The sequence below is a fragment of the Solanum lycopersicum genome, chromosome 4 (assembly GCF_036512215.1).
Source record: "Solanum lycopersicum chromosome 4, SLM_r2.1".
NCBI classification, from domain to species: domain Eukaryota; kingdom Viridiplantae; phylum Streptophyta; class Magnoliopsida; order Solanales; family Solanaceae; genus Solanum; species Solanum lycopersicum.
Genome location: NC_090803.1, coordinates 51,319,371 through 51,380,318, shown reverse-complemented (window position 1 = coordinate 51,380,318; position 60,948 = coordinate 51,319,371). Strand labels below are relative to the sequence as shown.

The 60,948-nt window shown below is 33.4% G+C and overlaps 1 protein-coding gene and 2 long non-coding RNA genes across 3 annotated transcripts; all 3 read right to left on the bottom strand.

Annotated features, from left to right (window-relative positions):
• Nucleotides 1-903: 903 nt before the first annotated feature.
• Nucleotides 904-1,542, bottom strand: LOC138347914 (uncharacterized). The gene is made up of 2 exons (XR_011220475.1): nt 1,213-1,542; nt 904-1,128 (listed from the first exon to the last, which is right to left on the bottom strand). It is a non-coding gene; the product is annotated as an uncharacterized lncRNA (long non-coding RNA).
• Nucleotides 1,543-17,672: 16,130 nt separating this feature from the next.
• Nucleotides 17,673-18,244, bottom strand: LOC138348164 (uncharacterized). Its single transcript, XM_069296777.1, has 2 exons — nt 18,044-18,244; nt 17,673-17,972 (listed from the first exon to the last, which is right to left on the bottom strand). Exons 1-2 carry the CDS (start codon nt 18,242-18,244, stop codon nt 17,673-17,675), a joined length of 501 nt encoding a protein of 166 aa, XP_069152878.1.
• Nucleotides 18,245-23,632: 5,388 nt separating this feature from the next.
• On the bottom strand, nt 23,633-24,130 carry LOC138347913 (uncharacterized). The gene is made up of 2 exons (XR_011220474.1): nt 24,005-24,130; nt 23,633-23,910 (listed from the first exon to the last, which is right to left on the bottom strand). It is a non-coding gene; the product is annotated as an uncharacterized lncRNA (long non-coding RNA).
• Between the last annotated feature and the right edge of the window lie 36,818 nt (nt 24,131-60,948).

Sequence of the window (60,948 nt, the reverse complement as noted above, 5' to 3'; positions counted from 1 at the left end):
AAAAATACATCTCATTCATCTTTTTAAAACTTAATTTTTCAAAATCTATTGCTTGAATTTACTTATAGGCATATATTTTTTTTTCAATTTAAAATTTTCTTGATAGATTTTTTACCAAATCTAAATAAATAAAACTGAAAGTATGTGTAAGAGCTAACTAATCTTTCACATTTGTCAATAAGAAAAATTTTGAGCGTGAGGAAGACGAAAAATGGTGATTTTTATTTTTTATGGTGAAGGGTAGAGGGTGGGGAGGAAGAAGATGAAGTGAAAATATGGAAAATGAGTATATATATATATAGAGAGAGAGAGAGATAGAGAGAGAATTTTGCACCTTTTTAAAAAATATTATTTATTTTTAAATAATTAATTTCTGATGTGTCATTAAAAAATAATAATAATACTAATGTGTCATTAAAATATGACGTGGAATATCATGTGTAAATTGAGTGTAATACACACACACAAATGCTGAGAAAAGGATTTGAAATATTGTGTTTGAATGAGTTTAAGGGTTCAGTTGGCAAAATCAAAAGTACAAAGGTCCAACTTACAAACGGAGCCAAGTACGAGGGTCTACCAGGTCATTACGCCTTATAATTATTATAGGCGGAATTAAACTATCAAATCGATGAGTTTAAAATGTTATCCTTTTAACACTGAATGAATTTATTTTTTTTCCAAATTATGAGTTCGAAAATAATAATTGTTGAATTTTTGTTAAATTTCATCTAAAATTTAATTATTAGAATAAAAAATATTGGGCTCAGATAAATTTATAGCGAAACAACTTAATCAGACATCAACCCTTTCCAATAATTTTTTCATTTGTTTTTTTCTATTACTACGTGTTTTTTGTTGTAGATTACTTAACTTCTTATATTGTAGAATATACAAACTGAATTATGAGAAAAGTTGTAATATATTCCATGAAATGAAAATTACAGTACAACTAGAATTTCTGAAGAGAAAGCTAAAATTTAGTTTTAATAATGCCTAACATCACCCCTTGCTACTGAAGAATAAGCATGTAAAAATGCATTTTGATTGGAAATTTTGATGACCAACACTACTTTTCGCCGGTTGTTGTCCTCGCATGTTTTTGACAGAACTCAAATACTTATCATGCTGCAAAATAAAAGACCATATAAACTTAGTAATCAATTTACTAGAAAATTTCATAAATGAATATTTGATAAAATGAAAATTAACCTCAGTTTCCATATGGTCACAATCATTACAAAACTTAATAAAAAGTTTATCTGTTCTTCTTCCGCAGCATAGGTTGCCATACTACTCTCCAATTCATATAAGAAGGTGACTGATTTCCGTTCGAGGTCAAGTAATTTTTCAAACTTCTCGATCTTCTCATTAAGAAACAGAAGAACCATGAAAACATCAAGAAGATTGTTAAAAAAGAAGACAAAAGACAAAGAAATATAAGAACATCTAAGAAAAACTTGATCAAATCTTGAATCTTTGAAGTCATTGATAAGGAAAATCTAGAGCAATATAAGAATAAAGAAACTTGATTTATTTTAGATTTACTTGCTTCTCACAAAAGGAAAACCCCCTTTAAATAGATGTCTTCAAAATATTTTTACCAAATATAATATTTAATGTTCACGTGGTTATAGAAAGTTAACAAATTTTATGAGATTTTATAGAAGTCCAAAAGTGGTAAGGAATTAGTTTAATTGTTAAATTTAATGAGATGAATTGAATATGAATCTATCCGAAAGTATAAAGAGGCAATTGGTCTTAAATAATTAATAATTAAATTATTCGAATGCTAAATTACAAATGTAAGATATAATGGTTGTTTTCCTAAATAAGGATATCCTTGTAGATATTATGAGCGACATGTTTGATTTTGCACCCTTTAACGTGTATATATATATATATATGTGTGTGTGTGTGTTCACCCTAAGCCATTTTTTTGTAAAATAATGAAATCACTCTTTATAAAATATTATAAAAGGACAAGGGGAGAGCGACTGATCATACTGAAATTGCATGTCTTAAGTTTTCCTTGGGACAGTGAGCTAATTTGATTTTCTGGTAACTCAATGACTTCAATAGATACATTTGGTAACTCGATGACTTCAGTAGCTATACACTCGCGTGTACAAGTCAACTCGTAAAGTCAAATCGAATCGACGAATCAAATCAAACCGAAAAAATGATTTGTGATTTGGTTTAGTTGGTTTGGCGTTGGAAAAAAAAATCGACCACTCTTGGCTTGGTTTGGTATTCAACGAAAAAAAGTCATATCGTACCCAAATCAAACCGACATAATATAAATATATAATTTTATTTATTTATAGATAAAAAATACTATTTATAATCTACTTTGTTAATATATTTTTAGTTAGTTTATGATTTTTAATGTTTATACATATATTATTTCAAATTTGGGCTTGTAAGGTTTTGTAAATACTTCATTTTGTACTAAGATCAAAAGTTACATTAATATTATTATAGTTTTTCAAATTTGAAGTTAACAATTTACTTTATAAATGATTCGTTTTGTATTCAGTTTGATTGTTGCCTTTGATCTTATTAATATAACATACTGAACATTGATATTTTTTTTAAAAAAATTGTACTCATGTGCATTTTATCGTCTTTTGGAAGATTTTTATTCACTTATCATTTTTATGTTTAGCTTATCACACAGGTAAGTGAAAAAATATTTGATCTCTCTTTCAAACAACGTATAGTTATAAAAAACTGAAAAAGCTGAAATAACCCCGAATGAACAGACTAAAACCGAAATCGAAAAAATCGACTTTATATGGTTTGATTTTTGTTTTTTAGATTTAATAAATCGACATGATTGATTTATATTTTTTTTAATAAAAAACCAAACCGAACCAACCTATGTACACCCTTACTATATGCATCCCAACTTATGACATTGTCCACTTAAGGCCGACTTAAAACACGTCACTAGTGTGTAAGACCTATGTACACCCCTACAATACATATCCAATATCTCTCCTATATTTTGCCGATGTGTACTTCTTATGTTAACTTGGATTGTCATATACACCCCTTCTTATGGACTCAACGTCACCTAATGTGATTTGCCTAAACTCAACACAAAGTTCATCCCACGTTACTCATATTTACGTAATCTTAGTTGGACTTTGTTTCACATCGACAAGGCTTCCACATCTTGATCATGATGTTATTTATAATAGGCCAACCCACTAGTGATGTTGTCCACTTAGATCCTAGGCTACGACAACTTTAAATCGTATTACTAATGTGTAACACCTTCTTATTTATATATCCAACATATCTCTTGTATTATTTTTGTTGATGTAAGACTTCTTATTTTAAGGTGGGATGTTATAATATATGTGAAGTGTCAGTATAGAATTTGTAATGTTTGCATGAACTATCTTAAATTTGATAGAGTGTGTTTGAATGAGTGAATTTTGGATCATGATTAATGATTAATCTTTCTGTGCAAATCATATTTGTAAGTAACCTTGTCTGAATATCTCATTGGATAGGATGAGTTGTTTGAGGTTGAATAAAAGCTTTAAGTATGAAGTGATGATCTGGTGTGTATTTACACATCCATTCACTCTATTTTACCCATAATTTAGCTAAGTTCTGAGTATAATCTTATGAACATCTATATGTTTATTGTATATTTGATTTAATGAGCTAATAGATATGATTTGGTTGATTTCCAACAATTAAAAAATAAGAAATGATCTAAAAATTGGATCGGAGTGTAGTTAAGTGTTCGGGACTAAAATACAATAATTAATGTCACTTGAGCTTATTGAGGACCAAAAATAGCTGATCATATACTAGACTTCTACAAAGTTGTAATCTTACTATCGTGTTAGAGACTTTTACTCTCTTTTCTTTTCCGCTCCTCGTCACCATATGGGAGGAACAAAGAAACATAAAAAATAAGGTCCTATTAACTTGTTCTGACCTAGGATAATAAGATTGGTCTTACTTCATCTCGAGAAAGGAAAGAAGATCATGATGTTGAATATTATTCGGGCGTGGAGGACGATGCACTATCTATTTCTCACAATCTTGAATTTTATTATATCAAAATAAGGACTCGCTTCAGTTTTACAATCTTGATTACACTTGTTGCTTGCTTCAGCAACACTCCTTACTTGAGCACTCCCTTTTGTTTGCTCTCTTGCTTACTTTCTTTCTTTGTTACTTAGTCGCTTGCATAGAACTCAAATGGACCACCTCTATTTATAGGATGTGATTGAAAAATCTTGCTAAGTATATTTTTCTACTCTATTGAAGAATATTTCTTCAATTACTTAATTCTAGAACTATCCTATCTAGAACATTTCTAGACTATTTTCCTTCAGTTCTCCATAACTCTGGAATATTCTAGATTTTTCTTAACTTGCCCTAAGTACATAATTAAGTTGGTGATGAATTCTTAAAACTCCCCCTCGACATCAACTTAATTTTTCCTTCGTCCATTGTGAGCGATTCTTGCTCTGCAAGCATCATGACGTCCATGCCGTTTAAGAAACTCCTCCTTCATCGGATTATTCTGATCCATACTCTTTGAAGCTTCTTCAAATATAGTAGCATCTTTATTGTAAATCATCTCTGTTAGTGTTGCATTTTAATACTTGGTCTTTGAGCATTTCAATTGTGTCTTCCTTCCTAGTTGAGGTTGCAGATTTTTTTCGTCTTTTTTTTGCAACATTTCTTGAGTTTCATATACTCTTTTTTTCCATGAATTGTTATTTTTTCCGTTTGAAAATATCTCTTCTGTATGTGCGCTATTGTCATGACCCAATATTAGACGTGATGACACTCTCTTATCCCATCAAGACAAGTCAGACAAAAATTCAATTTTTAGAATAAAGTGCGGAAATTTTATAATTAAATCCAAAAAAGTACCCCCAAAATCTGGCTGTCACGTGTACAAGCCTCTAAAGTATTACAATTGATTCAAAAGAAAAACTCAAGTCTCAAATGATCTTGTTTCTAGAATAGAACAAGTTCATAATTAAGGAGAAAGAAAGCCTGTTGAGACGACAAACAACTACCTCACAAATCTTCAAGAAGCCTCGAAAAAGAAGAGAATATCAAGTACCATAAAAATTCAGGCTCATAACCTACAAAAATTTGTAGAAGCAAGGGGTGAGTACCAAATCACACGGTACTCAGCAAGTAAATCCCTAAATACAAGCTAAGGGGATAAAATGCGGGCACTCCTACCACCCCAACCGAACCTGCACAACTACAACCTACATACAAATCAGCCCAAGCTAACAGCTCAGAATTTACATAGCATGTAACTCAACAACAACACTTAGATAAATTACATATCCTCCACAACAACACTTTTTCCAATTACATACCCCAACAACAACACTTCAACAAAATTACATATTCTCAACAACAACACTTCAACAAATTACATATCCTCAATAACAACACTTCAAAAATATTACGTATCCTCAACAACAACACTTTACATATCCTCAATAACAAGCTCAGTATTCAACAATCACCAGTTCCGCAGAAAGGCAATAACAAGATCAGCAAGAAACATATCAAGTTCACTAATGATAAGTATGTGCAATGCAATGGAATACAATGTCAGGTATAATGATGCATGTCTGACCTAGTGAAACACACCCGCTGTCTCTTAGTACGGGACCCATGGGGCACATATATGTCCATGCATCTGTCGCGGTGCACGACACAACTCTTGGTAATAGTAACCATTGCGGCACGCGATAAGTCCCTAAAAATATAGTAACCATCGCGGCGCTCGATACATCCCTCGAAATGGTACATCCTCTTTAAGTTCTCATTTTTTTCTCAATGCACATAACAAATCACAACCATGTCTTAAAATAATGCAAATGACATGCTCACACAAATAAAGAGGATATGACCAGTTTCAACATCAACAATGACTCAACAAGCCTTTCAAACCATTCTTCATTATCAACATATCACACTCAAGCGATTATTCACATTTACCCTTTGTTTTCATCATTAGTATTAATCAATGTGGATAAGTCAATCCATCACCAAGTCCCATTACTCCCAAACATATAGCACAAGGCAATACACGCATTTCATACACTTAACAAGAGTTTAGAAATCCACTTGTCTCTAATAGTCGAACAATTACTCCAAAACTTGAGTCTTTCTCTTTCAACCGACTTCCAAATAATACAATGTATTCAAATATATAATCACAATAAGATTTCGAAACTAACAACAATCATATGTCTAACTTAGACCAAAAACTCACTCAAAAATATAATAAATTTCCTAAATCTTGATTCCAATGAATAGGTCAAATCTCATATTTTCTAGTTTCAAATATAGAGTTAAGTCATAATTTTTCCAAACATTACCATCCTAACAGTTTTCCTATACTATAATACACTCAATTTAATTACATATAATATTGTAACAAAGCCATGCTTAATTATATAAGGAGGGATTATCAAATTGATTTGAAAAGGATAATAAGAAACAGAACAATTAACTTCTTATAATAATAATAATAATTATTTTCCTTTTGTTGCAAAGTTATAAACCTCCCCCCAACACGTACAACATCGTCATTCGCACCATTCTTTTCCTAACAACAAACACACCACAAAATAGTTTCTATCTCATTCCATAGTTATTAAAAATTTAGCAACTAATTACCTGAATGTATGCCTTTCGGTTTCCACGTCCGCCGCCTCTCAACCGAGGTAAAATTTTCTATTCCATTCCTTATCTTATTTTCTTAGTTAATTATATTAAAAGTAATAAACCTTAGTAACTTATTTTAATATGGGTCAAATAGTATTAATAAATTATGAAATTGCCCATTAACCACCAACTAACTAAATAAATTATTTAATATATACCCATCAATTAAACAATCATAGCTAAATAAATAGTTTAAAATTTTCAAATCAACTTCACCAATTAATCAAAAATAATTGTTTAATAAATATTTTCAATTAAATTATCATAATTATTGAATAGCTCAAAAATCTCCAAAAAAATAATTTTCCGGATCATTATAGCTATATTTTTCAGATACCTCGTATTCTTGTTCAGCCTTACTTCTTTGTCCTTCTTCTTTAAGTTTATATTGCAGCTCTTGTTGGGTTTTATTTGCCCTAAATTTCTTACCATAAATAGGTTTTCCTTGTAGGAAAAAGGTTTTGGATTGACTAATCCTTTTCTTGTAGGAAAAGGTTTAGGATTCCATAAATAGAGACATGTTCCTTCTAATTTAATTAGCATTCACAATGTAGTCTTAAGGGCTTTGAGAGTTTTGGTTAGAGGGAGAATTTGTGGGTCACAAGATTGATATGTTATCACTTGTGTGAACCTCCCATGTATTCTGAGTGAATTTGGTTGAGGTTGTTTCCCTCTGTATTTGTACTCTCATATTTATAGTGGATTGCTCATCTCCTCTGTGGACGTAGGTCGATTGACCGAACCACGTTAAATCTATGTGTCTTTTGGTATATTTCTCGTTGTCTTCTTACTCGTGATCTTTTGAGGTTTGCTTTGCTAGCCTTCCGCGTTTACACCTGCTTATTTTCGATCCTAACAGCTCTTGCTCCAATTTCCTTGAATCTGGCTAGGAGACTTTGTTGTACCACCAAGTTAGTGCTTCATCAAGTCACATAAGTTTTCTTGGTTGGCATGACGTATATTTATTCTAACCTTCTCCTTTCCATTATTGGCATGCTTATAACTTTTAAATTTCGATATACTTTTACGTCATTTGGCCTAAACAAGACATAGTGACCAAAATCTGTTAGTTGTGATACATATAATAAGTTCTTCTTCATACCTGAAATATGTTAGACATTTTGAAGTTCCACTTGTCTAGAATTATGATGAGGCACGAACACCGTCTTGTCAATATGAGTTATTGATATTTTTGAATTATTTTGTAGTCTCCACTACTCGACCACCTTTATATTCGCTCATGTTAATGAGATTTTTATCATCACCAATCATGTGATTTGAACATCCTGAATCAACGATTCAATCATGTTCAAAATCGACCAATTTTTCACCCATAGTTGCAAGTGCAATTCTCTCTTCTTTGTTAGAGTGACAGATGACAAGCTCCTCTTCTTCATTAGTTTCTTCAACTGCATAAGAGGTCTCAAAATCCCAAACTTCTTCTTCATCTTTCTTATTTTGAGTAGAAGTTGGTACATTACCTTCAATTTTCTTGTACCAACAGTCTCTCACATAATGTCCTTTCTTTCCACAATTGTAGCATTTCTGCATTTGCCGATTGTTGAAGCCTTTGTTGGTTGTCTTGGTCTCCCCCTATCCGTGAGCTTTTCTCCGCTTCTCTTTTTTATAGGCTCGCCTTTTGTTTAAGAGCGTCTTATCTTCGTCTTTTATAGTAAGACTTGATAATGGCTTCTGCAGATCTTTTTCATTTGCATCAGATTTTCCAACTCAGACAAAGTTGGTTCTGTGGCCCACCCTCGTGTGCTTGTGATTATGCCTTTGTATTCTGTCCTTAGACCATGAACAATAATTCTCCTCATACTTTTTTCTGTTATAGTATTCTCTGGATCTAATTTTGATATTTCATCAGATAAAGATTTTACCTTTGAGAAGTATTGACTGATTGTCATATTCTATTGAGAGATCGACAAAAGCTCATTTTCAAGCCTTTGTAATCTCGTATCATTCTTTTTTGTAAAAATCATCGTTAAGGTGTCCCAATCTTCTTTGGGTGTCTTGGCATTCTTAATTCGTTGTAATAACTCATAATCAATTGTTTAAGAGAGAACAAACATGGGTCTTTCAGCTTTGGCCTTCCACTTTTTTGCTGCTTCAACATTTGTTGGTGGTGTGGTGTCTAATCCACCGATGATATCCCATAATTCCTGACCGAGAAAGTAATATTGCATTCTCGTTCTCCATGATCCGTAGTTGCTTACGTTGAGCTTCTCAACGCTATTGAGAGTGTTTGCGCAGTCTGCCATTGAGAAGTGCCTCACAACTTGTAGCCTCTGACAATAGCTTGTAGGATTTTCTTTAAGTTCCTACCTCGCTCTTATCCACCAGGATCTGATACCAGTTATTGAATATTATTCAGGCGTGGAGATGATGGGTACTATCGATTTCTCACAATCCTTAATTTTATTATACCAAAGTAAGGACCCGCTTCGATATTACAATCTTGATCACACTTGTTGCTTGCTTCAACAACACTCCTTACTTGAGCACTCACTTTTGTTCGATCTCTTGCTTACTTTCTTTCTTGGTTACTTAGTTGCTTGCATACAACTCAAATGGACCACCTCTATTTATAGGAGGTGATGGAACAATCTAACTAAGTATATTTTTCTACTCTATTCTAGAATATTCCTTCAACTACTTAATTCTAGAACCTTCCCATGTAGAACATTTCTAGCCTATTCTCCATAACTCTGGAATATTTTAGATTTTTCTTGACTTTCCTTAAGTACATAATTAAGTTGGTGATGAATTCTTAACGCATGGTACCCTAAATAATCATCTATTTGATGCACATGAATGATCATTTTTGGAGATTTTGTAGACTATATATTGATGATGTCAATAGTCCTTTTTTTTCTTCCTTTAGGCGATTTAGGATCAGAAAACGAGAGAAGAAAGAAGTTAGAGGTATCCGGGTAGAACCAGGAGCGGCGTGCCCCATATGCGTTAGGAGGCCTAGGGAGACACGCCTGCAGTGCGCCAGAAAGGTGCTTTACACCAGCAAGTCTGGCGCAGCGCGCCCCAAATGCGCCCAAATCGGTGTTTTTTGCCCAGTTTTCATAGATAACTCTTTTTAAGTCATTATAAGGTACAATAACACTTTCTAATTATTCTAATTACATCAAATGATTTCTAAACACCTAGAAATCACCAAAGAATGTGAATCATAACCTTGAATGCATAATCTAATTCAAGAAAAGTTAAGATCAAAGTCGGAAAAGTTAAGAAGTAAGTCAAAGCAAAGTTCTTAAAGGTTTTCAACAGTTTTTATTAAACGTCTTAATTACGTTTTAAGGCTCAAGTTCAAGTTAAAGTGAAGAGTAAAAAGTTGAAGTATTTTTTTTCAAGAAATATAAGGGGACTAAGTATTACCTAAGAGTTGACTTAAGATCAAAAGTTTCAAGTTAAGCGAAGAGTAAATAGTTGGATTCATTTATCAAAGATTATAAGAGAACCAAGTATTTCCTAAAAGTTCATAAATATTTCCACATTTAAGTTAAGAGGAAACTAAGATTTCCCAAAAGAGTTTTGAACAAGAAAATGAACATTGATTCCAAGAGAGCTTTTTAAAGCTAAGTGTTGAGCAATTATCTCAACCCAAAGAAAGAAAGTTGTTTTAAAAGCATGAGCTAAAGTATGTTCTGGGAGTAGAATTGAGCACCGATGTGGGGGATGAGTTGTTTGAGGTCGAACAAAAGCTTTAAGTATGAAGAGGTGATCTTGTGTGTATTTACGCATCCAATCACTATATTTTACCCATAATTTAGCTAAGATCTGAGTATAATCTTTTGAACATCCATATGTTTATCATGTATTTAATTTAATGAGCTAAAGATATGATTTGGTTGATTTCGAAGAAAAAAAATAAAAAACAAGAAAAGACCCCAAAAATGGATCGGAATGTAATTGAATGTTCCGGACTAAAATACAATAAATAATGTTTCTTGAGCTTATTGAGGACAAAAATAGCTGTCATATACTAGACTTCTACAAAGTCTTAATCTTAATATCGTGTTAGAGACTTTTTGTCACGAACCAAAATGGGTGTGATGACACTCGTCTTATCCCACCAAGACAAGTCAGCCTAAAACACAACATCTAACAAAGTGCTGAAATAAAAAGAAGTCCAATACTATTTTCTATAACGAAAACACAGTCAACTTAATTCAATCCCCATAATCAGATTGTCACGTCTACAAGCCTCAAATGTAAATATTAGAATTGAAATAAAAATACAAGTCTAAAAATTCAAGTAAAAACAAAGTCATAAACTAGAGTAGAAAAGTTCGCTGAGATGAAAAACAACTACCTCACAATCCTCCACAAGATATCTTGGAAACAAAGAGAATTAAAGGTATCATGAAGATCCGGGCTCGTAACCTACAAAAATTTGTAGAAGTAAGGGGTGAGTATCAAACCACGCGGTATCCAACAAGAAAACCTCTAAACAAAAGTTAAGTGAACAAAATACGGGTACTCCTTACACCCTATCTAAACCTCCACGCTACAGCCTAACAGTTCAAAGTTTACCAAACACACAACTCAATAACTCTATCAACTTACACATTCTCAATAACAACTCAATATTAAACAGTCACAAGTTTCAGAGAAACACTCACAAGATCAGCAAAACAAGTGTTCAAGTTTATCAATAATAAAAATGCGTAATACCATGAGATGCAATGTCAAGTATAGTGATGCATGTCTTCCCTAATGATACACACCCGCTGTCTCTCAGTCTGGGACCCATGGGGGACATATCTGTCGATGCATCTATCGCGGCGCATGACACGTCCCTTGATAATAGTAATTATCGCGGAGCATGATACGTTCCTCAAAATATAATATCCATCGCAGCGTGCGATACGACCTCGAAATGGTACATCCTCATATCACTTAACTCTTATCACAACCATGTCTCAGATACAATGCAAGTGACATGCTCAAAACAAAAATGAGGATATAACCATTTTGATAACAAAACACAATTTGCAATAAGGAATACAACACCAATAAATAAGCAACAAGTCTCCAAATCATTCTCAACACCACACAAGGAAATACATGAATATCATACGCTTAACAAGAGTTTAGAAATCCAGTTGCCTTAGCCACTCGAATAATCACTCTAGGACTTGAGTCTTCCCTTTCCGTTGAGCTTCCAAATCGATGCAATCTATTCAAGTATATAAATTCACAATAAGGTTTCGGAACTAACACCACCAACATTATTATGTGTTTAATCTTGACCTAATAATTCACCCAAATTTATGATCAAATACATAATCTTGTTTCCAACTAACATTTCAGCTATCATATTTTTCAAGTTCCAAGTCTAAGGTTAAATCTAATTTTTTAAAAGTTATCCCTCAATTCTTAAAACTAATGCAAAATAGGGACTGACCAATTATCACAATCCTCCACAAGATATCTCGGAAACAAAGAGAATGGAAGGTATCATGAAGATCCGGGCTCATAACCTCCAAAAACTTGTAGAAGTAAGAGGTGCGTACCAAACCACGCGGTATCCAATAAGCAAACCTCTAAACACAAGTTAAGTGAACAAAATACGGGGACTCCTTACACCCTATCTAAACCTCCACGCTACAGCCTAACAGTTTAATATTTACCAAACACACAACTCAATAACCACACTCTATCAACTTATACATTCTCAATAACAACTCAATATTCAACAGTCACAAGTTTCAGAGGAACACTCACAAGATCAGCAAAACAAGTGTTCAAGTTTATCAATAATAAAAATGTTTAATGCCATGAGATGCAATATCAAGTATAGTGATGCATGTCTTCCTTAATGATACACACCCGCTGTCTCTCAGTCTGGGACCCATGGGGGACATTTCTGTCGATGCATCTATCGCGGCGCATTGCACGTCCCTTGATAATAGTAACTATCGGGAAACATGATACGTTCCTCGAAATATAATATCCATCGCGGCGTACGATACGACCTCGAAATGGTACATCCTCATATCACTTAACTCTTATCACAACCATGTCTCAGATACAATGCAAGTGACATGCTCAAAAGAAAAATGAGGAGATAACCGTTTTGATAACAAAACACAATTTGCAACAAGGAATACAACACCAACAAATAAGCAACAAGTCTCCAAATCATTCTCAACACCAAACAAGGAAATACACGAATTTCATACGCTTAACAAGAGTTTAGAAATCCACTTGCCTTAGCCACTCGAATAATCACTCTAGGACTTGAGTCTTCCCTTTCCGTTGATCTTCCAAATTGATGCAATCTATTCAAGTATATAAATTCACAATAAGGTTTCGAAACTAACAACACCAACATTATTATGTGTTTAATCTTGACCTAATAATTCACCCAAATTTATGATCAAATACGTAATCTTGTTACCAACTAACATTTCAGCTATCTTATTTTTCAAGTTCCAAGTCTAAGGTCAAATCTAAATTTTTAAAAGTTATCCCTCAATTCTTAAAACTAATGCAAAATAGGGACTGACCAATTATCAAATTAATGAAAAAAATATTTCATCCACTTATACATATATATTTCACCAATCATTACTTCTCAAATTTATCAGCCACCAATTCAACAACACTGCACCTACTAACTTATAATGAAAATTAACATTTTTTTCTTTTCTTATTCCCTTGAATTTTGAAAGCCGCCAAAATGTTGTAACATCATCATATGGCTTCAGAATGCCCAACTTCAATTTATTATACCTATTATTAATATTATCAAAATAATAGTATATAATTTTATACCTCCAACAAGCCCCAATTTCAATACATAGACCAGTGACTTTATTTCAACATTTTCTGTTCAATTTTTGTATTTTCTTTCACAACTAACGAGGTAGTAATACTTGTTTACATACACATAAGCCACCATATGATTTAGACATATTAGTGGTTTACCTGATGAAGATCTTGTGGCTGCCTTCGGCGTCTACAGGTAAAGTTCTCTGACTCTTTTGTCTTTTTCTTTCTTTTATTTAATTAATAAAATGATTATGTACTAAATGTGACAAACCCTAAACAATTTTATTCACTTTAACCCATGATGTATAGAGTATTATTACATGAATACTTTAGTCTATTAACTATCGATTTATTAACTCAAGTTACACTAATATTTAAAATTTCGAAAAATGACCTTCTGAGTCATTACACTTTTACTCTATTTTCTTTTCCGCCCTACGTCACCACACATGAGGACACAGAAACATAAAAAACAGAGTCCTATCAGCTTTTTCCAACCTAGGATAATAAGGTTTGTCTTATTTCATCTCGAGAAAGGAAAGAATATCATGGTACCCTAAATAATCACCTCTTTGATGCATAATGAATTATCATTTTCGAAGAGTTTGTAGAAAATCTATTGATGTTGTCAATAGTCCTTTTTTTCTTCCTTTACTACAAGATCCGAAAGTAGAAAGAAGCTGTATCAACAAATTAGGTTACTCACCGAGTAACATCCTAAATCTAAGTTCTATCTTCATTAGCTTTGCTCCTCCGCTTGAAAGCTAATGCAACTCCGGGTTCCATTTATTTTCTAGATAATATAGTAATAGAGTTAATTGATAGCTAATTTCATGCCCCAAGCTACACCCGAGACGCGGACACGGAACCTAGGACCACAAGTAATCACAAGCTAACCCTGTTAGCATGATCATGAGCATACTAAAGAATATAAATTGATGCGGAAGCTAAATAATAAATTAAACTCAAAAGATAGGGAATACCCATATTCTATAACTGAGATATTGGAAAACAATGAGTTTAATACAAAGGAAATATTAACTTAATACCAAGCTGAAAGTATGTTTGAAAATAGCCTCTAAACTGGACTAGAAATACATGGACAAGCCCCAGCTAAATCTAACCAAAATTATAACTAATAGACTAAATACTGACAATAAACTCATGACTATTGTCCTCGGAGATTGAGGATTCACCACTGAATCTGCTAAACTGAATATCAGAAATCGGTCTATGCGTGATATGGATGCTGAGAGCCTAAACCTACATCACGAGAAGATGTAGCGCACGTATGCGTCAGTCCTTACAAGGTATTGAGCATGTAGGATAGAATAAAGCTGAAATAAAAAATAAATGAAAAAGCACAAAAGCAAGTATAATAACTTGAAAATGATATAGAGAATTCTAAGCTAACTGAATACAATGACCAATTTATAACATGATGAAACTGAATACTGATAATTGGTCAATGCAAGAGAGTCCGACTGAACTGTGGGAGCTACTAATAACCGATAACAAAACCACATGAGCTAAATGTGGAGTCCGGTGTATATGCCCTATCAAGAAGACCCAATATACCCTGTCAAAGGTATAAAGGTATGCTGGCGTGATCACTAAACTGATTGCCCACAGAGAGGACTTACAACCTACTTAGCTAGTAGTTCTGGGACTAATTGGGTACGCTGAACCCTAGTCCAACTCGGTATTATGCTACTCCCATGAATAATGTAACTAACTGATTATGTCTGAATTTTTGTAATAACTGGATAGCTCAAAACTGAACACGCAACATTTAATTTGATAATGATGCATTAAAACTTAAGGCATATATAACTGAATAACTGAAATATCTGACTTAGCATGTGTAGATCAAGAACTAAAGAAATACAAAGCTAGGGTTTGGAAATTTATGCGATAAACTAAATAATAACTTTACCACTTGATTTAGAACATCTATTTAGTAAATTCATGAAGTTCTACAAAAGTTCTAGAAGCCCTAGGTTTATTTATGATAAGAGAATCAAGAATCTACCTGAAATGTAGGGATCCAATGGGTGAAAGGAACCCACTAGTGAAATCCCACATACCTAGTGATGAAATTAACTAGAGAAACACTTAGATTTCGGGGCTGGAACTGCTGGAACAATGATGCGTTCTTGAACTAGGGTTCTTGACCTTTTTCTCATTTCTTGCTTCTTAGTTTTCTAAGTTTTGATAATGATTTAACTTAGGGTAAGTTTTAATTATGTTTCCAGGTTTAAACTAACCAAAATATTATGATTTAGGGTCAAAACAGCGTATCTTAGGGCTTAAACAAAGTGGGAAAAGACCAAAAGACCCCTGGATAAATTGTTGTCGGACCAAACGATGACCTGTACAGATGATCCGTCGTTTGGTCCGTAGGTTGGGCCTGTTCGGTAGGACTTTACTAAAATGGGCATAACTCTCTACTCGGAGGTGGGATTTTATCAAGGTCGGTGGCTATGGAAACCTAATTCAATTATCTATATTTTTGTAGGTCATGGAACACCTAATTAATTTTGTGAAAAGAGTTATGACCATTTGAAATTAACCAAACTGCATTTCCCCCTTAACTGTCTGCTATTTCTCACCAACGGTCAGAATTATGAACCATAGGTCCATCTACGGACTGTGCTGGTTATCCGTGGCTCTAGTTAGAGAGTGGGTGAATGGGGTGTCAATCGACGGTGACAAACTACGGACCGTAGGTCCGTTCATCAATCATGACTTAACCAAATTTTCCTGGACTGAGATTTTGGGTTTTTTTGACCCCATTAACGGATGTGCAGGATGGACCATGGGTCAGTCTACGGTCCATCGATCGACCCATCGGTTGCACCTGCAGATTTTTTTGAAAAGTTGGTTTTTAGTTTATTTTGGATATGGGGTGTTACATTATCTCCCCCTTGGGAAAAATCGTACTCGAATGAAGATGAAACTAGCTGGAATAGAGGGAGAGAGCTGCAACCCTACTACTAAACACTGAGAACTAACTTTCTGACTGAATTGAGTTCCGAGAACATGCAAATACGCTGAAAATGCAAGTACAAACTGAGGGAACATGATTCTAGGACTGAATTCATGCATGAATGACTAGAAAACTGAAGAGAAACTATTACCTCAAGCTAGAGCAGAATCGGAAGGTAAGAGGTGAGGATACTTGGCTTTCATGGCTGCTTCTGCTTCCCAAGTAGCTCCCTCTACGGACTGACTCCTCCACAAAACCTTGACTTAAGCAACTTCTTTGTTCCTCAACCTTCTAACCTTACGTTCAAGAATCTCAACTGGTACATCATCATAAGAAAGATTATCTTTCACCGCCATACTCTTTAATGGCACTATAGAAGCTGGATCATCCACACATTTCTTCAAGAGTGAGACGTGGAAGACCGGATGCATTGTTGCTAATTCTGCTGGCAACTCTAACTCATATGCCACCTTGCCAACCCTTTTTAAGATCTCATAAGGGCCTACATATCTCGGACTGATCTTCCCTTTCTTTCCAAATCTCATTTCCCCTTTAATATGTGATACTTTCACGAAAACCTAATTATCCACTTGGAACTTTAATTCCCTTCTTCTCACATTTGCATAAGATTTCTGACGACTTTGGTTTGTCTTAACTCTATCTCTAATGAGTTGAACTTTATCCATAGCATAAAGGACTAAATCTGGCCCTATTAAATCTTCTTCACCTACTTCAAACCAACCAACATGAGATCTACATCTACACCCATACAAAGCTTCATAAGGGGCCATCTGAATGCTGGAATGGTAGCTATTGTTGTAGGCAAACTCAATAAGAGGAAGGTGATCATCCCAACTATCCTTGAAATCGATCACATAAGCTCTCAACATATCCTCTAAGGTATGAATGGTACGCTCTACATGCCCATCCGTCTATGGATGAAAAGCTGTACTAAGGTTAACTTGAGTACCAAGACCTTTCTGAAATGACTTCCAGAAATGAGAGCTAAACTAAAAACCTTCGCAGAATGTGTAGTCTTGACCGCTAAAAAGCGAGAAGACTTATTCATTTTATCAACTATCACCCAAATTTAGTCATGCTTTCTGCGAGTACAAGGTAGCCCTGTGATGAAATCCATATTGATCACATCCTACTTCCAAGTAGGAATATCGATCTCTTGAGTCATACCTCCTAGCTTTTGATGTTCAATATTGACTTGCTGGCAATTGGGGTACTTACTCACAAGATCTTCTATGTCCCTCTTCATGCCACTCCACCAATAGACTTCCCGCAGATCGCGGTACATCTTAGTGGCACCTAGATGAATAGAATATCTGGAGTAATGGGCTTCCACAAGGATATGCTTTCTCAACTCACCCACATCAGGAACACATAATCTATCCTGGTAGCGAAGTACACCATCTCCCCCTTGAGAGAAAACCTCCACTCTCTGATTGTGGACTGCATTCTTAAGTTCAAGCAAAATTGGATCATTGTCTTGCTTTTTTTAACCTTTACTACCAAAGAAGATTCTGCCCCATTCTGAACTGTTACACCACTATCTGATATGCTCATAAGGCGAATTCCTAAACGAGCAAGCCTATAAACATCCTTCACTAGATCCTTCCTTTCTTCCTCAACGTGGGCTACAGTACCCATAGATAATCTGCTAAGAGCATCTGCTACTACATTCGCCTTACAAGGATGATAATGCATACTCATATCATAATCCTTAAGGAACTGAAGCCATTTTCTCTGGAAAAAGATTCAACTCTTTCTGGATGAACACATACTGAAGGATTTTATGGTTAGTGAACATATCTACATGAACACCATATAAGTAGTGTCTCCATATCTTGAGTGGAAACACCACTGCTGCAAGCTCGAGGTCATGAGTTGGATAGTTCTTCTCATGCACCTTAAGTTGTCTAAAAGCATACACTATAACCTTATCTCGCCGCATTAACACACAACCTAGGCGAACTCTAGATGCATCAAAATAGATCACATAACCATCTGAACCCTTTGGTAGAGTCAAGAGAGGAGTTGTAGTCAATCTTGTTTTCGATTCTGCAAAGCTTTTGTCACAATCATTTGACCATTGAAACTTGACTATCTTCTGAGTCAGCCTAGTAAATGGTTAGTCTATAGAGGAGAATCCTTCCACGAACCTTCTATAATAACCCGCTAGACCTAAGAAACTTCTGATATCTGCAGCAGAAGTAGGTATGGGCTATTGTTTCACTACTTCTATCTTTTGTGAATCCACTGGATCCCTTCGCTAAATACAATGTGACCAAGGAAAGCAATACATTACAACCAGAACACGTATTTGCTGAACTTAGTGAATGACTGGCGTTCCTTGAGAGTCTGTAAAAAAATTCTCAAATGACTCGCATGTTCTTCCTCATTCCTAGAGTAAATGATGATATCATTAATGAAGACGATAACGAACAAGTCCAAGTATTGTTTGAACACTCTGTTCATCAAATCCATGAAAGCTGCAGAAGCATTAGTTAGTACAAATGACATAACTACAAATTTGTAATGAGCATACCAAGTTCTGAAGGTTGTTTTCAGAATGTATCTTTGACTCTGAGATGATAATAACCCGATCTAAGGTCTGTCTTTGAGAAATGACTAGCACCTTGAAGTTGGTAAAACAAGACATCAATCCTGGGGATTGGATACTTATTCTTGATTGTGACCTTGTTCAAATATCTATAGTCAATGCATATTCTAAGAGAACCATCTTTCTTCCTTACGAACAACACTGGTGCACCCCATGGTGAAATACTAGGTCTGGTGAAGCCCTTATATAGAAGGTCTTTCAACTGTTCTTTCAATTCCTTAAGATCTGCTGGGCCTTATGTATGGAGGAATACAAATAGGCTGGGTATTTGGAAGTAGATCAACTCCAAAGTCAATTTCCCTTTCGGGAGGGACTCCGGGAAGATCTTCTTGAAGTAATTATAGAAAATCACAAACTACAGGAACTGACTTTAGAGTTGGGGTTTCAGATCTAGAATCCTTAACCCGAACTAGATGATAGAGATAACCCTTAGAGATCATCATTCTAACCTTATGGTATGAAATGAATCGACCCATAGGAGCTAAGCTACTACCCTTCCATTCTAGGATTGGTTCATCTGGGAACTGAAAATGAACAATCCTAGTTCTAAAATCGATAAAGGCATAACAGGATTGTAACCAATACATGCCTAGAATGACATCGAGGTCTACCATTTCTAACTCTAAAAGATTTGCTGAGGTAACTTTTTGAGAGATTTTGATAGGGCAATTTCTGTATACTCTTCTAGCTATAACTGGTTCACCAACTGGAGTAGAGATTGAGAAAGGTTCTGAGAGAGTTTCTGGACTAACACTTTTAGACTGCTATACTGAGTTACAAAATACAAAGTCATCTTTGTTGTATTTCCACTTAGTAAATTCAACCATATGTGAGTGACATCCTTAAGCTGGTAGGATGCCAATTTCACCTATAGTGACCAGTTACTTGCATCACACCAAATATTTTCTTAACCTCATCAATGAACTTCATGGGTCCTTACCAACTTGTGACCCTAAAAACTTAGGCGGATTCATCCTAAATAAATCACAAACTTTGGCTGCCACTAATCGATCAGTTCTATTAGTAGGAACTCAAACCTACTAATTGTTTTGGTTGATCATACTCTGAGCCAAAAGCTAAATTGACATTCTGAAACTCTACATTTGAACTTCCTTATAGGGTATTAGAGGAACTGCATTAGCATCGCGTGCATTAGCAATCCATGCCTAAACTCTAAGAGAAGGAATGATTTTAAGCGCACAACGTCGAGTTAGAATGGAATCAGATCATACCTTACACACATTAAGAGAAACAAGAAAGTGAAGTTTTTATAAAAATACTTTGTAGCCTCCCTCACCTTAGATGTGGTGCACTTCACAACCATGAAAAAGGACTTTACTTAGTGCTTCTTTTCAAACATCCTAGGACTCTTGAACCTAGTGCTCTGATACCAAGTTTTGTCACACCCTGAGCTACCCCCGAGACGCAGACATAGAACCTAGGACCACAAGTGATCCCAAGATAACTCTATTGGCATGATCATGAGCATACTAAAGAATAGAAACTGATGCAGAAGCTAAATCATAATTTAAAGTCAAAAGATGGGGAATACCTATATTTTATAACTGAGATATTTGAAAACAATTAGTTTGATACAATGAAAATATTAACTCAATACTAAGCTGAAACTAACTATGTCTGAAAATAGACTCTAAACTGGACTAGAATAGTGGAACAAGCCCCAGTCAAGTCTAGCAAAAATTGAAACTTAAAGACTAAATACTAAAAAGAAACTAATGACTATTGCCCTCGGAGAATGAGGATTCACCACTGAATTTGCTGAACTGAAGATCAGAAATCGATCTATGCGTGATTTGGATGCTGAGAACCTGAACCTACATCACGAGAAGATGTAGCACACGTATGCATAAGTACTTGAAATGTATTGAACATGTAGGATAAAATAAAGCTGAAATAAAACATAACTGAACAAGCATAAAAGAAAGTATAGTAATCTGAACATGATATAGAAAATTTTAGGCTAACTGAATGTAATGACCAATTTATAACATGCTGAAACTGAATACTGAGTATACTGATAAATGGTCAATGCAAGAGAATCTGACTGAACTATGGGAGCTACTAATAACCAATAATAAAACTATATGAGCTAAATATGGAGTCCGATATCTACGCCCCATCTAGACGACCCAATATACCCTGCCAAAGGTATAAAAGGCATGCTGGCGTGATCACAAAACTGATTGCCCACAGAGAGGACTTACAACCTACTTGGCTAGTAGTTCTTGGACTAATTGGGCACGCTGAACCCTTGTCCAACTCGGTATTATGCTACTCCCATGAATTATGTAACTAACTGATTATGTCTGAATTTTTGTAATAATTAGATATGTCAAAACTGAACATGCAAACTGAGAATGCAACATTTAATTTGATAATGATGCAATAATAATTGAGGCATATTAAACTGAATAACTGAAATATCTAACCTAGCATGTGTAATTCAAGCACTAAAGAAATATAAAGCTAGGGTTCTGAAATTCATGCCATAAATTGAATAATAACTTTACAATCTGATTTGGAAAATTATTTAGTAAATTCATGAAGTTCTATCAAAGTTCTAGAAACCTTAGGTTTATTCATGATAAGATAATCAAGAATCTGCCTGAAAACTAGGGACCCAATGGGTGAAAGGAACCCACTAGTGAAATCCCACATATCTGGTGATGAAATCCACGGATAAACACTTGGATTTTGAGACTGGAATTGCTGGAACCTTGATGCGTTCTTGAACTAGGGTTCTTGACGTTTTTCTCCTTTCTTGCTTTTTATTTTTTATGTTTTGATTAATGATTTGACTTAGGATAAGTTTTAATTATGTTTCTAGGCTTAAACTAACTAAAATCTGATGATTTAGGGTAAAAAATACATATCTTAGAGTTTAAACAAAGTGGAAAAAGACCAAAAGACCCTTGGGTAAGTTGCTATTGGACAAAACGACAACCTGGACAGACGGTCCGTCGTTTTATCGACGGTCTGTTGTTTGGTCCGTAGGTTGGGCCTGTTCAACAGGCCCTTACTAAAAGGGGCATAAGTTTTTACTCGAAGGTCAGGTTTTATATAAGATGGTGGATATTGAAACTTAATTCAATTATCTATCTTTTGGCAGGTCATGGGACACTTAATTAATTTTGTGATAAGAGTTATGACAATTTGAAGTTGACCCAACTGCATTTCCCCCTTAATTGTCTACTATTTCTCACCAAAGGTCAGACCTATGGACCACAAGTCCATCTACGGACCATGCTGTTCATCCGTGGCTCTTGTCGGAGAGTGGGTTTAATGGGGTGTCGATCGATGGTCACGGACCGTCGATCATGACTTAACCAAATTTTCCCGGGCTGAGATTTTTGGGGTTTCTTACCCCATTGACCAATGTGCAGGATGGTCCGTATGTTAGTCTATATTCCGTCGATGACCCCGTTGGTTGCACCTGCAAATTTTCCAGAAAAGCTATTTTTTCGTCTGTCTTGGATACAGGGTTTTACAGCTAAACAAAGTGTTACGGACATTGAGGATTCATAAAGTCAACCTGAAATTACTCTGAATTGAAAACTATTATTATAATTAGGAGGACCATATTTTGTTTGATTCAGAGGAAGATATTCTACTTTTCCAATCAAATTAACCCACTACCCAGCCGCTAATGTGTGTCTGAGTCAGTGCTGGCAGTCGCCTTCATTGAGTTTAGTTTGCCTGTTTTGCATGCTTTTCTCAAAGATCATATTGAAGTTCATCGGTCTAGAAGTTGCATTTCACTAACCTAACTTTGTTCGAGTGGCTTGGTCCTTTGACAAGGACATCGTATCCAATATGAGAAAACATCCAATTGGTAAATTACATAAAATTTTCAATGATGAATTTTCTATTTATTTATTTTTATTTTTTGTGTTGTATTTATTATTATAGGTGGATCTGAATTATCAACTTGATGAGTTCAAAATGTAATTCTTTTAGCACGGAATGAATTATTTTTCTTTTGCAAAAAAATAATAATTGTAGATTTTTTTTAAAATTTCACCTAAAAATCAATCATTAGAATAAAAGATATTGGGTTAAGATGAATTTACTAATAATTGTATAATTTTTATTAAATTTCACCAAAAAATCAATCATTAGAATAAAAGATATTGGGTTCACATGAATTTACACCGAAACAACTTAATCAGGCATCAACCCTTCCAATGATATTTTCATTTGTTTTTTTCTATTACTGTGTGTTTTCTGGTGCTGATTAATTAACTTCTTATTCCTTAGAATATACAAATTGAATTATGAGAAAAGCAGTAATATATATCATGAAATGAAAATTGCACTACAACTAGAATTTCCAAAGAGAAAGCTAAAAGTTAATTTTGATAATACCTATTATACCCCCTTGCCATTGAAGTAATAAGCATTTAAAAATGCAATTTGATTAGAAATTTCTATGGCCAACACTACTTTTCACCAGCTGCTGTCCTCAAATGTTTGATAGAACTGAAATACTTATTTTGTCGCAAAATAAATGCCACATAAATTTAGTAATCAATTCACTAGAGAATTTTATAAATGAATATTTGATAAAACGAAATCAAGCTCTTCTTTCATATGGTCACAATCATTACAAAACTTGTTAAAAAGCTTATTTGTTCTTCTTCAATAGTGTCGGTTCCATACTAATCACCAATTCATAAGGGAGGGCGAGTAATTTCTGTTCGAGTCAAGTGATTTTTTGAGCTTCTTGATCTTCTCACTAAGAAAGGGAAGAAACATCAGAACATCATGAAGATTGTTAATAAAAGAAGAAAAAAAAGGAAGAAATTAAAAAATATCGAAGAAAAACTTACTTGATTAGATCTTGTTTCATTGAAGCCATTGATAAAGAAAATCTAGAGCAATGTAAGAATAAAGAAACTTGATTTATTTTAGATTGCTATCACTTTCTTCTCACAAAAAGAAAACTCTCTTTAAATAGATGTCTTCACAATATTCTTACAAAATATAATAATAATGTTCACATGGTTATAAAAAGTTAGATTTTTTTTTGAGATTTTATATAGGTTAAAAGTTGTAAGAAATTAGTATTGTTGTTAAATTTAATGAGATGAATTGAATTTGAATTTATCCTAAAGTATTAAGATACATTTGGTCTTAAATAATAGATGATTAAATTATTTCAATGCTAAATTACAAATTTAAGATATAATGGTTGTTTACCTAAATAAGAATGCCCATGTAGATATTATGAGGGGCATGTTATATTTCGCACCCTTTAACATATGTCTAATTTATTTTTGATTAGCATGTATTTACAATAGTCGATGATAAATTACTTGTAGGCATCATCCGATTTAAGGACCACAGAGGTATTAAGCTTCATCTTAACCAACTTATAAAACAATTAGGTATTCTTAGGGGTGTAGAAAAATAGAATTGATAAACCAAATAAAAAAATATCAGAAATTTGAATTAGCTAGGAATAAGCTAAGAAACTAAAAATATTCATTTTGGAAAGAAAAGGAGAAATATGGATTTTTTTTTTAATTTAAGAAGTGAGTTTTGGTCAATTTCAAACGGTCATAACATCTAGCTTAGGATGAGTTAGTGGTAGTTCATGATATGGTTGGAAATCCCTTGGAGAGATATTTCCATCGCCGTCGAGTTTGCACATTTTCGATATCGTATGAGGGAGATATGCTTATCGGAAGTTGCACTGTCGGATTAAGAAAGGTCCCAATTCGGAGTTAAGGAAGGGAAAACTAGTCTTTCACCCATTTATTTCCTATTTGGTTTTAGATACTTATTTAGGGTAAAAACCAGCTTTAGTTGAGATTAGAAAATTAACTTTACGCTTAGAGCTTGGAGAAAAGAGAAGAGAAGAAGGAAAAAGGGAGAAAGATCAAGGTTTCGCCAAGAACGCCATGTAATTTTGAATGGAATTCATCGCGGGTGATCTCTATCAAGGTATGTTCTTTTGTATTGGGTAATTCATCCACACACCAAACTTGTTTCAATTAAGTGGATTTTGTATTGTATACATGATTAAGAGTGAATTCTTGATGATCTTGTCGAATCCCTATTGGTTGAGTTATTTGAATGCCCATTGATGTTGATTCATAATTTCCAAGTTGTTTTTCAAGTTAGATCTACTGGGTATTGAAGGTATTGATGATACCAAGAGTTTGGGAATAGAACTATGGAGGTTTAAGCGATTTAGCATTAGAAAACGAGAGAAGAGAGACGTTCAGACGCATTCGGGTAGAACCAAGCGCGGCGCACCCCATTTGCACTTGGAGTCCTGGGGCGGCGCGCCTGTAGTGCGGCAGAAAGGTGCCTTAGACCAACTAGTGTGGCGCGGCGCCCCCCGAATGCACCCAAATTGGCGTTTTTCACTAGTTTTCATAGTTTAGCATTTTTAAGTCCTTCTAAGGTACATTAACACTTACCAATGATTCTAATTACTTCAAATGATTTCTAAACACCTAGAAATCACCAAATAACCCGAATCAGAACTTTGAATCCATAATCCAATTCAAGGAAAGTTAAGATCAAAGTTGAAGAAATTAAAGAGTCAAGTCTAAAGTTTATAAGAAAGTGAAAGCAAAGTTCTTAAAGGTTTTCAAGAGTCTTTAGTAAATGTTTTAATTACGTTTGGAGGCTCAAGTTCAAGTTCAAGTGATGAGCAAAATTAGAAGTCTTTTCTTAAAGAAATATAAGGGGACTAAGTATTCCCTAATAGTTGACTTAAGATCAAAAGTTTCATGTTAAGCAAAGAGTGAAGAGTTGAGTTCATTTCTCAAAGCTTATAAGGGAACTAAGTATTCCCTAAAAGTTCATAAATGTTTTCACATTTAAGTTAAGAGGAAACTAAGATTTCCCAAAAAAAAAATTTTAACAAGAAAATGGAACATTGATTCCAAGAGAGCTTTTTAAAGCTAAGTGTTTAACAATAATCTCAACTCAAAGAAAGGAAGTTATTTTAAAACCATGACCTAAAATATGTTTTGGGAGTACTATTGAGCACCAATGGTGGATAAAAGTTTAAATTAACTCAAGTCTTCATGAAAACTATGTAGGCATCATGGGTATTAGCGAGTCATACTTTTTAGACGATCACATAAGTTAAGCTACTGGATCCACTAAGTTATGGAGTTCTATCCGACGACAAAGTATAGGACACTTCTGGCAACATGTATAAGATGTTGTATCATGACTTAGGCTCATAATGGTGGTTGTCGGTTATAGAATCTCCCACAAAAACTAATTCGTTTCATATATAAGTAAAATTGAGTTTGTTATTGCATTTTATTTGACGAATTAAGTTGTTTAAATTGTTTTATAAGCTTTATGAGCACTTAGAGTCAGTATTCCAAACTCGCATACTCGTTTAGTATTCCAACTCGCATACTCGTACATTCAATGTACTTATGTCAGTTGGCCTGCATCGTCTTATGATGCAGACGCAGGTTACCAGGATCAACATCTAGTGCATAGTTTATCCAGTTTGAGCACTTAGAGTCAGTGGTGAGCCTCCTCGCATTTCGGAGGACTCTTTTCTTGCTTTCCAATCTTTACTTATAGAATGTTGCGTGCTCTGTACCAACATCCATCTTAGAATTATAGAATCTTCATAGACAGATAGACAATCATATAGTTTAGTTTGAAGTCTCTCTTTAATTGCATATCAAATATTCTATTGTGAGACTTAAGTGCCATTTTGGCCCAGATATCTATTTGAAGTTATTTTTATGAGAATGACTCCTATATATAATTAAGTCTATTGAGTTAAGTAAGCCAGACCAAGGATCCGCTCAATGCCAGCAATGGTTATTGGCTTATTATTATTGGGCTAACACTTATTTAATGATTTTATAAATAAAATTATTGGGTTGGGTTAATTGGTTAAAGAAGAACCCAAGAATATAATAATTTTCTATTTAAGTTATAATTCATACAATTATCAAACAAAAACATTAATATAATCACTACATTAGACTATGGTGTGTTTGATATGAAGGAAATATTTTTTGAAAGATGTTTTCCAATTTTCTCATATTTGGTTGGGCTAAATGTTTTGGAAAATGTTTTCCAAATGAACTCTTTCCTCAAATTTAAGGAAAAATTTTTCCAAAGCTCTCCTCCAACTTCAAATTACAATTTTTTAGTTGAATAATTTATTTGTCTCTAAATCCAAAATAAAAAAGGAACTTTTAAAGCTTGTTTTTTAAAAATATTTTTAATTTCAATTTTGTATTTTTTCAACCCACCCTCATCCCTACCCCTCAAACACCTACCACCGTTTCCCCCCCCCCCCAAAAAAAAATAAATTAAAAGTTGTTTTTAAAAGATATTTTTATTTTCATTATTTATTTATTTATTTACCCCCTACCTCAACGCCCCATCAGCCCCCACCTCCCTAAAAGAAAAGTTTGTTTGTAAAAAATATTTTATACTCCCTCTGTTTAAAAAAGAATGACTTAGTTTGACTTGGAACGGAGTTTAAGAAAAGAAAGAAGACTTTTTAATCTTGTGATTATAAATTAAAGTTATGTCAAATGTACTTAATTGCCCTTTGATCTTGTGGTCTTAAATATGCCACGTAGAAAGTTAAAATTGAAGTGTTGCCAAAAAAGGAAAGAGATCATTCTTTTTGAAACAGATTAAAAAGGAAATAGGGTCATTATTTTTGAAACGGAGGGAGTACTTCAAATTTTTATTTTTTCACCCCTTCACTCGACTCTCCCCCCACCCCACCCCCAAAATAAAATTTAAGTTTGTTTTTGAAAAATATTTTTAACTTTAATTTTTTTTACCTACCCTTGACCCCGCATACCAGCCTCCTCCCCACCCCGACCACTAATAAAAATTAAGTTTGTTTCTAAAAAATATCTTCAACATCAAAATTTTATTTTTCACACCTTTCCTCAACCTCCCATCTGGCCCCCACCCCAGCCCCATAATCATTTAAGTTTTTTTTTAAAATTCAATTTAAAAAATAATTTGCTACTCTCTAGTAAATATAAAAGATATTTTTTCAAAATTATTTTTCATTCATAAATGATACACTAAAAAGTCTTTTCGAAAAATATATTCTACTCACCAACCAAATATGAGAAAATAAGTAAAAAATCTACTTGTTTTCCAGGAAAAGATTTTCAATGGAACATTTTCCTTCTCTCACGATGCGAGTCTACAACATGGAAGTGGCCGGCACAAGAAGACCATTGTTTGTCCCCAAGCGAACCTTCATCCTGGATGACTACAAGAGGAAGACTAACTTCAGCATACAAACGATTAAAAATTGAATAAGATTCAATAAAATCAACAGATAAAGCATTAACTTAAATGAACAACTTTGAATAAAATAATATATTCAACTAGTCATAATATAGGCAACTTTAGTCTTTTAAACATTTACTAAAATAAATGATTAATACAGACTCCTCAACTATATTGACTACCTATGAAGCCTCTATCTGATAATAATGGAAGTCGGGACAAGACCCTTAACCTCCTAACTAAACTGGAAGGAAATGGAATCCTCCGGAAGCAAGAAGGCTCACCATAACTAATTCAAACTCTCGGATGTATCAACAAAGCTCTTGTTGATGATCCAGAATACCTGTGTCTGCATCATGAGAAGATGCAGGCCAATTGGCTCAGTACGTGGAATGTACGAGCATGTAATGAGAATTCTAAAGTATAACATAAGCTTGAAACTTGTATAAAAAGATGGAAACATACTTACCTCTTCTCAAACTTGAAACTCAAGGAATACTCAAGAATAAGATACTCAACTCAGAAATTAAATACTGAACTCAAAGATATGATACTTAACTATGGATATTCAACTCAATATAAAGCGATAATACACATGCTATATATAAAAAGCTTTATAAACAGTAAAATCAACTCACATGCTATATATATAAAAATCTTTATAAAACAGTAAAATCAACTTAGTTTGTTATAGAACATGGAATAACAAACTCAACTTTATATATATAAGAAAGTTATATAGTTTCTGCGGGAGTTTCTCTAACTGCAACCACCACTATGAGCCTATGTGGTGAAACAACATCTCGCCCACGCTGCCATAACTTTTGTATACTTTGCCGTCACATAAAACATCCTTAACCTAGTGGATCCACTATCTAAACTTACTTGATCATCTAAAAAGTATAACCCGTTAATACCCATTATGGCTACATGGTTTACATGGAGACTTGAGTTAATATGAACTCTCACCCCCACATCAGTGCTCAATACTACTCCCAAAATATACTTTAGCTCATGCTTTTAAAATAACCTCTTTCCTTTGGGTTGAGATAATTTACTCAACTTTTTTTTAGCTTTAAAAAGCCCTTTTGAAATAAATGTTCCCCTTTCTTTCTCAGAACTCTTTTGTTAAGTCTTAGTTCCCTCTTAAATGTAAAAACATTTATAAACTTTCTAGGGAATACTTAGTTCCCTTATATCTTTTGATAAATAAATTCAACTCTTAATGAATACTTAGTTCCCTTATATTACTTTGAAGGAAGATCTTCAACTCTCTACTTTTTACTTGACTTAAAACTTGAGCCTCAAAAACAATTTAAAACGTTTAATAAAGACTCTAGACACTTTAAAAGAACTTTGTTTTGACTTACTTCTTAACTTCTAAACTTAACTCTTAACTTCCTTGAATTGAAGTATGAATTCAAGGTTCATTATCTCATGTGGATGATTTCAGGACATTCATCTTGGAGGAGTTCATGCGGAATTATGAGCATGAACTACTCCTCGAGAACTCAAAGATTCTTCTCAACTCAAGATTGTTCGACTTATAGGGTTCATGCGGAATTATGGTCATGAACAACTCGACTCGAATCGACTCAAAGGTCGAAGTAAGTATATGGAAGTCATGTATGAAAATCTTCTCATTCTCTTACTTACTTCCTACAAACATGTTAAAGTCAATCGTGGATCTCAAAGACTTCACAATTGAACTTAAAGAGTTGCTTACTTTCCTAGTAGCGAAGGAGAGGGCAGGACTTTTTCGTAGTAATAGTGGGCCGGTCTCATGAGATTTAGATCTCTTCAATGTGAATTATGAATTCAACAGCTATGGTTCATGATATAAATGATCTAGGAGATATTATAGACTCATGTATGAAAATCTTCTCATTCTCTTACTTACTTCCTACAAACATGTTAAAGTCAATCGTGGATCTCAAAGACTTCACAATTGAACTTAAAGAGTTGCTTACTTTCCTAGTAGCGAAGGAGAGGGCAGGACTTTTTCGTAGTAATAGTGGGCCGGTCTCATGAGATTTAGATCTCTTCAATGTGAATTATGAATTCAACAGCTATGGTTCATGATATAAATGATCTAGGAGATATTATAGACTCATGTATGAAAATCTTCTCATTCTCTTACTTACTTCCTACAAACATGTTAAAGTCAATCGTGGATCTCAAAGACTTCACAATTGAACTTAAAGAGTTGCTTACTTTCCTAGTAGCGAAGGAGAGGGCAGGACTTTTTCGTAGTAATAGTGGGCCGGTCTCATGAGATTTAGATCTCTTCAATGTGAATTATGAATTCAACAGCTATGGTTCATGATATAAATGATCTAGGAGATATTATAGACTCATGTATGAAAATCTTCTCATTCTCTTACTTACTTCCTACAAACATGTTAAAGTCAATCGTGGATCTCAAAGACTTCACAATTGAACTTAAAGAGTTGCTTACTTTCCTAGTAGCGAAGGAGAGGGCAGGACTTTTTCGTAGTAATAGTGGGCCGGTCTCATGAGATTTAGATCTCTTCAATGTGAATTATGAATTCAACAGCTATGGTTCATGATATAAATGATCTAGGAGATATTATAGACTCATGAGAACATTCTCCTTACTGTCATGCTCACTTACTTGAGTCTTGAAACAAGTTAGTAGAAGTGTAGAAGACTCCTCAAAAGGACTCGAAGGGACTCTCTCAAAAGGTTCAGAAGAACTCTCAAAAATTAATCTTAACTTTAAATTGAATTTGAATTATTATTTCAAGGTTATGATTCATGTTATGAATGATTTTTAAGTGTTTAAAATTAAAAGGAGTGAAGATACACTTTAAATGAGCTCAAACGGGACAACCGACACAAAATAAGTGGGGGCAGGTGACCCTGGCGCATTTCGGTCGCGTGGCAAAAGCCCCTAACATCAGAGATTGACTTTGGGCTCACTTAAGGCGCGCCAACCCAACCCTCACGGCGCATCTCTGCGCGCCGTGCCAGCATCCCCCAGGCATGCTTTCGGCGAACTTTGCTCTTGGTTTTGACCCTAAATCGCTTTTAAACGATTTCTTTTCTCATGTTTTCCTTATATTCAATTACCTAACCTAAGTAAACACTAATACACTCAAAACAACACTCCAAACAATCACTTTCATCTCAAGAAATCATAAAAATGCCAACAAGACAAGATCTACAATGATCCTCAAGAACACTTATCAAGAACTTAAATCTTTCAACTCTTTGAGAATGAAATTACACTGAAAAATAACACGTTTGGCATATGGGTGAACAAACCCAACACTTTGTGAGCTTACAGACTTCTTAGGGATTAAATCAATGGCGAAAACCCTCAACTAAACTCAAGAAATTCGACGAACGCCTTCATCCTTTCCTGTTTTCTCCTCTTTTCTCTTCTTGCCTTTTCTTGAACTCTCAACTTAAACCCTAGGCATATATTTGGATTATAAAACTGAACCTAAAAGGATTATACCCCTGAAATATTACTAAACATGTATCAATTCTGATTAAGTAAGGAAAAAACCAATATACCCCTCACTATTTTCGGCTAACTTTCCTTAACTGGACAACCTAACTTCAAAAGGTCATAGCTCACTCATCCGAACTAGAACTTAACAAAATCGGTGGATTTGGAAAGATTATTCAAAGATGTTTCCTATGGTACCTTGTAGCAAACCAATCTCATCTTGTGCTAGGAATTATGGTTGTTTGAAGTTGATCCAAACTCATACTTAGCTTAACTTGCAAAATTTCAGATTTTGTTATTCCCAATTGAATTCTTTTTGGAATTCAAAGTGCTAAATCTAGTGAACTGACCTTAATACTTAAGAAATTTTTAATTCCTTGATAAAATCTCACTCACTATGAAGAACGACACAAGTCTTAGTTCGAAAAAAATTCTGGGGTGTTACACCTTCATATCAAACACACCTTATAACAATAAAGATCTCACACAATTAACACTAATAAACTCTGCTCTCTGCATTTACCTTTTATATTTTAGTATTACCTTAGTCTTTAGGTTCATAACATCAAACCTAAAGAAATAAGAACAATGAGGGGTAGGGTTTGCAACGACAAGGGTTAGGCAACGACTAGGGTTGTGGATTGCAAGTATTTATTATACTTTTACTAAACTAAGCATAATTTTTGCACTCAATGAGTTATTTGATTTCTCTCTTTTTAATTTTCCGGCCAAATTGTTTGACAAGTTATATAAATGTTTTAAAAGCATTCTTTTATTGGTTAAACTGACAATCAAAAATCGTTAAAGACCAAAAATCGATACATAAAAAATTGGTACAAAATATCTTGTTGATTTGATTATTGCTTTAGCATATTGAAACACTAATAAATTCAACAAAATCAAACCAATCAATACACACCACTCCGTACTTCCAACTCTTGGTTAGAATCATAGCTAATGAATAAATCTTCTAAAAATTTGTTTTTAATCACCCCAAATCGTGATCCCAAGCTTCCAAAATCTAATTTTGACCTTCGAAATAAAAAATAGGAATTATAAATGGTCAGTATCAGGATCTTCCTCATAAAAATTGAACGTAACAAAGAAAGAATGCAACAAAAAAATTGTGCTGAGAATGGTGCATAAATTAAAATCTATAATTCGTAAGAAATCTTTATTCTTCAAGCTTTATTTAATTGTATTAAACTTTCTTTTTAATTTTCTTAAACTTAAAAAATGTAAAATATGTAAATTTTTTAAGTCGATTATTATCGGTAAAAAGATGAAGAAAATAAGATGATTTAGTAACGTACAAATAAACAAAAACAAATAAATACATCATAAGAAAAATAAATTACATCCATGATTTGTTCAAAATCAAATCTTAAAGAGCATTTTTATAAATTTAAAAGCCAAAAAAGTGATGTAAGAATAAGAAGATTACATATATCTCAAACCATTGGATGCACAAGAGGTAAAATAGACACCAATTAGTGATAAAAAAAAAATACAGAGAAGAGAAATAAATTTCTTTAATCAATAAACTAGTACTCTTTAAGTATCTAAAGTAGCTAAATGAAGACAATAAAAGTCATTAATATAACTCTTTTCCAATTACTTGACAAAAATATAAGACTTCTATTATTATATGAATTCATGGTTTGGAGTAAATCAAACAAGAGAAGAATAAATGACTAATGAATAAAGTCAATTTCCAATGTAAAAAGCGGTGAAATTCACCTTTTAAAGATTAAAACGTATTAAGATTTATGTCATCTAAAAAACTTCTCACCCTTCAACAACTACTGATTAAGAGAGTTTTGAACCAAAAAAGGACCCCAAGAAGTACCACAAGATAGTAAACGGGGTTAGGGAGGGAGGGGTGAAGAGAAAATCATCCAAAGTTAGGTATAAAGATAAAAATCCTTAAAACTTTTCTTGGTTTATATATTAAAATACTTAATTCGTAAAATAAAGATGAATTGATTAGTATGTCTGTTCCAAATAGGTTTGAGTTGTTGTGGATTATGAAATTTGATGAGACTTTTTTGGTTTGGTCAAATATTATTTAATTTGTTAAATATTTGAAGAACATAAACGCTCACTTTCATCAAATTTAATAGCCTAAAACTGCTCATTAATATATTTAAAGGAAATTTTTTTGAATCTACTCAAAATTAAACTCTCCCATGAACAAATTTTCAATTGTATTTCTCAACATATTAAAAAAAAATTATAATAGTTAGGAGGACTAAATTTTTCACTGTTAAAATTTTTTATTTATTTATTTTTAGTTTTTATGTGTTGTGTTTATTATTATTATTATTATTATTATTATTATTATTATTATTATAGGTGGAACTAAATTATCAACTTGATGAGTTTAAAATGTAATCCTTTTAGCACTGAATGAATTTGTTTTTTGTTTTTGCAAATTATGAGTTCAAAAATAATAATTGTTGAATTTTTGTTAAATTTCACCTCAATATTAACTATTAGAATGAGAAATATTGGTTCACATAAATTTATAGCGAAACAACTTAATCAAACATCAACCCTTTCAAATGATTGTTTCATTTGTTTTTTTTCTATTACTACGTGTTTTTTTTGTTGATTATTAACTTCTTATATCATAGAATATACAAACTGAATTATGAAAAAAGCTGTAATATATTTCATGAAATTAAAATTGCAGTACAACTAGAATTTTCAAAGAGAAAGCTAAAATTTAGTTTTAATAATTCATATGATCACCCCCTGTTACTGAAGTAATAAGCATGTAAAAATGCATTTTGATTAGAAATTTCGATAGCCAACACTACTTTTCACTGATTGTTGTCCTCAAATGTTTGATCGAACTCAGATACTTATCATGCTGCAAAATAAATGATCACATAAAGTTAGTTATCAACTTACTAGAGAATTTCATAAATGAATATTTGATAAAATGAAAATCAACCTCTGCTTCCATATGGTCACAATCATTTCAAAACTTAATAAAAAGCTTTATATGTTATTTTTCCACAGCGTAGGTTTCCATACTACTCTCCAATTCATATAAGAAGGCGAGTAATTTCCGTTCGAGGTCAAGTAATCTTTCAAGCTTCTCAATCTTCTCACTAAAAACAGAAGAACCATGAAAACATCACGGAGATTGTTACAAAAAGAAGACAAAAGGCAAAAATAAAAAAACATCGAAGAAAAACTTACTTCATAAGATCATGTTTCTTTAAAGCCATTGATAAGGAAAATCTAGAGCAATATAAGAAAAAAACAAAACTTGATTTATTTTAGATTCACTTGCTTCTCACAAAAGGAAAACCCCTTTAAAAAAGGACTATTGACAACATCAATAGATTGTCTACAAACTCTCCAAAAAAGATCATTCATTGTGCATCAAAGAGATAATGATTTAGGATACCATGATCTTCTTTCATTTGTCGAGATGAAGTAAGTCCAAACTTATTATCCTAGGTCGAAAAAAGTTGATAGGACTCTGTTTTTTATGTTTTCATGTTCCTCCCATGTGGTGACGTGGGGCGGAAAAGAATATAGAGTAAAAGTCTCTAACACGATATTAAGATTAAGGCTTTGTAGAAGTCTAGAATATGATCAGCTATTATTGGTCCTCAATAAGGTCAAGTGACATTAATTATTGTATTTTACTCAATTACATTCTGATCCATTTTTGGGTCATTTCTTCTTTTTATTGTTGTCTGAAATCAACGAAACCATATCTTTAGCTCATTAAATCAAATATACAATAAACATATGGATGTTCGTAATCTTACACGCAGAACTTAGCTAAATTATGGGTAAAATATAGTGATTGGATGCGTAAATACACATCAGATCATCACTTCATACTTAAAGCTTTTGTTCGACCTCAAATAACTCATCATATCTAATGAGTGTTGGATTTTAAAAAGGTGTGAATGGAAAATGAAGAGTTGCGACTTTTATGAAGAGTTGTGACTTTTATGAAATGTTGCGACTTTTATGAAAAGTTGTGACTTTTATGAAAAGTCGCGAATTTTATGAAAAGTTGTGACTTTTATGGAAAGTTGTGACTTTTATGAAAGGTGACGACCTTTCTGAAAGATTGTGACTTTTCAAAGGTTTGTGACCATTCTGGTAAGGCACAATAAGAACCTTTTCGCACTATCCTTTGTTGTCTATAAATTGAGGGATTTCCTCTTATTTTAAATATACTTTATGGACTTCTTCTTCAACTACTAAATTTAGTATTCTAAGTGTACTTTACTGCCGTTGAGTGGTTCGCTGACACCGGAGTTTTTGGTATCTATACTCTGGTGATTGAGATCATTTTACCCTGGGAGGTCATATTCCAAATCAAACCTCGGATACTAGAGGGGAATAATTTCCTTAAGGGGACACTGTGAATTCAGTGGACTTGATCTTTTTTCTATTATTAAAATTTTCAGATTCTGGTACGTGTTTTACAAATTTTAGATTTGTGAATTAATTTCAGTTCTTCTATTCTTCTGTTCTTCACTGGTTCATTAAACTTGGTAACTTCGTGTTTCTGCAAAGTTTGTTGGAATCAGTAAGATTCTTTAGACACATATTAACAACAATTTCTCTTTAAGAAAAATATTTTGTATATATAATTTTTTTTAAAAAATCTGTTTCTGATTCTAGTTTCGCTACTAGTTTTAATTTTCTAGTTGTGAAAATGTTCTTAAACTTTGTTTTCTTACAAAAATGTTCAAAGTTTTGTTCTAAGTATGTTTGGAATACAAGATGAACAACAATCTTAAGGAAATTATTATACTGTTACTATTTTTTGTATTCTAATGATTGAGAGAATCTGATCATGGAAGTAGAAGATAAATGCATTACTTCTCCATAATTCGTTGTTTTGTTTAGCAAGGTCGAAGTGAGAATGTAACAAAATTTTTTTATGGTATTCTGTTTAAAGATTACGAGGTAACCTTCTTATTAAATTATCTAAGGAGGAAAATAGTTTCTAAGAGTTATCATTTTTGGTTTTTAATTTTTTTTATGTGTATCTTGGGAAAAAGATCTGCAAACCATATGCTGTGGTATGAATTTTACTTCGCAAATATTGTGGCTTTTAAAATTCTTTAGTTTGCAAAAATGAGCGATGCATATTTTTCATTTGATAAAATAGTATGTCAAAATGTTATAGTTGGAAGACTATTTGATAAGAAAAACATTTCTATGTGATAAAGAATATGTGTTATTCTGTTTGGAGATTTTTTTTTTTGTAGTTTTGTACTCTATGAGAAATGTTAATGTGTCTCATTTTGTAGACTAAAAACTTTTGTGGTTTTATACTCTGGATAAATTGGACTATGCAATTGGTTTGAAGAATATAAAAACTTCACATAATAAGTCAATGTTGTACTTTTGATTTTCTATAAACTTCAATGTAATATAGAAATAAATTGTACAATTTCTTTTTGTCCTTATTGTTAGTATTTAAAATACTAAGTGGTATGTCTATTTATGATAGAGAAAAAATACCAGTGAATTACAATTTGTGATTTTGTATTTCTACGGAATGAACTTTGACATTGTGTAAACATTGCCAAAGAGAATTGCAGCACTATAATTCTTTCGTAGAATAATGTTTCCAACATTAAAATATGTGAAAAAACTATTTTCAAATACTTGAAAAATATTTTTGAGATCACATTTGAAATGTGGGGGTTATTTGCTTATGATTAGACTTGGTGTTTAATTTAACTTTGGAGCAAAAGATATGAAATTTAATGATACTTTTGTATTATGTTATACCCACAAAATTCTTGGAGTATATTTGATATTGTGGTTGTTGAGTTTCTCTATTACTAGTATATAGTGTGACTAGTATGAAACATCCAAATTATATATATACTTGTTCAAAATAATTGTGTTCTTTTATGAAAAAATAATTCACTTAAAATGTTGTGATTTTTCTTGAAAAGATATGTCTATTATAATAAAAGTATTTGCATAGACATGAATATTGGTGAATAGTCATTTGTTATGTTTTTTGTAAAAATAACAGTTGGACTATATTGTCTTTATTGAACCCAATGAAACTTTGTTCATAGGTAGTTCTTTAACAATCAAATTGAAAGTTATGGAAAATGTCCTTCTGAAAAGGATATTTGACAATCTAAACAATGTTTATATCACACAAAATTGTAAGAAATAGGAACAAAATATTAGTGACGAAAAAGCTACCTCGCGAAGAGCTTTTCAAACTCAATGTTTTTATTTGTTCTTACTTGCTTGAGTCAATGTTTGTGACATGAACACTTGGGGCATGTCAATTACAAAACCTTGTAAGAAAAACTGATCAACTTAGAAGTTTTGCTTAACTTTGAGTGCAATAAATAAAAATGTCAAGTTTTTGTGGAATATAAGTATGTTGAGCATTCTTATAAATCTGTTGAAAGGAATTTTAATCCCTTAGAATTGATTTACACTGAAATTTATGATATGAAGTTAACACCATCTCATGGTGGGAAAAAGTATTTGTTACTTTTATTGAGAATTGCATTAGAAATGACTATGTATATTTGCTAAATGGTAAGGATGAAGCAATAGAAATGTCTAGACAATGTAATATCGAAGTTGAAAATCAGTGTGAAAAAATTATATAAGAAGTGATAAGAATGGAGAGTATAAATCTCATTGTGCAGAAATATATTTGGAAAGTGAAATATCAAACTACTGGCATATTCACCTCAATCTAATGAAAAACCGAACGTTAAAAGAAATTATGGATGCATAATTTATAAGTTCGATTTTATACAAAACTTGTGTGGAGGAACTATTCTTACTGCAAAAGGGATCAATAAAAACTTTGTCCTTTTAGAAAGAAAGCGATTTTGTTTGATCAGAATATGATTTTTTCCATATGAGAAATGGAAAGAAAGGAAATACAACTTGAAATATTTCAAAGTGTGGGGGTATCTAGTCAAAGTTCAAGATCCTATTCCTAAAAGAATTAAAATAGGACCTATGACTGTGGACTGTAAAATTAGACTTGAGTTAGTCTAGAGAAGGGTCTAAAAGGCCTAGGAAGTGAAAAGGATAATGTACATAATAAAGAGATTCAGAGGCTTAGTAAAATGTTAAAGGACATTTACTTCCTTCGAATATGATTTTGTAACATTTTCTGTGTCTTCTGTAGACTCATCCTTTGGAAAGATGGTGTCAATAAACAATATTGAAAGTTAATTGAGTAGAAAACTACAAAAGGTTTTAATCCACAACAATCAGACATAATCAAATTCACAAGGAGTACCAAACTACAAAAGTTTTTTAGTCTCCAAACGGAATTAAACATATTCTTTATCACTTAAAAATATTTTTCTTTTCAAATAGTCTTCCAACATAACATTTTGACATACTATTTTATCAAACAAAATTGTGCATCTCTCATTTTGCAAGCTAAAGAATTTTGAGGCAACACTACTTGCCAAGAAAAATTAATTCCACAACATATAGTTTGTAGATATTTTTCCAAAGATACATAAGATAAAAAATCAAAATTGTTAACTCTTAGAAACTATTTTCCTCCTTAGCTAAATAATAAGAAGGTTACCTAGTCGGAACACCACAATTTTTTTCAATTATATTCTCACTTCGACCTTGCTAAAAAAAAAACAACGAATTATGATAGAAGTAATGCATTTATCTTGTACTTCTATGATCAGATTCTCAGAATCAGTAGAATACAAAAAATACTAACAGTATAATAATTTCCGTAAGATTGTTGTTCATCTTGTATTCCTAAGATACTTAGAATAAAACTTTGAAGAACTTGTTAAGACACCACAAAGTTTAAGAACATTTTCACGACTAGAAAATTAAAACTAGTAGATAAACTAGAATCAGAAATAGATTAGAAAAATACAAGATTTTTTTCTTACATAAGAATTGTTGTCAATCTGTGTTTAAAGAATCTTAATGTTTCCAAAGAACTTTGAAGAAACACGAAGTAATCAAAGTTTAATGAACCAGTGAATTACAGAAGAACATAATAAATTAATTTACAAATTTAAAAAGTGTAACAAATACCTAAATCTAGAAAAATAGAAAGAAGATCAAGTCCACTGAATGCACATTGTCCCCTTAAGGAAATTATTCCCTCTAGTATCCGAGGTTTGATTTGTAATATGTCCTCCAAGGATAGAATATCTCAATCACCAGTGTATTGATACCCAAAACGCTGGCAGCGAGCCACTCAATGGCAATAAAGTACACTAAGAGAACTCCAACAAGTTTTATATCTTTAAACTGAGAGGAGATTCCTCAATTTATAGAAAACAAAGGGTAGTGTGAAAAAGTTCTTATTGTACCTTACTGAAAAGGTCACAAACCTTTGAAAAAATCATATTTTTTTAGAAAGGTCGTCACCTTTCATAAAAGTCACAACTTTTCATAATAGTCACAACTTTTCATTAAAGTCATAAATTTTCAGAATAGTCGCAATCTTTCATAAAAGTCGCAACTCTTCATTTTCCATTCACACCTTTTAAAACTCAACATATACTAGGCATGCAAAACTTTAAAATGTGTCACTAATGTGTAATAACTGCTTAAGTATACCCAACATATATCTTGTTTGTTGTGCGGAATTTGAGATAATATGAGAAAATATAAACGCGAAAAACAAGACAACAGATTTACGTGGTTCACCAATAAATTGGCTACGTCCACGGAAAGAGAGGGAGCAGTTTTATTATGGAGAGGCAAAAACCGAATTACAGAATAGGGTTTCCCATAGCGTCTATATATAGTGCTAAGCTACGCCCTAACAGGCTTGGGCCCAACATACAGAATCAACAGAAAATTAAAGGGCCCAATACAACAACATTGTATACCGTCGGGCCGGGGGCGTCTCCGCCCCCCCGGACCCCCAGGCCAGGGGGCGCGTCGCCCCCCTGGACCCCCGACTCGCTGACCGGGCAGCGAGACCCCCGTCCATTCTGTTTGTAGCGGGTCCGATTCAAGGCATTCAACATTGTTTTTTTTTACTGATGTGAAATTTCTTATTTTAAGGTTGGATGTTACTGTTTGCTTGAACAATCTTAAATTTGATAGAGTGTGTTTGAATGAGAAAATTTTAGATCACAATTAATCTTTTTGTGCAAATCATATTTGTAAGTAACCTTGTCTATGAGATGTTTTGTTTGTATTGGATCAAATGAGTTGTTCGAGATTGAACAAAAGCTATTAGTATGGAGTGGCGATCTGGGGTGTATTTACACATCTAATCACCATATTTTATCCATAATTAGCTAAATTCTGAGTATAATCTTATATGTTTATCGTACATTTGTTATTATGAGCCAGTAGATATGATTAGGTTGATTTTAGACAACAAAACAACAAGAAAGGATCCAAAAAAGTGGATTGGAATGTAAAATAAATTGCGCCAAACTGAAATACAAACAAAGAAATTATAATAATGGACTTTGCAATGCGAGGGTACCTTTCACATGATGGATCCCACGCCTTTCATGTTGAAAATATATATTCTAAAATAAATAAACTCATGTGATGATCTCGCTGCAAACCCTTGTTTATTGATATGATGTTAACCAAGTCAAAGCAGAGTCAATTGGAATTACTACTATGTTTCTTCTATTATAATTATGTAATTATGACAACATTTTTAAGGGTTAGAAATTAATAATAGGGATTATCGTTAGTCATAGAAGTTAGGGATTACTACTAGCATAAGGTTTCTGTTAAATTAGGTCTTAGGCCTAACTCACATTCTAAAAGCTAACTCAAAGGGTGTTAAGTAAGGTCTCAGGCCTAACTCACACCCAAAAAATAGCTCAAAGGGACGAGGATTGCTCAAGCCTTATAATGAGTCCACTCATCTCATTAACCATCGATGTGGGATTTTTTTCATTCTTTAATAGTTTCCAATATTCTTACCTTATTAGGGCTAATTCTTGTTTTTAGAAGATTATTGTGGAATGAATAAAATTCTTTGCAAGAGCTGCATTAATTAGAAAAGGTTTGCTTACTTTCTTTCTATTTATGTTTGTTAATTTCTTATATATTACTTTAGTTATTATTTGCAGATAGTTAAAAATCATAATTGGGGTTATGGAACTTAGAGTAGGAATGTTGATAATAGATTCATTACATTAAAATTTTCTTAAGTTCTAATGAAGGGGTGATTAGTGTGTATTAAGTTTCTTTCATAAAGATTACTTTTTAATGATTAAAAACATTAAGAACTCGCTTGTATTCTGGCTCGCTTGACAAAAAGGTTAAGATTATGATAAAGGGTCATTACAAAGGATTTGGAGCTACCAACCTCTATCTAATAGAGTTAGCTAGAGATAGAATAAACAACCTGATACATTTGATGAATGAAATAATTACTTCGTCATACAAGTGCCGACATGGACTTAGGGTGATATTTTTTTAATTGAGCGGAGAGGCTTCAGGAGACATATATTTTTCATTTCTGCACAATGGACAAACCTAAATGTGATGAAATTAAATTATTTATTTGAACTATGATATCTAAGAATTGTAACCCTAGTTCATCTTTAATTATTCATTACAACTTTAACATTATAAATTAGTTAATATTCACTTTTTAAAACCCTCAACTACAATAGTAGTTACTAATATGAATTTTCAACAACAAATTACAAATATCTCCCTCCACAGTCTCTGCGAGTATCGCCTCCAACCTTGTTATATTACGATATTTTGACATAAACCACTTTAATCCCAACTTAGGGTGTAGTTTGGGTGTCATTATTGTCAGGCAATTTGGTGACACTGTTGGTATATTGCCCATGTTCCAGCCAAAGTCCCAATGGACTAATCCTACTTGGAAAAGGATTGGAATTATTCCCTTTATTTGATTTCCAATTCTATTGTAATTCTATTTGTAGTTGGTTTTGACTTTGTAAGGAAAAACACAACTCTATAAATAGAGGATGGTCTTGAGAGAATAATAAAATTGTTCATTATTATTATCTTTGAAAGATATTAGGACATAAGTGAGGTTTTGTGAGAAAAATTTCAACAAGAGAAAAGAGAGAAGAAAAAGGGTTCTTTTGTTGCAGACTTTTTCTCCGACCAGAAACCTTCAGATCGTGTTTCCCGATTAACTAACTGTTGTATCGGGCTGAAATTTGGACTAAGTGTTCCTGACATCTTGGTGGTGATTTGAATGGTGGAGATTGGATTCGGAGGTAAACAAGATTTTGTTTTAGGTCCCGAAAAGCAGCCCGGTTTGGGTGGTGTTTCTTTCTATTTATCTTTTGTTGGTGTAGCTATTGTTTGTTGCTTTTGGCACTTGTTGTGTAGCCATTGGAAGAATATTTGTAACCCTCTTATTGTTATAGTGAATCGATTCGAATCTTGTCGATCCCGTGGTGGTTACCTTTGGTTTGAAGGGTTTTCCATGTTAAACTTGGTGTTCTTTATTGTTAGATTTTCATTTTCATTTTTCCGTCACAACAGACACACCAAACTTCTCAAACGATACGGCCTTTCAATTTTGCTTCTTTCTTTCAATTTTTTATTTATTTTTCCATGTTTACTACTTAAGTGCACTTCTGACTCCAATCATAAACAAATTAACATTGTAGATGGTTCAAAATGGCATCGAGTATATTGATTCAATATTGAAGTTAGGCCAATTGAGTCATAAAATCTCGACTCGTCATTTCTTCCTCCTACATTTTAAAGAAAAAATTGTCAAAAAGATGGGTTTCGGCATCCTAACGAGAATCCTAGTTTTGGTCATGGCATGACTCTTTTTTGTATATTTTTTTATGTCATAAACAATTACAATCATTGATTGACTTCTGAGTAGCGCCCGATGTAACATAACGACATAACTGAAGTCATATTGAAGACCATCTCTTTCATTCTCTATCCTTACGAGCAATCCTTCGCTTCTTTTTCATTTTTATGAGAATTGCCCTTTTCATCTTCCACTAGATTTTTTTTTACTTGAACATGATTTTGTAGTTCCTTGGTTGCATTCGAAAAGCCTACACTTATTCTTGGAAAATTTAGTGATCATGCACGTAATAACACAATTTTTTTTTGCTAAGACTCGAACCATCCTTAATTGTGAATAGAATTTTACCGAGGAATTTAAAATTTTGTAAGTTTTAAGGTCATTAGATGTAGCACCTTGAGTCCAAAAATAACTAAACATAATTTATTCAAGTCATTTGTAAGTTTTTTTAAGTTTTGGGTCAACTTCAAATTACCATAATTTTTAGTACACGATGAGTTACGTGTCCCATAAGATATCAAATGAAAGGTATTTTGATTATTTTCCGAACACCACCAAATTTTCTAAGTTTAGAGTTTGGAGGAGATATGCTTGTTTGAAGTCAGCCTTCCTAATAAAGGAAAGTTACCCAAATTAATTAGGGGTATTTTGGTATTTTCCTTACCCCTTTAGATTAAAACATCTTTAGTAATAATTTAGGAGTATAAACTTATTTGAATCAATTTCATTCATCCAAAGTACGCATAGGGTTTTAGAAGAGAGTTCAAGGAGAGAAAAGAGGAGAAAAGAGAAAGGGTTCAAGGCGTTCGGCGAGCTTCTTAAGTTTTTTTGTGAAATATTGCCGAGGATTTGATACCTATGAGTATTTAAATGTTCATGGTGTTGAGTTCGTTCACCCACACACCAATCATGAGTTTCTTTTACGAATTTCATGTATATGTTTGGGTATATTAAGTTTTTGATGAGTTTCTTGAAGTTTGAGCTTCGTTCTTTGATTAATGATGTTTGATGAATTCTTGAGATCAGTATTAGTAATTTAAGGGGTTTTTTTAGAGTAGATCATCGTGTACTTATGTTGAGTATTTGAATCTAAGTGAGTTGGGAAGAAATCATTCGATTATAGGCGAATTAGGGTTTGAAAATGAGAATAAGAATTCGTCACATTTTTTTAGGCTGGGGGCTGGCATGCCGCCCCAGCAGTGCACCAAAAACTTCCCTATCAAGTTCAGGGGCTAGCTCCCTGTGCCACTCAGTGCGCCAGGGTCACCTACCCCCTCCCATTTTGAGTCGTTTGCTCCGTCCGTGTTCTTTTAAAGTGTACCTTTACTCTTATCTGATTCTAACTACTCTAAAATATATTTAAAACTCACGAGATATATCATATCATGGATCATAAATCTTGAATTCATAATTCAATTCAAGAAAGAGTTAAGAGAAGAGTTTGAAAAACTCTTTGAGTTAAATTGTGAATCTTTTGAGATCGACTATCGGTTTGAGCTATGTATTGAGGAAATAAATATGAGAATGAGAAGATTCGCACACATGAGTTCTATATTATTAATTATACCCTTGAGTCGAGTTGTTCATACCCATAAATTCAACCTGAATTTCATGCGTTGAGTATCATTGAGAGGAGTAGTATATCCAAGTTCTAAGTTCTTCAGAATTTTGATTTTTTTTAAAACTTTGACATTACATTTCTACTTATAGGACTATTGTATGTTACCCATGAAGTCCTCGAATTGAGTTGTTCATGCCCATAATGCCGTATGAACCCTGTGAGTTGAACATTCTTGAGATGAGTAGTATCATTGAGTTCTTGAGTTTGGAGTATTAAGTTATATATATGGTTATGGAAAACCTTGAATTGAGTCGTTCTCGTTCACAATTTGGCATGAACTCTATTTTTGAAAAGTCTTTTATAATTATTTATAATTTATTTTAAGACTTAAGTAGTTAAGTTTGATGACGGGGAGGGTTAAGTTTCATTTTTCAAAATGAATATGTGGAAACTAAGTATTCTAAAGAGTGGATGCTTTTTACATTTAAGATGACACAAAACACCAATTTCCAAAAGATTTCATGAGCAATTTTGAGTACTAACTATCTCTTTTAAAAGAAATCTTTTGAGTAATAATCTTAAAGTTGAGAAAGTGGAAATGTTTTTAAGCATATGAGCTATGTTATATTTTGAGAGTAGAAAGGGTCATACTTTTTAGATGATTCCTTATTACTTTTTAAGCATAGCTTAGTAGATCTACTTAGTGAGTAGTCCTATAACCCACAAAGTATAGGACAATTCTGGCAGCATAGGCGAGACAATGTATCATCACATAGCTCATATTCCTGGTTGTCAATTAGAGTATCTCCAAAATAAGATTTATTATTGTATTTTTTCATACAATTGAGTTATTATTGGACTTTACATACAATTGGGTTTTTATTGTATCTTTACATACAATTGAGTACTAATGTTTTAAAACCTATCTGTATATTGCATCTTTTATTATTGTTCTATTCTTCAGTATATTGAGTTAAGTATCTTGACTTGATTATCTTGAGCCTAGTATCTTTGAGTTGAGTATCTTACCTCTAAGTTAAGTACCTTATTGTTGAGTTGAGTCCTATTTCATTGAGTTGAGTTGAACTATGTTTCATTGAGTTGAATATCCTATTCCCGAGGGAGTTCATGTTGAGTTGAGTGAGTTTGAGAGGAGGTAAGTATATTTCTTTTCTATCAGTTCAAGCTTATGTTTATGCTTTAGAATTTCCCTTACATGCTCGTACATTCCATGTACTGATACCATTTGACCTGCTTCTTTTATGATGCAGATACATGTATTTAGGGTCATCTATAGAAGCTTCGTTGACATCACTTACAATTAAAATTAGCTATGGTGAGCCTCCTCTATTATAGAGTATTCCATTTACTTTTAAGTTTTGTAAGGATATTGTGGATCTTGTCCCTACTTCCATCTTTGTTAATTAGAGGCTTCATAAATAAATAGTAGAGTTTAAGAAGTCATGTCATTTTATTCTGGTGAATGTTTTAAAGATTTGAGTTGTCTCTTTTTGGCTAGTTGAATATTTTGTATATTCTGAGTTCAGCACGCCTTCAAGTCCACCCCATGTCCATCCCTACCCACGAGGTCATCCTTTCCTCCAAGTCCCTCGAGGACAACCTCACCTCCGTGGCCCCCGATGCCGGTCCTGCTTCTGAGGACACCGAGGCAGACCTTGCCTCTGAGGTCCTCAAGGTCGAACCAGCCTCCAAGGCCCTCAGGTCAGCCCTGATTCTAAGGCCCAATCCTGAAAACCCCACCATCAGATCCATGGTCTAATACACTCAAAAAATGGGAAAAATTGGAAACTTTTAAAAAAGACTTGTAAATGCAGAAATGGATGTTAAAAAGTGAGAACCTTATAAATTTATTTTATAATTTGTTTTGGGTGCTTTGGCCCTAAATCAATGGGCTAATACACACAAAAAGTTATGGAATTTGGAAAATTCTTTTTTAAAAAAGGCTTGTAAATACAAAAATGGGCGTTACGAAATGGTGTGATTATACATGAAGGTTTTCCAACTCATAACAGAGGTCCTCATAAAGTTTTTGAGAAAATTTTATGGTGCTCACGGCGCCGAATCCATAGGCATCTCTATACACACAAATAATTGAAAATTTTGTGAAATTCTTAGGGAAAAAGGATTGTAAATGCGGAATGGGAGTTAAAAATGATGTGAGTTAAACTTTAAGGTTTCCCAAATTATTACGGAGGTCCTCAAAAAGTTGTTCAAGAACAAAATTTTGATTTATCTAGGCACAAGATCCATGGGCTAATACACATAAAAAATCAGAGAATTTGGGTGATTCTTAAAGAAGGACTTGTAAATGTAGAAATGCGCGTTCAAAATTGAGTGAGTATACATCAAAGTTCCCCAACTCATTACAAAGATCTTCATAAAAAAATTTAGAAAAACAATTTGGATGGTTTAGGCACCAGATCCATAGACTAATACAAACAAAATTAATTAGGGAACTGGAGCGATTCTTAGAAAAGGGTTTGTAAATGCGGAAATAAACGTTAAAAATGGTGTGAGCATACATGAAGTTTTACCAATTCATTATTGAGTTTCTCATAAAAAAATCAAAAAAAAAATTGAGTGATTTGGACACATCCATGGGCAAATAAACAATCGGGAAATATGGACAAATCTTTAAAATTCTTGTAAATGCGAAAATGGCCGTTAAAAATGGTGTAAGTATATGTGAAGGTTTCCTAAGTCATTACATAGGTCCCAATAAAGTTTTTTGAGAAAATTTTTTTTGGTGCTTAAGATGTCAGATCGATGGGCTAATAATACACACCAAAAATTGGGAAATTTGGGGGTAATTTTTTTAAAAAGACATGTAAACGTGAAAATGGATTTAAAAATAGAGTAGGTACACGTGCAGGTTTCCCTAATCATTACAGAATCCTCATAAAGTTATATTCGAAAAAAATTTTGGGTGCTCCGGACGCCAGTTCAATGGGTTAATACATACGAAAAATCAGGGAATTTGAGCAATTCTTACAAAAAGTCCATGTACATGTAGAAATGAGCATTAAAAAATTATGTGAGTATACATGAAGATTCTCCAACACATACATACGTCCTCATAAAGATTTTGAGAAAAAAATTGCATTCTCCGGGCTCCAGATCCATGGACTGATACGCATGAAAAATAGGTAATTTTGGGCGATTCTTAAAAATGGGCTTGTACATGCAAAAAGTGTTGTTAAAAATAATGTGATTATATATGAGGTTCCCAAACTCATAACAGAGGTACTCATAATTTTTTTTGAGAAAAGAATTCAGGATGCTCTAGAGCCAGATCAATGGGCTAATGCATAGAAAAATAAGGGAAATTGAGAAATTTAAAACAAAGGACTCGTAAATGCGGCAATGAGCGTTATAAAAATGGTGTGAGTATACGTGAAGGTTCCCCAACTCATTATGGAGGTCCTCATGATGTTTTTTAAGAAAATATTTTTGGGGGCTGCCGACACTAGATCCATTGGTTATTAATGTCATGACTCAATTAGACCCCCTAGTCGTAACATGGCTTACTCGACCTCGAAAAGGTCTTATTCAAGCCTCATAACATTCATAACATTCGATCATAAGGAGAAATGACAAGCAATTAAAAATTTTCATTTAAAAACCCTTCACTTCGAGAACACGATTTTTAAAATCATAGTGAAGCCTACATCTCACATGGCCTTCTAACCAAGACATGGAACCTAAAGATAAGGTCACGACCCTTCACAATCTAAAGACTTAAACAAAACTATACCTAACCTATTACAAATTAAATACAAGAAACTTCTAAATACTTGTCCCCGAATCATGAGGACATACACTTGGTCTTGGAGGACTCTTCCCAAGCCCTTGAATCTAGAGAACTCTATGTCCTGCTGAAACCTACACTTGTGTTAAAAAACCTACATAGTACATAAACATAAGAGGAACACACCATGACTAATCTCAAAGTCTACTTGTGCAAAGTATGAATGGAATTTATATTACCACTCATACTAAGTAAACCCCTTTGAGGAAACATAGCATATAACTCACTTGCATATTCATAATTTATATTCTTAATCATTAGAGGGAATATAGCCTTAACCGACATAGACCATGCGAGCTACGTGAAATCCGTGTCATATGACCCCATACCAATAAAAACACGTCCTACTTGCCTAAGGTAAAACTAACATATTTAGCTTTAGTGTGGATCCACTAGATAATACCTATTCGGACAGATAGATATGGGATAGGGAGATCTTCTAGAAACCCGGCATAACTAGCGGGAGAGTTTCCATCTCATGAGAGCATATGTAGAATAGCCGATCTAACTAGCGGGAGAGTCTCCACCACATTTTCCATATTCGCTCGGTGCTAAGCATTATTTTCAAACTTATACATTAATAGTATTTAGATTGTATTACATGTGTGAAGAAATACTTTAGCTTCATTCAATACAATTTATAACATAGCTCCTTGATTCAATAAGGTGAGAAATACCTTTCACCTTTAGAATATCAATATACATGTGACAAATCCTTTTACATACATTCATAGTGTTTTCATGAAATCTATCTTTCAATTAACACAATAGGATCATCATAGACATGTAAATTTCATATTTCATAATGTGTAAAGGTGCATATGAGAACTATACTTTCCATTGACACCATAGATACATCGTAATCATATTTATGCATGGAGTGTGTGTTTAATTGTCCTTACTATGACAAAATAACAGCAACATTATCATCATAGACACTTCCCTATCAAAGTGTTCATAAGCATGTACATACTATCATAATCATGCATAATCTTCATTTATTGCATTCAAGGATTTATAGACCATGAACTCAACACATCCATATTCATTATACTAGACATGTACATAATTGTAATTCAATTAATTTATTCATTCATTGCATGTGTATACTCATATAATCATATTGCAATTCATGTGGGTATAACCCTTCCACAATAATACTACATACAATTTCAACATATACTATAATGTAAGAACCTCTTCCATAAGTGGATATATCCATTTCATACTCAATAATTAAACACCTCCACCTAAGTAGGTCACAACTCAATCTATCACAATTCTATATCATTAAGCATCAATCTCAACCCATAGATTCAAGATACTACAAGAGGTAAGACAATTGATATCCTCCATAATCCACATAAGCAATTCAACATAAACTCATTCATAGCTTCCCTTTTTAGGTCATGGTCCTCATCTAACCAATACATCAATAATTCACCACAATAAAATACTAAAGCCATAACTTTATAAACTAACTTCATATAAATAGTTACTATTCATTATACTTTCATAATTAACCAATTTCCAAAATTAAAGAGTTCGGGAAACCATGGGTTCTTGAAGAAATTCAGTGTAAAATTAACTTATAATCATCAATCCAACCATTATTCATCAATATAAATGCTTTTGAAAGTTTTTAGCATTGAACTCATGCTTAGATTAGAAAATAGGGTTTGGATCTTTGAAAGACTTTGAAATTCTTTTAGATTGGACTCCTTGAAAGAAATATTGATCAAGGATGAAGGATCACCATACCTATATTAAGAAACCTTGAAGAAAATTTATGAAGAAATTATTTTGAAATCCCCAAACCCAAACTTCTATGGCTTTTTCTTCTTCCTTGAGTTTAGAGAGAGAAATATTGGAGCAAGATGAAATTTTTTATATGAAGTGGGTCTATGTGAAAGTGATTTATTTTGGGGATATTTTAATGTAAAATCACTTATATAGTTATTTAGAAATAATATAAAATATACCCACTTTCTAATTTAACTTAAAAATAATATTTACGAAAACGTCCTTCCACATATGGACTTAACCAAAAAAATCTAAGGAAATGTTTAAAGAAGCGTTTAAGGTACTTGAAGTGGTCCGCTAGCATTGAACACTCCCTTAAACTTATACTTGGCCAAATTTTTGGACATTTTTATTTCTTCAATTTATACATAAACTTATAAGGTTCATATAAGTTAGGTTGCTTGATCAACCTATCATTTTGCGAGTCTTACGAATACACCCGAAAATTCAGGAAATCTGAGCGATTCTCAAAAAAAGGTTTCTAAATGATGAAATATGCGTTAAAATTGGTGTGAGTATATGTCAAGGTTCTCCAACTCATTAAGAAAGTCATTATATAGTTTTTTAAGAAATATATTTGGGATTCTCTAGGGACCATATTCATGGGATACACACAAAAAATCAGGTAATATGGGTGATTCTTAAAAAATGACTTGTAAATGTTAAAATGAGCGTTAAGAAAATAGCGTCAGTATACATGAAGGTTCCAAAACTCATTACGGAGGTCCTCATAATTTTTTAAATTTTTTTTCGTACTTTGGTCACCAGATTCATGGGCTAATACACAAGAAAAAATGTGAAAGTTAGGCGATTCTTAAAAAAAGGCTTATAAATGTAGTAATGAGCGTTAAATGGAGTGAGTACACATGAAGGTTCCCAACTCATTATGTCGGTCCTCATAAAGATATTTTAGAAAGAAATTTTGGGTGCGTTGTACGCCTCGATCAATGGGCTAATACACACAAAAATAAGGGAATTCGGGGAATCCTTAAAAAAAGGTCGTGTACATGTAGCAATGGGTGTTAAAAAATGGTTTGAGTACACATGAAGATTCACCAACTTATACAGAGGTCTTAATAAATTTTTTGAGAAAAATTTAGTGCTCCGGGAGCAAGATTCATGGGCTCATACACAAAAAATATTATATTTGGGTGATTTTTAAAATAGGGATTGTAAATACAGGGTGTTAAGAAAATGACGTGAATATATGTGAAAGTTTCCCACCTCATTATAGAGGTCCTCATAAATTTATTTGAGAAAAATACTTGGGGTTCACAGGCATTGGATCAATGGCTACGAAAAAATTAGGGAAATAGGGCAACTTTAAAAAAAGGGCTTGTAAATACAAAAATGAGCCTTATAAAAATGGTGTAAGTATACGTGAAGGTTTTCCATCTCATTACAGATGTCTTCATAAAGGTTTTTCAGAAAAATAATTTGGACAGATCAGTGGACTAATAGACACGAAAAATCGAGAAATGTGAGGGATACTTAAAAAGAACTTGTAAATGCAGAAAGGAGAGTTTAAAAAATAGTGTGAGTATACATGAAAGTTTCCCAATTCATTACGAAGATCCTCATAAAGTTTTTTGAGAAATTTTTTTGTGTGTATCGGTAGCCTGATTAATGGGCTAACATACAAAAAATCACAAAATTTGGGTGATTCTTAAAAAAGGGCTTATAAATACAGAAATGGTTGTTAAAAAAATGATGTGAGTATACTTGAAGACCCCTCAGCTCATAACGAAGGTCCTCGTAGTGTTTTTTGACTAAAAAAGTTTTAGGCGTACTGGTCCCAAATTAATGAGCTATTATATATGAAAAATCAGAAAAAAATTTTGATCTTCAAAATAGAGCTTGTAAATGCAAAAATCGGAGTTAAAAATGGTGATAATATACGTGAAGGTTCCTCGTATGAAAAAGGCAAATGTCCTGGAAGACCCTTGTACTTGTCATTTTTTGTCACCTCACCTCTCCTTCTCCCGACTTTTCCAACCGAACCCTCGAACCCATTGAAACCCAATATTTGAAACCCTTTTTTGACCACTCAGTTGTGTGTGAATGACAAACGCCACACGTAGCTTTCCATGTCATTTAAAAATGCAACGTAGGAAATGACATGTTAAAAATAGGTTATTCCTTTCTCTTTAACACATTTCTTTTTTTTCCTTTTCAATTACACCTTTGAACTCTCTACTCCCAATTTACATCGTTTATCACCGCGATTTTTTCGATTTTGTAAAGTGTTTGAGTTCGCTTTCACTACATAGTTGTAAGTTTGTTGACTGATTTTCTTTCTCTTTGTTTTGCGATTGTGTTTTTGATGTTTCACTTTAATTATGTTTTGAGTTCGTGTTAGGGTTTAGTACTTTTGCAGAGGTCGTGGTGTGATATTAGGGAGGATATTGGTTTTTTACATGCCTAATAACAAGCTTAATAACTATTTTTAGAAGTATTATACATTCAATGGCATTTCTCATGAATATCAATTGAATCTAGGGTTTTTTCGTATCCTCCATTTGTTTTTACTTTTATTAATTGCATTGGATTTCTTTCTTGTTAGTGTATTATATCATATTTTTATAGAGGATTTTGTTGTATTCTATAAAGAATTAGTTTTTAATTAGGTTTTTTTGTCGATTAGGGATTTTTATGAATTAGTTTTTTTTGTCAATCATCTGAATGTATTCTCGTGACTTTGGAGGAATGGTAGGAATATAAATTCAATAATTATTACACTTCAATTGCATTATGGTGGCTATTTTTTATCTGATCCTGAATTCACGTATGCTAATGGAATTTCTGTTCCTGAAAAAAATAGAATCGATATGGATGAGCTTCAAATTATCTTTTTTTCATAAATTAGCTAGAGAATTGGAAGTTGGAAAAGTTGAAATATTTGGATGTAAAGCTAACAAAAGAGGTGGTTTTTATATGTTGAAAAGTGATGCCAATGTTTTGAGATCTATTAACAACTTAAAGGGTGGGGACTTAGTTGATGTGTATGTAATACATCAAATTAGTAATCCTATAATTGTTGAGGATCCTATTGAGGTGCAAATAGCCAGATTGCTTACTCCCAAAAACACCCACACTACTGCCCCCACCAATTGTTATAAATGTTAGGGTTGATGTGTCTATGTTAGGAAGTGGAGCCTGATTAATTTTAGGTTTTCCTATTTATTCTCTATTTTAGGTTTTCCTATTTATTCTCTATTTTAGGTCTGTAACCAAAAATACTCTGATTTATTAATATAAATATACCTCACCGCCGTGGAATTTTACTCACGGGATATTACCACAAAATATTGGGTTTTCTCTTTCTCTCTCTAGATCTCTCATCTCTTTCTATTGAAAGTTCTTGTGTTCTCCATTCATCTAGTGTGTGTGCATGAATTCGATCCTAACAACTGGTATCAGAGCTAAGGAGATTCAACACGATCACAAAAGATGGATAGTTCGAAGCTTGGAATCGAAAAGTTTGATGGATCCGATTTCAGTTTCTGGAAGATGCAGATCGAAGATTATCTATACCCAAAAGATCTTCACGAAACCGTTGACCGGGGTGAAGCCGGAATTCATGACGGAGGAGAAGCGGAAACTCAAGGATCGCCAGGATCGAGGGTTGATCCACTTGACTTTGTCAAGAAACGTGGCATTCAACATCGTGAAGGAGAAAACTACGTCCGATCTGTTGAAGGCACTGTCAAACATGTATGAAAAACCATCGGCTATGAAAAAGGTATATTTGATGAGTAGATTATCAATTTAGAGATGTATGAAACTGGATCCGTTTCTGATCATATAAACAAGTTCAATATGATTGTGAGTCAACTCAATTTTGTGGATATTAATTTTGAAGATGAAATTAAGGCGTTGATTTTGATGTCATCTCTGCCCGAGTCTTGGGATACTGTTGTTGCTGCGATTAGCAGTTCCCGTGGATCAGAGAAATTGAAGTTTGATGAAATCCATGATGTTGTTCTTAGCGAAAGTATTCGCAAATGAGAAGTGGGAGATTCATCGGGCAGTGCTCTCAGCGATGATCGAAGGGGGAGAAGTAAGACGAAAGGCCAAAATCAACATGGTCGATCAAAATCAAAGAATCGAGGAAAATAACTAAACAGATCAAACGTGACTTGTTGGAACTGTGGAGAAAAAGGGCACTTCTGGACGAAGTGTACAAAGCCAAAGAAAAAACAGAATCAAAAATTTGAAGATGACAATGATTCTGTAAATTCAGCAGAGGACATTGGGGATTCTCTAATACTTAGTGTGAAAAGCCCGGTTGAATCATGGATTTTGGATTCTGGTGCATCTTTCCATTTGTCTCCAAGCAAGGAGTTGCTCCAAAACTTCAAATCTGGAAATTTTGGAAAAGTATATCTTGCTGACAATAAAGCCTTAGAGATTGAAGGAAAGGGGGATGTTTGCATAAAGACCACCTCAGGAAACCAGTGGACATTGGAGGATGTCAGATATATTCCTAGGATCAAGAAAAATCTGATCTCTGTTGGTCAGTTGGATAGCACGGGATATGCAATAGAGTTTGGGAAAGGTTCGTGGAAGATCGTGAAAGGTGCTATGGTAGTAGCTCATGGCACCAAACCTGGAATCTTGTACACCACTGCAGGGTGCATAAACATGGTCGTTGTTGCTGAAAGTGCTTCTGGTTCATGTCTGTGGCATAACAGATTTGGACACATGAGTACTAAAGGAATGAAGATGCTGGTTGCAAAAGGAGCATTAGAGGGTCTGAATTCTGTTGATATGGGTCTTTGCGAGAGCTGTGTTATCGGTAAATAGAAAAGAGTACGCTTCACAAAGACTCCTAGAGAACCAAAGAAAGTGCGGTTCGAAATGGTCCATACAGATGTTTGGGGACCATCTCCAGTATCATCACTTGGAGGATCCAGATTCTATGTTACCTTCATTGATGATTTCAGCAGGAAGGTTGAGTTTGTTTCCCTCTGTATTTTGTACTCTCATATTTATTGTGGATTGCTTATCTTCTTCGTGGACGTAGGTCGATTGACCGAACCACGTTAAATCTTTGTGTCTTTTGGTATATTTCTCGTTGTCTTCTTACTCGTGGTCTTTTGAGATTTGCTTTGCTAGCTTCCACGTATACACCTGCTTATTTACAGTCCTAACAAGTGGTATCAGAGCCAGATTCAATGACGGAGTCAGGTTCAGTGGTTCGATAATCGATGATTCAACCAGGTTAGAAAGATGTGTTCATATTGGCGGTGTAGTTCTAGCAGTAACCTTTTTGACAATAATGAAGATTTTTTTGGAGAATGTATTTTTTGGATGACTGAGTCAGTCTCCAAGTGGGAGAATTGTTAGGAAGTGGAGCCTGATTAATTTTAGGTTTTCCTATTTATTCTCTATTTTAGGTTTTCCTATTTATTCTCTGTAACAAAAAATACTCTGATTTATTAATATAAATATACCTCACCGCCGTGGAAGTTTACTCACGGGGTGTTACCACGAAATATTAGGTTTTCTCTTTCTCTCTCTAGATCTCTCATCTCTTTCTCTTGAAAGTTCTTGTGTTCTCCATTCATCTAGTGTGTGTGCGTGAATTCGATCCTAACAGTCTTCCCATCAACCATTTGATAAAAATGATATAAATTTAAAAGATCAGCAACCTAGGGTAGAGAATTGTAAGAATAAGGAAACTGCTGCTCCTGAGGTTTCTTTAGAGGACTTACATGAAGATGAAAGTCAAGGTCAAGGTAATGACTTTTCTTCCTACCACCTTCAAACATATGATGAATTTGATGTACATGTAGATGCTGAACAATATGATTCTGAGTCACTTTATAATGTTTATGAGAACATTGATGACTTAAGTGACTTGGATACTGAGTTTGTTGAAGCTAAAATGTCAAATCTTCAAAAACAAGTTAATAAAAAGAAGGTTGCTAGAGTAAATGTAGATGAGATACCTTCTGGTCCTGTAGGTATAGATTTTTTGAAGATATTCATAAGAATAATAGGGGAAGATATGAAGGAAAATCGGAACGGATGACCTATATTTTGATAACTCAAATCTTGGCAGTGATATTAGTGAAAATAAAGGGGATCCTTTTGATTCTGATGAGATTGTAGATCCACCACCTAGGAATTCAAGTACAAAGGTCTATTTTGACCCAAATGCCAAAAAAGTTTTTTTTTCCAATTGTATATGATTTTTGTGAATAATGTTCAGTTTAGAGAAGAACTACATGCTTACTCCATTTAGAAGGGTGTGAACATTAAACTTAAACCTAATGAAAAGGAGAGGATCGAGGCAAAGTGTCTTAAGAAGGGTTGTCCTTGGCATATTCTTGAAAGGGTAAAACAGGAAATTTTGCTGTGAAGATATATTTTCCTGTCCATCAGTGTTTTAAAATAACAAGAAATAAGTTGCATACTCCAAACTGGATTTGTAAGACTTGATAAGATAGAATCATGAGTGAGCCTAGCATCAAACTCCATCAGATTCAAGGTTTGGTAGAAAAGAATCATGGATTGTATGTTACTAAAATAAGTTGTAGAAGAGAAAAATGAAAGTCATTAATGAGCATATTGATGATTTCATATAGGAATTTGCTAGATTGTATGACTATGTTGAGGAGTTGAAGTCTACAAATCCAGGAACTATTGTGGTTGTTATGACATCCAAGAATACAGTTCCTGGAAAAGAGGTATTCCAAGGGATTTATTTTGTCCTTGAGCATTTTAAAGTGGTAAGATGGAGGGGTGAAGAAGGATAATTGGTTTCGATGGTGCATTTATGAAAGGTGTGTGTAGAGGTGAATTGTTGTCTTGCATTTCCAAGGATGGAAAAAATCAGATGTACCCTGTAACATGGGCAGTAGTTAATAAAGAACAATGGGCTAATAAATAGGAAAAATTTGGGAATTTAGGTAATTCCTAAAAGTGGGCTTATAAATATGAAAATAGGTGTAAAATGGCGTAAGTATACGTGAATGTTCCACAAATGATCATTTGGAGGTCCTCATAAAGTTCTTTTAGAAAAATATTTTGGATGCTCCAGGCACCATATCCAATAACACACAAAAAAAATTGAAAAATTTGGACGATTCTTAAAAAAAGGTTTGAAAATGTGGAAATGAGTAATAAATATGGTGAGAGTATACATGAAGGTTCCCCAACATATTATAGAGGTCCTCATGAAGTTCTTGAAAAATAATTTACAAGGTTCTTTGGGCGCCAATCCATGGGCTAACAAAAATCGAGAAATTCATGCGATTCCTTAAAAAGAAATGTAAATGCAGAAAAGGGCTTTAAAAATAGTGTGAATATACATAAAGGTTCCCCAATTCATTTGAAGTTTCATATCAAAAAAATTTAGGAAACTTTTTTTGGGTGATCCATGAGCCTGATTAATAGGCTTCTACACGAAAAATTAGGGAATTTAGATGATTCTTAAAATAGGGATTGTAATTGTGGATATGAGAATTTAAAAAATGGTGTGAGTATATGTGAAGGTTTTATAACTCATTATGGAGGTCCTCATAAATTTTTTAAGATATTTTCTTCTGAGTGTTGCCGACACTAGATCCATTAAATAAAATTCAGGAACTTTGAGCGATTCTTAAAAAGATATGTAAATAATGAAATGGGCGTTAAATAATTGGTGCGAGTACATGTAAAGGCTCTCTAACTCATTAAAAAGGTCATCATATAGATTTTTGAGAATTTTTTTGGGTTCTCTAGGTGCCAAATTAATGGCCTAATACACACGAAAAATAAGAAAATTTGGCCGATTCTTAAAAGAGGGCTTGTAAATGCAGAAAGGAGCGTTAAGAAAATGGATTAAGTATACTTGAAATTTCCTCAACTAATTCCATAGGTCCTCATAAATTTTTTTAAAATTTATTTTGATACTCCGTCACCAAGTCCATGGGCTAATACATGCGAAAAAATGAGAAATTTGGGTGATTTTTAAAAAGGGCTCATAAATACGATAATGAGCATTAAAAGTTGTGTGAATATACGTGAAGGTTTCCCTACTCATAATAGAGATCCTCATAAAGTTTTTTGAGAAATTTTTTTGGATATTCTGAGCCCTAGATCAATGGGTTAAAACACACAAAAAATCAGTGAATTTGAACGATTCTTAAGAAAAAGACTTGTAAATACAGAAATGAGCGTTAAAAAATAGTGTGAGTATATGTGCAGGTTTCCCAATTTATTTTGGTGATCCGCATTAAAAATTTTGAGAAAAAATTTAGGCGGTTTCCGCACCACATCTATGGGCTTATACACATGAAAAATTGGGGAATTCGAACAATTCTAGAAAGGATTTGTAAATGCGGAAATAGACGTTAAAAATGGTGTGAGTATACATGTTAGTTCCCCAACTCATTACAGAGGTCCTCGTAAAGATTTTTGAGATAAGATGTTTTGGGTGCTCCGAACACCTATTCAATAGGCTAATACACACGAAAAATTGAGAAATTTGGATGTTCTTAAAAAAAGACTTGTAAATACAGATATGACGGCTAAAAAAATGGTATGAGTATACATGAATGTTCCCCCACTCATAAAGACTCGTAAAGTATTTTTAGAAAAACATTTAGGGTTCTCTAGGCGCCAGATTCATGGGCTAATACACACGAAAAATTGGGAAATTTTGGAGATTATTAAATAAAGGCTCATTACGATGCTCCTCATAATTTTTTAAAAAAAAATTGGAAGCTCTGGCCGCCAAATGCATCAGCTAATACACACGAAATATCGAGAAATTTGGGTGTTTATTTAAAAAGATCTTGTAAATGCAAAAATTAGAGTTAAGAAATAGTATGATTATATGTGAGGGTTCCCCAACTCATTACGGAGGACATCATAAAGTTTTTGAGAGAAATTATGGGTTTTTTGGGCGACAAATCCATGGGTATATGAAAAATTAGGAATTTTGGTGATTCTTAAAAAAAGGCTTGTAAACGCAAAAATGGGTTTTAAAAATTGGTACGAGTATAGATAAAGGTTTCTCAGCTCATTACGTGGTCCTCATACTGTTTATTGAAAAATAAAATGTGCAATCTCGGGGTGCCAAATCCATGGGCTTATACACATGAAAATCAATATGAAAAATTGGGAAATTTAGGCAATTCTTGGAAAAAAGGCTTGTAAATGCACAAATGGGTGTTAAAAGATGGTGATAGCTCACGTGAAGGTTTCTCAACTTATAAGGAGGTCCTCATAAATTCTTTTGAATTTCTTTTGGGTGCTTCGGGCGCTAGATCCATGGGCTAATACATACAAAAATTGAGAAAATTGAGCGATTCTTAACAGCGGGTTTGTAAATTCAGAAATGGACGTTAAAATGATATGGATATATATGAAGGTTCCCCAACTCATTACGGAGGTCCTCATAAAAATTTTTGAGAAAGGTTTTTTGAGTGCTATAAGCGCCAGATCCATGGGCTAATAATATACACAAAAAGTCGAAGAAACATAGGCTATTCATAAAAAGGGCTTGTAAATGCGGAAAGAGCGTTAAAATATGATGTGAATACACATGAAGGTTCCCCAACTCATTACATAGGTCCCCTTAATGTTTTTCTAAAAACAATCTTTGGGTTCTCAATGCACAAGATTTATGGGAAAATGAACACGAAAATCCCAGGAATTTGGTCAATTAAAAAGAAGGGCTCATAAAATGGGCGTTAAAAAAAATATGCGTGTATATATGAAGGTTCCCCAATTCATTACAAAGGTACTCATGACGATTTTCGAGAAAAAATTTGAGTGTTCCGGACGCCTAATTCATGGGCTACACATGAAAAATGAGAGAATTTGGGTGATTATTAAAAGAGGGCTTGAAAATGTGGAAGTGGGTGATCAAAAAATGGAGTGATATACGTGGAGGTTCCCCAACTCATTACGGAGGTCCTCATAAAGGTTTTTGATTAAAAAAAATTGGGTTCTCTGGGCGCTAGATCCATGGGCCATATAAAAAATCAGGAAATTTGTGTGATTAAAAAATGCTTGTAAATACGGAATTGGGCATTAAAAATGGTGTGAGTATACTTAAAGTTACCCAACTCA

Coding starts and splice junctions, on each gene's coding strand:
- LOC138348164 (XM_069296777.1), bottom strand. CDS start 18,244: ATGAGTATGCATTATCATCCTTGTAAGGCGAATGTAGTAGCAGATGCT. Junction 17,973..18,043: donor ATGGGGCAGAATCTTCTTTG/GTAGTAAAGGTT, acceptor GTCCACAATCAG/AGAGTGGAGGTTTTCTCTCA.